The sequence below is a fragment of the Protomyctophum parallelum genome, assembly GCF_964188405.1.
Source record: "Protomyctophum parallelum genome assembly, chromosome: 21".
Lineage (NCBI taxonomy): Eukaryota > Metazoa > Chordata > Actinopteri > Myctophiformes > Myctophidae > Protomyctophum > Protomyctophum parallelum.
The window spans coordinates 6,108,563-6,180,651 of NC_139713.1; the positions used below are offsets into that span (position 1 = coordinate 6,108,563).

The window sequence follows — 72,089 nt, forward strand, 5'->3', positions numbered from 1 at the left end:
ACACACACACACACACACACACACACACCCCCCCCCCCATCCTATTCACAGAACAATCAACCCACAACACATCCATTACAATATCACCGGGTCAGTAAGTCTTTCAGGTCTGATATTAGGTCTGTCCACATTGAAATTGTGCCCTCTTGGGCCTGATTAATCCTTGCCGATGACGGTTCCAGATAAGCAATGTCCAGAAAGCTTCGCAGCCAATGTGTTTTTGAAACATCATGTGGGGGATTCCAGCGTTGGGCTATGATCTTTTTGGCTGCCGTAAGCCCAGCCAACCAGACCTTGCGTGTCTTTGCCGTAAGAGGTAACATAGAATCATCGTTCAACAGGTGTACAAATGGATCCATCGGAAATTGCACCCCCAATAGATCTGTCAAAGTCCTTGTAACTCTTCCCCAAAACTCGTAGATCCCCGGACATTCCCATAACATATGAACAAAGGAGCCCAGGGTTCCTGGGGGCACAGAATGTGCAGTACGGGTCAGATGCCAATCCCATTCAGTGCCTAATTCTTGGCGTTACAGACGCTCTGTGACAAAACTTAAAGTGTATATACTGATGATTTGGATTCTTTGATGCTCCAGTCACATTCTTCCAAGTGACCTCCCAATCTATTCCCTGCCCTTCATCAGCTATAGGTATCCCTATTCCAGGCCTCCATTCCTGTAGAGGGGGCATATTTCTGGGCATTTAGTTGATCATATAAATATGACATGATTCGTTTAGGGGCATTTTGAAACAAGTTAAGAATGGGATGGTCTTAACCCATTCTGACCGGGCACCCATTTTGGTGTCAGCATCATGTTATGCTTTAGCTATTTAAAAATAGCAGATCTACAAGCTCATATCGCGCCACCGAGTGGCGCGATACGAGCTTGTAGGTCTGCTATTTTTTTTTAAATCGAAGAACGACTGACATTTTTAGAATCTGGTCTCAGGTCAGAATGGGTTCATCAGACCAGTGTGTGTCCGGCGGAAACCTCGTATGAATCTGATCTCAGGTCAGAATGGACGGCTAGGTGTGCTCATTTCAGCATGGCTGGATAGCCTTCAACCAATTTATTGGTCAAAAGAACTACCGGTAGTAATATAAATAAAAGTTCTCATTTTTTGGGGCGACTCCTCTGCGTACCACCAGAGGGGGGCTCAAGTACCACCGGTGGTACTAGTACCACTGGTACCACTGGTACTAGTACCACTGGTACCACTGGTACTAGTACCACTGGCACCACTGGTACTAGTACCACTGGTACTAGTACCACTGGTACTAGTAAATAAAGGATGGATCAGGTTGTTGTTCTCACCTGCTGATAAAGCCACGTCAAAGTCTTGGAGCGTCGCTCTGTCCTCTGAGATGGAGCTGCCTCCCATTGGACCACTCAGAAACACAGCTCTGTCCTCTGAGATGGAGCTGCCTCCCATTGGACCACTCAGAAACACAAGCTGTGACGACAATAATAATATGGACATGAGTTCCATGCAGTGGCGATATTGATTTGAAGTCACATCGCATACAGTATCTTACTGTATGCGATGTGACTTCAAATCAATATCACAATTATTTCACAGTTCGCCGGAAGAGCGAAAGTATTCTCCACGTGAATGGTCAAAAACTCCACTTGAGCTGCATTTGGGTAAAGTGATGATAATATAAGAACACATTGAGCTGTATTTGGGTAAAGCGATGATATTATAAGAACACATTGAGCTGTATTTGGGTAAAGTAATGATAATATAAGAACACATTGAGCTGTATTTGGGTAAAGCGATGATAATATAAGAACACATTGAGCTGTATTTGGGTAAAGTAATGATAATATAAGAACACATTGAGCTGTATTTGGGTAAAGTAATGATAATATAAGAACACATTGAGCTGTATTTGGGTAAAGCGATGATATTATAAGAACACATTGAGCTGTATTTGGGTAAAGTAATGATAATATAAGAACACATTGAGCTGTATTTGGGTAAAGCGATGATAATATAAGAACACATTGAGCTGTATTTGGGTAAAGTAATGATAATATAAGAACACATTGAGCTGTATTTGGGTAAAGTAATGATATTATAAGAACACATTGAGCTGTATTTGGGTAAAGTAATGATAATATAAGAACACATTGAGCTGTATTTGGGTAAAGTGATGATAATATAAGAACACATTGAGCTGTATTTGGGTAAAGTAATGATAATATAAGAACACATTGAGCTGTATTTGGGTAAAGCGATGATATTATAAGAACACATTGAGCTGTATTTGGGTAAAGTAATGATAATATAAGAACACATTGAGCTGTATTTGGGTAAAGCGATGATAATATAAGAACACATTGAGCTGTATTTGGGTAAAGTAATGATAATATAAGAACACATTGAGCTGTATTTGGGTAAAGTAATGATATTATAAGAACACATTGAGCTGTATTTGGGTAAAGTAATGATAATATAAGAACACATTGAGCTGTATTTGGGTAAAGTGATGATAATATAAGAACACATTGAGCTGTATTTGGGTAAAGTAATGATAATATAAGAACACATTGAGCTGTATTTGGGTAAAGTGATGATAATATAAGAACACATTGAGCTGTATTTGGGTAAAGTAATGATATTATAAGAACACATTGAGCTGTATTTGGGTAAAGTAATGATAATATAAGAACACATTGAGCTGTATTTGGGTAAAGCGATGATAATATAAGAACACATTGAGCTGTATTTGGGTAAAGTAATGATAATATAAGAACACATTGAGCTGTATTTGGGTAAAGCGATGATAATATAAGAACACATTGAGCTGTATTTGGGTAAAGTAATGATATTATAAGAACACATTGAGCTGTATTTGGGTAAAGTGATGATATTATAAGAACACATTGAGCTGTATTTGGGTAAAGTAATGAGGACACATTCAAGTAGCCGACAATGTATAAAGTCACCGTACCAACTTTGATGAGGCATTGTTTTTCTGACAGCTGAGATCTACAGTAGTGTACAGTAACTCACTGTTTCTTTCTTTACTTTTGTTTAGGCAAAAAGGTCTTAAAAGTCCTTAAATTGTCACTTCACTGTCATCTGGGCCCCAAAAGGAAAACATGTGGGGAGGCTGGTGTAACTTACCATCATGAGTAGCATCAGGCCACGGACCATGAATCCATGTGCAGCCATCTCTCTGGTCTACGCACGCACGCACGCACGCACACACGCACACACACAGACACACACACACACACACACACACACACAGACACACAGACACACAGACACACAGACACACAGACACACACACACACACACACACACACACACACACACACACACACACACACACACACACACACACACACACACACACACACACACACACACACACACACACACACACACACAGTTTATATCGGAGTCATTCCAAATAATTCTGTGTAGTGTTTAACATATTTTTGAAATATGAATATTAGCTTACAGGTTGGCAAATTGTGCCAATAGATTCATCTCTTTGTGTTTCGATCGATTGCCGACCCGGAAAGTATACATGGAACCAAGAATGCAGAGCCGTGCAGACACCATAGCTGAAGACACTCTTCACTTATACTTAAAAAAAATATTAAATTAAACTCACCTTGTAGCCAGATGATTTCAACTATAAATTAAATCAATAATAAATTAAACTCACCTTGTAGCCAGATGATTTCAACTATAAATTAAATCAATAATAAATTAAACTCACCTTGTAGCCAGATGATTTCAACTATAAATTAAATCAATAATAAATTAAACTCACTTTGTAGCCAGATGATTTCAACTATAAATTAAATCAATAATAAATTAAACTCACCTTGTAGCCAGATGATTTTGACTATACATTAAATCAATAATAAATTAAACTCACTTTGTAGCCAGATGATTTCAACTATAAATTAAATCAATAATAAATTAAACTCACCTTGTAGCCAGATGATTTTGACTATACATTAAATCAATAATAAATTAAACTCACCTTGTAGCCAGATGATTTTGACTATACATTAAATCAATAATAAATTAAACTCACCTTGTAGCCAGATGATTTTGACTATACATTAAATCAATAATAAATTAAACTCACCTTGTAGCCAGATGATTTTGACTATACATTAAATCAATAATAAATTAAACTCACCTTGTAGCCAGATGATTTTGACTATACATTAAATCAATATTAAATTAAACTCACCTTGTAGCCAGATGATTTCAGGAGCAACGGTTGAGTTTTCAGGAGTCAACGTAGAAGCTGTTCCAATCCTCACTCAACTACTGAAGCTTCAGTTCTGAATTTATACAATATTGGTGCCGTACTTTATTATACTCTGAACTGTAACGGTTTAAACATTAACTATGAGTAAAGGATGTCCTCAATGTGGACTGATCATGTTTTGCATGTTTCTCTTTTTATCAAAGACGGTTTAACCCATTCTGAACGGTCACCCCTTTTGGTGTTTTAACATTATGTTACACTTTAGCTATTGAAAAATAGCAGCTCTACAAGCTCGTAGCGCGGCACAGAGCTTGTAGGTCTGCTATTTCTTTTTTATCGTGAAAATGTGGCGCAAATCTTTGAATATATTTGTTTTAAACTTTGCTTGCTTCTGGGGGGTCCCTGAGTCCCTGGAACATCATATTTTCAGATGGGGGTCCGGTGACCAAATACAGATAATTCTGGGGGTCCTTGACATGAAAAAGGTTGAGTAACACTGACATAGAAACATGGGTTTTTCAGGATTTAGAAGACATTTGTTTAAGAATCGTCCTCAGGCCTAAATGGGTTAAAGCCAGCTACTGTAGATGTCCTTATGAGGTGAAACAGTTGAACCTGTTGCTGCAGACAATGCAAAATACACCTTCTGTTTTACAATGGCTCTTTCACCCCACACAGAACACATTTACATTCTACGTTGCTTTTATTACGTTTTCTCACATGGATCACACACACGCACGCACACACACACACAGACACACAGACACACGCAAGCTTCTCACACAGAAGACACCATTATTAATAAACTAATATACGTTTGGCCTCCCCCCCCCACTCTGCACTATTTGAAAATAGCTGATTTATAAGGTCACAACATGATTGATTAATTGATTGATTATTCCCAATTTTCCAAAAGACTTTGCACCTACTTAGCCCCTAAAATGTATTACGCTAATTGTTAACACTGTATAGCTTCAATATATTATATATATTATTTGATAGTATATTGTTTAAACTGCTGTAGTGGTTAGAGCATATATGCCTTTCATGCGGTTTAAACTGCTGTAGTGGTTAGAGCATATATGCCTTTCATGCGGAAGGTTGTGGGTTCGAACCCTATACCTGGGGTCGACGTCAGCGACCTGGGCATGCGGTCGCAACGGGTTCCTTAACGCCAAATCAAAATGGGTTCAGATCTGAGCCAAGTCTCCTGAGGAGGCGCGTCTGAAGCCTGTCCTGGACGGGGTATCAGAACGTAAAAATAAATCCATCCATTGGTTCTTGGTTTACATGTGATCCTACTTTACTGAGACATATACACTGTCTCTCTGCATTATATGATCCTATAGTTTACTGAGACACTACACTGTCTCTCTGCATTCTATGATCCTATAGTTTACTGAGACACTACACTGTCTCTCTGCATTATATGATCCTATAGTTTACTGAGACACTACACTGTCTCTCTGCATTATATGATCTTATAGTTTACTGAGACACTACACTGTCTCTCTGCATTATATGATCCTATAGTTTACTGAGACACTACACTGTCTCTCTGCATTCTATGATCCTATAGTTTACTGAGACACTACACTGTCTCTCTGCATTCTATGATCTTATAGTTTACTGAGACACTACACTGTCTCTCTGCATTCTATGATCCTATAGTTTACTGAGACACTACACTGTCTCTCTGCATTATATGATCCTATAGTTTACTGAGACACTACACTGTCTCTCTGCATTCTATGATCCTATAGTTTACTGAGACACTACACTGTCTCTCTGCATTCTATGATCTTATAGTTTACTGAGACACTACACTGTCTCTCTGCATTATATGATCCTATAGTTTACTGTCTCTCTGCATTCTATGATCCTATAGTTTACTGTCTCTCTGCATTCTATGATCCTATAGTTTACTGTCTCTCTGCATTATATGATCCTATAGTTTACTGTCTCTCTGCATTCTATGATCCTATAGTTTACTGTCTCTCTGCATTATATGATCCTATAGTTTACTGAGACACTACACTGTCTCTCTGCATTCTATGATCCCATAGTTTACTGAGACACTACACTGTCTCTCTGCATTCTATGATCCTATAGTTTACTGAGACACTACACTGTCTCTCTGCATTCTATGATCCTATAGTTTACTGTCTCTCTGCATTCTATGATCCTATAGTTTACTGAGACACTACACTGTCTCTCTGCATTATATGATCCTATAGTTTACTGAGACACTACACTGTCTCTCTGCATTATATGATCCTATAGTTTACTGAGACACTACACTGTCTCTCTGCATTATATGATCCTATAGTTTACTGAGACACTACACTGTCTCTCTGCATTATATGATCCTATAGTTTACTCAGATCAGCCAACGCAGGGAAGCTGGAAGTACCCTCACTAAAAACGCCGGGACAACGCTCCACACGTCCCAAACTCTTCTCCCTTCTGGCTCCAAAACTGTGGAATGCACTTCCCATTGCAGTCAGAACTGCAGCATCACTCCCAATCTTCCGCCGTAGCCTGAAAACCCACCTTTTCAGACTCCATCATGGCCCATAGCACTCACCCTAACCCCTTAGATAGCATTTATGTTGGCTTAGATAGCATTTTATACAGACTTATAGCATGTTATGTAGACAGCACTATAATTGTATTGTATTTAGTCATAGCACGCCATAGTACATATGTATAGCATAGTAGTAAATATATTAGTTTATATGTATAGTGTATGTATAGTTTCATTATATAGATATTCCACTGTTACTTTCTTAGCTTACGCATGTTTCATGATAAATACTTTTATGTGATGTATGCCCATGCTTTTGTTCTTGCTTAAATGTAAGTCGCTCTGGATTAAGAGCGTCTGCTAAATGCCTAAATTGTAAATTGTAAATTGTTTACTGTGGCACTACACTGTCTCTCTGCATTATATGATCCTATAGTTTACTGAGACACTACACTGTCTCTCTGCATTATATGATCCTATAGTTTACTGAGGCACTACACTGTCTCTCTGCATTATATGATCTTATAGTTTACTGAGACACTACACTGTCTCTCTACATTCTATGATCCTATAGTTTACTGAGGCACTACACTGTCTCTCTGCATTCTATGATCCTATAGTTTACTGAGACACTACACTGTCTCTCTGCATTCTATGATCCTATAGTTTACTGAGACGCTACACTGTCTCTCTGCATTCTATGATCCTATAGTTTACTGAGACACTACACTGTCTCTCTGCATTCTATGATCCTATAGTTTACTGAGACACTACACTGTCTCTCTGCATTCTATGATCTTATAGTTTACTGAGACACTACACTGTCTCTCTGCATTCTATGATCTTATAGTTTACTGAGACACTACACTGTCTCTCTGCATTCTATGATCCTATAGTTTACTGAGACACTACACTGTCTCTCTGCATTCTATGATCTTATAGTTTACTGAGACGCTACACTGTCTCTCTGCATTCTATGATCCTATAGTTTACTGAGACACTACACTGTCTCTCTGCATTCTATGATCCTATAGTTTACTGAGACACTACACTGTCTCTCTGCATTCTATGATCTTATAGTTTACTGAGACGCTACACTGTCTCTCTGCATTCTATGATCCTATAGTTTACTGAGACACTACACTGTCTCTCTGCATTCTATGATCCTATAGTTTACTGAGACACTACACTGTCTCTCTGCATTCTATGATCCTATAGTTTACTGAGACACTACACTGTCTCTCTGCATTATATGATCCTATAGTTTACTGAGACACTACACTGTCTCTCTGCATTATATGATCCTATAGTTTACTGAGACACTACACTGTCTCTCTGCATTCTATGATCCTATAGTTTACTGAGACACTACACTGTCTCTCTGCATTCTATGATCCTATAGTTTACTGAGACACTACACTGTCTCTCTGCATTCTATGATCCTATAGTTTACTGAGACACTGCACTGTCTCTCTGCATTCTATGATCCTATAGTTTACTGAGACACTACACTGTCTCTCTGTATTCTATGATCCTATAGTTTACTGAGACACTACACTGTCTCTCTGCATTCTATGATCTTATAGTTTACTGAGACACTACACTGTCTCTCTGCATTCTATGATCCTATAGTTTACTGAGACACTACACTGTCTCTCTGCATTATATGATCCTATAGTTTACTGAGACGCTACACTGTCTCTCTGCATTCTATGATCTTATAGTTTACTGAGACACTACACTGTCTCTCTGCATTATATGATCCTATAGTTTACTGAGACGCTACACTGTCTCTCTGCATTCTATGATCTTATAGTTTACTGAGACGCTACACTGTCTCTCTGCATTATATGATCCTATAGTTTACTGAGACACTACACTGTCTCTCTGCATTCTATCATCCTATAGTTTACTGAGACACTACACTGTCTCTCTGCATTCTATGATCCTATAGTTTACTGAGACACTACACTGTCTCTCTGCATTCTATGATCCTATAGTTTACTGAGACACTACACTGTCTCTCTGCATTATATGATCTTATAGTTTACTGAGACACTACACTGTCTCTCTGCATTATATGATCCTATAGGTTACTGAGACACTACACTGTCTCTCTACATTCTATGATCTTATAGTTTACTGAGACGCTACACTGTCTCTCTGCATTCTATGATCCTATAGTTTACTGAGACACTACACTGTCTCTCTGCATTCTATGATCTTATGGTTTACTGAGACACTACACTGTCTCTCTGCATTCTATGATCTTATAGTTTACTGAGACACTACACTGTCTCTCTGCATTCTATGATCCTATAGTTTACTGAGACACTACACTGTCTCTCTGCATTCTATGATCTTATAGTTTACTGAGACACTACACTGTCTCTCTGCATTCTATGATCTTATAGTTTACTGAGACACTACACTGTCTCTCTGCATTCTATGATCCTATAGTTTACTGAGACGCTACACTGTCTCTCTGCATTATATGATCCGGCGCGATTTTTCGTGAAACTTTCATACGGTATATTCTAAATTCATTGTGCATAAAGTGAAGTATTTAAAACCTTTTTTTTTTTTTTTTAACCTTGATGATTACGGCGTACAGCTCATGAAAATCAAAAAAATCCTATCTCAACTAATTAGAATATTATTTCATCAATGGGGCGTGGCATGGAGGTGATCAGCCTGTGGCACTGTTGAGGTGTTCTGGAAGCCCAGGTTTGCTTCGATAACAGCCGTAAATGCATTTGTATTGCCGAGTCTCATGTCTCACACCTTCCTTTTGACAAAACAACCTAGATTCTCTGTGGGGTTCAGGTCAAGCCAGTTGGCTGGTCAGTTAAGCACAGTAATACCGTGGTCAGTACACCAGTTACTAGTAGTTTTGGCGCTGTGTGGGCAGGTGCCAAATCGAGCTGAACACAGACCTTAAATCCTGCAGAGCACCATAAATAAATCTGTCTAACACAGGTCATTGTACCAATCAATCCCAATCATGCCAAAATGAAATACCCACGTTTTTACTCATCAAAACAAATATGTCCCATAAATACGAGAAGACACAACCAATCCAAGTTTACTCTAAGGCACATTTATTATTTACAAGTTCCTCATACTTCACAATAACCGTAATCATAGGCAGCGTTGGGAGTCGACGCGTAGCGCCATTCACATCCATTTCACAAAAATAAATTAAAAAAAAAACTATTCACGTAGGAGTGAATCTATGAACACTGAACATCGATTGATAAACATTTATTCAGTCAGAAACTCAGAATCCCATAAAATTATTAGTATTACCTATCAAAAAGTATTGCTCCTTCTCAATTAAGGCAGAACGGTATATAGAAACAATATGCCACACAGAGAGAGAGAGAGGATATTTAACCAGTCTTTGTTCCCTTGTTGGGGATCAGAACATGTTTGTTTAACCCATTCTGAACGGGAACCCATTTTGGTGTTAGCATTACGTCATGCTTTAGCTATTTAAAAATAGCAGATCTACAAGCTCATAGCGCGCCACCGAGTGGCGCGCTACGAGCTTGTAGGTCTGCTATTTTTGAAAAATCGAAGAACGACTGACATTTTTCAGAATCTGATCTCAGGTCAGAATGGGTTAATCAGACCAGTGTGTGTCCAGTGGAAACCTCGTATGAATCTGATCTCAGGTCAGAATTGGTTAAAACACGGTGCATCTGTCGCCAAACTTATGGGGTCTTTTATCCCCCTTTTGTTTCACTAGTGGTCATGTGATATAACCCACGATACACGGAGATCAACGTTGACGCTCTAAAGCAGTGGTTTTCAATAGAGATGTCCCGATACTGTATCGGTATCGGAAAAGTATCCTTATCGGCCCTTTTTGGTCATATCGGGTCATATCGGTATCGGGCGAAAATGCCAGTCCAATCACCGATCCGACACAGGGGTAAGGGGGTTGACACTATGCCAGTCTAACCACCGATCCGACACAGGGGTAAGGGGTTGACACTATGCCAGTCTAACCACCGATCCGACACAGGGGTAAGGGGTTGACACTATGCCAGTCTAACCACAGATCCGACACAGGGGTAAGGGGGTTGACACTATGCCAGTCTAACCACCGATCCGACACAGGGGTAAGGGGGTCGACACTATGGCAGTCTAACCACAGATCCGACACAGGGGTAAGGGGGTTGACACTATAGTACATAAATAAAAATGCATGTGGAGTTTGCTTTCGAGTTGCCCCAAACTGCAAGTGCACATTTTGAGTGAGGAGTCTGCTATTAACAACACAAGATAAAAGTAATTCTATTTTTTTATTATTATAAATAATATTCTCTGGTATCGGTATTCGGTATCGGCCAACACAGAAATCGTGGTTACGGGATCGGGAAGGAAAAAAGTGTATCAGGACATCCCCTAGTTTCCAACCAGTGGTCCTTGTGAGGAGGTTCCAGGTGGTCCCAACCAAATGGACCCATATAGATTTTAAACTCTTAGACTCTCAAGAGTTAAAGATCTATCAGGGTCCATTTGGTCTGCAGAATGTAGAAGAATTGCTATTTTGATCAACGTTTGCCTGTTATCTCTCCTATGGCACCAACATCAATACAGCATGAAATTGTTTACACAATTCTATCCTATCAAATGGTGGTCCGTGGCTCAAATGCAGAATAAATAATGGGGTTGAAAACCATGCTCTAAAGTCCATAGATCTGTGTTGTTAAGCCTGAGTTGCACTGCAGTGGTTCTAAAGTCCATAGATCTGTGTTGTTAAGCCTGAGTTGCACTGCAGTGGTTCTAAAGTCCATAGATCTGTGTTGTTAAGCCTGAGTTGCACTGCAGTGGTTCTAAAGTCCATAGATCTGTGTTGTTAAGCCTGAGTTGCACTGCAGTGGTTCTAAAGTCCATAGATCTGTGTTGTTAAGCCTGAGTTGCACTGCAGTGGTTCGCAAACCTGCAGACTAGAGGCACCACCCTCCCTGATTTATGGGCGGTCTCCAGGTGACAGTGACGAGACAATTTAAGGACGTTTAAGAGAAATAAAATAATGATGAAAGGCCATTTCTGCATCAAAAGTAATCAACAAACCACACAATAAAAACTGGTCAAACCAATTGGAGAATAATATAAGAATTAAGGCTTTGAAAAGGTTGAGAACCACTCAGTTAATCCATTTTGGGGCGGGAACCCCTTTTGGTGTATTAGCATAGCATTACGCTATGCTTTAGCTATTGAAAAATAGCAGACCTACAAGCTCAGAGCTTGTAGGTCTGCTATTTTTTTAAATCGAAGAACCACTGACATAGAAACATGGCTTTTTCAGAAAACTGTCAGGATGTAGAAGACATTTTTAGAATCTGATCTCAGGTCAGAATGGGTTAAGACAGTATAGTTGTACCAGCGTGTGACGCACGCCCATCCAGCTCACAACGCACCATGTACTGCATGCGACGCATTGTCAGCTTTTACATCTTCTATTTTCATCGCGTGACACCCGAGTGACCCGAACTAGGTATAAATACTATGGATGCACCGATTAAGGAAATTCTGGGCTGATATTTGATGTATAAAATAACAATCCTCATTATAAAAAAAAAAAAAAAAAAAAAAAATAAATTCCAGCCCATCAGAATCTCTTAATGAGAACAAATCCAATCCTATAGATTTATGAAACAACAGATAAACTGATAAGCATCAAAGAATTTTGCAGAATCATTTGCAGATACGGCGATGACATTCACAATAATTATTACGACGCTTTTCCATAAATCGATGGCCTTCCAAATAAAAAAAACACGGCTTCATATGTGTATAGGGCAACATGGAATCGTTCACTGCACTCTACACATTAATCAGACCATAGTGTGTGTCCAGTGGAAACCTCGTATGAAGGTCAGAATGGGTTAACATGTAGCAGTGTTAGAAGAACGACAACAACACAAACCTTCAGGGGGATGGAAAAGAACCAGAACCTGACGGACGGACGGCATGGAGGAGTGGAAACAGTACGAGTATATAATATATACTCCTACCGTATTATATTATAATACGGTAAAAACTAACGTCTGCAGTGATATCCTCTCGCTGACTGAACAGCTGGACCGCGTCTCTACAAGAAGAAGTTCAGTCTCCACTAGGCACGTAACGATTCCCTCAACTCACGATACGACTCGTATCACGATATGAGATTCACGAGACGATTTCTCACGATATTAAAAAATGATGGAATATGACTAAAGCTCACATTTCACATCACACACTAGCCCCCCTAAAAAAAAAATATATATATATATATATATATATTATTATTTTTATCGATTTTTTTATTTCAATTAATCGATCCCTATCGTCGGGATTAATATCGATATATATCGATATACGATATATCGTTACATGCCTAGTGTCCACCAAACAGCCGATAAGGACACAACGTACTGCTACCGTGCAGTACTCTCCAGGTTAGACAGACACCGGGCCTTGACCTGAGCCTTCCATAAACTATATGGAGCAAGCAAGGCCCGAACAACAGTTCGCTGATTGTAATTTACACATTAAGTTATAGTGACAAATAAAAACCTCCTTGATTCTTGAGCAGCACAAATATGACATACATTGTTCATTCCCAGTTAACCCATTCTGAACGGGAACCCATTTTGGTGTTAGCATCATGCTATGCTTTAGCTATTGAAAAATAGCAGACCTACAAGCTCGTAGCGCGCCACCGAGTGGCGCGCTACGAGCTTGTAGGTCTTGCTATTTTTGAAAAATCGAAGAACGACTGACATTTTTTAGAATCTGATCTCGGGTCAGAATGGGTTCATCAGACCAGTGTGTGTCCAGTGGAAACCTCGTATGAATCTGATCTCAGGTCAGAGGACTATGTAACAAAAAACCTTGAGCCACATGTGGACAAGATTACTGTAGTTTTACAGTACACTTTTTCGCGTGAAAACAGGAGATCAAACGAAGCTTTCCACAGCGCGTCGCATCGCGGCGCGGCGTGACATTGTCGATCTGCCATTTCCTGAAACGTTCCGCCTATATATATATATATATATATATACACAAAACGACATGCCCAAGAATATGGACGCCTTGAGGTTGAAAGTTGGCTGAATTCGCAGACAACAAAAAAAAAAAGTGACTTTTTGCTACGTTGTGGTGTTTTTTTGTGGACCTGTAGTACTTGCAGATTGCGAGGTTGATCGGGACTGTCGTTTTTTTCCATGACGGTAAACAATGACCGGCCTCCCCCTTCCCTCCCCCTCCTCCTCGACGGGGCAAACATTGTCCCCGGCGGTCAAAACGTCATAGATTGTGCGGAGCGGCCAGCCGTGGCTGCGTTCGTTGTACAGTGAGTTCATTGCTGTTATTGTGCGGATCGGCCAGCCGTGGCTGCGTTCGTTGTACAGTGAGTTCATTGCCGTTGTGTTAAAGTCAGTCTGTTTGGTGCAGCAGGGGTGTTTTCTCACTGTGTGGATCAGTCAGGTCTGATGGGGTACACGACGCGCTACATCCATTACATGGGATGATCTGCAGCAGGAGCACACACACACACACACACACACACACACACACACACACACACACACACACACACACACACACACACACACACACACACACACACACACACACACACACACACACACACACACACACACACACACACAGAGAGAGAATATTAGTAATATATGCATGATAACGCGGTATCCGGAGAACTCGCCAGTTTACCAACTCGCCGCGGTTTAGTTTTACTTGGTCTGACCAGTTTTCTGAAATAAATATTTTCACAATTTTTAAAAAACAGCAGACCTACAAGCTATGAGCTTGTAGATCTGCTATTTTTCAATAGCTAAATTATAACATGTTTAAAACACCAAAAGGGGTTCCCGTTCCCGTGATTCTCCGTTCATTTTCCTCATAGACATTTCAGAAAGTATTTATTTAAAGACGTTTACGCCGCGGACAAAGCCAACTCTTGTCGTGACAAATCATGACAACGAACACATAATTAGAAAGAAGAAAAAAACGGCAGGTTACAACACTTTTTGTTGTTTTTCTTCTTTGTAATTACTTGTTTGGTCCAAAATATTGTGTTTGTTGTCATGAGTTGTCACGACTCGAGTTGGCTTTGTCCGCGTCTTTAAATAAATACCTTTTGAAATGGCTATGGGAAAAATGCATTGGGAATCATTTCCTGGGCCTGGCGTCGTCATGAAAGGGGGCAGAACTGCGCCGCTCTATAGTGTTTGTTCAGTAACGGGTCTCTCCGGATCTTTAACCCATTCTGACCTGAGATCAGATTCATACGAGGTTTCCGCCGGACACACACTGGTCTGATGAACCCATTCTGACCTGAGATCAGATTCTAAAAAATGTCAGTAGTTCTTTGATTTTTCAAAAATAGCAGACCTACAAGCTCGTAGCGCGCCACTCGGTGGCGCGATATGAGCTTGTAGATCTGCTATTTTTAAATAGCTAAAGCACGACACGATGCTAACACCAAAATGGGTGCCCGTTCAGAATGGGTTAATACACATAAAATACACCTTCAGTTCGGGATACCAATTTTCATTCCATCAAGAGAGAGTAGTCATACACAATACAGGATCAATAAGTGAAATTGGAAGCGGTGGGGGGGGGGGGATATGAGCAGACAAAACAGTGGAAATGTTTGATGATAAATGATCTTTGTGAGATTATCGGTCCTTTATACTGGATAAAGTTGGTATCCCGGCCTGAATATGTATTTTCTGTTTGAGCTGGAGAGAAGGTGTTACTGAACACACTATAGCAATAAATCCTTACTATCAGTATCAGAATAGATAGTTAACCTTTTAACACGCTTTTTTATTGCAAAGAAAAAACCCATATCACTTACACACACTTTAAATATAGTCACCCTGTCGTAAAAGCATAAAACGTAGTAGTTCGGGGAGAAAAAAAAAACAGCTTTTCTTTCTTGATTTACGCATATTATACAATACTTAGCCCATTCTGGGCGGGAAGCCCTTTTGGTGTTTTAACTAAGCATTATGTAATACTTTAGCTATTGAAAAGTAGCAGATAGCGCGCCACTCTACGAGATTGTAGGTCTGCTATTTTTGAAAAATCATGGAAATGCGGCACAAATCTTTGAATATATATTCAATATTCAGACTCATTTAGTTTTTTTATGTCAGGGCCTAAATGGGTTAAGTTATATTTAGCATTGCATAATGCTTCTATCTTTAATTAATGGTCTGTCACAAGCACAAAACGGCATCAAGATCCCACCTGTGTCACATGCAGGGAAAAAAAACATAATCAATTTTACATAATTTCTCTGAGAGGAAACTTATATAAAAAGACGGTTCATGGACATCGCGTGATGTTTCTCAACCCAACCGAGACAGGCAGAAAGAAATGTTAATGACACTGTATGGGCAGAAGTGTACAACTGATACAAAAGTGTGGCAAGTTAATACAAGTGCCATACTGAGAAAAACAACATCTTCCCTTCCATGTTAGCCTAGGGTATACATCCAGTTCACCCTGAAGAAGGCAGTAGTATCTGTTCCGAAACGTTGGTTTCTCTGCGTCCTCGTTAAACGCGTGTTTAAGTGTGCGGCTATACATCTTTTTTCCATTCAGTATTAACTTCCCCGTTGGCCAACACCTCACAAGGGCCGGTGCTGTAGGGCTTTAAGCAACTAGTGGACTATTTAACTAGTCGACTAGTTGACCTCGTTGGTACTAGTTGACTAGTTGATAAGAAGTTTTTTTTTTCTCCCTTTTTTGTAGGCCTCAAGATCAGGTAGATTATAGTTATAGTCACCAATGTACAGTTTTTAGATGTACAAATATTACCCAAAAAAACGATAGGTAGGCCTAGTTAAACAACTAGTCGACTAGTAAAAATCACTAGAATTACTAAAAGCCCTAGACGTGTGCTGTGCATCCTTTTGCTAATAGGGTATACAGTATCATAGTTCAGCCACTTTTACAACATCTGTTACATAGAGTTTGTTATTTCCCCATCACCTCACACGATTAATTAGGGTTTAATAAAAAGAAAAGAAAGAAAAAATATACAGCCAAAAAAAAAAGAAAATAACGACTGCCATCAGCTTACGGTTTACGGAGGTAAACAAACCAATAATTCTACATTTTTGATGTCCAGACAACATCATTATTAAAATGCACCTTTTCTTTGGGGAAAAAGGGTATGGGAAAAAGGGTATGGGAAAAAGGGTATGGGAAAAAGGGTATGGGAAAAAGGATATGGGAAAAAGGATATGGGAAAAAGGATATGGGAAAAAGGATATGGGAAAAAGGATATGGGAAAAAGGATATGGGAAAAAGGGTATGGGAAAAAGGGTATGGGAAAAAGGATATGGGAAAAAGGATATGGGAAAAAGGGTATGGGAAAAAGGATATGGGAAAAAGGATATGGGAAAAAGGATATGGGAAAAAGGATATGGGAAAAAGGATATGGGAAAAAGGATATGGGAAAAAGGATATGGGAAAAAGGATATGGGAAAAAGGATATGGGAAAAAGGGTATGGGAAAAAGGGTATGCGCATGCATAAAGTGAGTGGCAAATCGAGTGGCAAAGTGAGTTTTAATATTGTTTAACGTCGTCTAATGCAATCAGATGTACGGTATGGGCTGTTTGCATGTACGGTATGGGCTGTTTGCATGTACGGTATGGGCTGTTTGCATGTACGGTATGGGCTGTTTGCATGTACGGTATGGGCTGTTTGCATGTACGGTATGGGCTGTTTGCATGTACGGTATGGGCTGTTTGCATGTACGGTATGGGCTGTTTGCATGTACGGTATGGGCTGTTGGGATGTACGGTATGGGCTGTTTGCATGTACGGTATGGGCTGTTTGCATGTACGGTGTGGGCTGTTTGCATGTACGGTATGGGCTGTTTGGATGTACGGTATGGGCTGTTTGGATGTACGGTATGGGCTGTTTGCATGTACGGTATGGGCTGTTTGGATGTACGGTATGGGCTGTTTGGATGTACGGTATGGGCTGTTTGCATGTACGGTATGGGCTGTTTGCATGTACGGTATGGGCTGTTTGGATGTACGGTATGGGCTGTTTGCATGTACGGTATGGGCTGTTTGCATGTACGGTATGGGCTGTTTGCATGTACGGTTTGGGCTGTCAAGGCCAGAATGTCTCATGTGTTGCCACTCAGTAAAGCCGTTCCCGCATAAGTTCTGGGTATGATGATGACGTCATGCACATATACATTTATTCTACACATTGTTAATTAAAAGCTCTGTGGGTGTAAACATTTTTTAATTCGTTTTCAGAAACAAACAATCTATGACCTGTAAATCGTTCTCAAAGTGGGACCCAGGGTCCTTGTGGGGGTTCCAGGGGGACCCAGCTATATACATTATTGGTATTTAGGAACAAAATGGACGCTTAAGGTCATTACACACTGGCGAATTAGCGACGCGATGCGAATAAGCGATCTGAAAATGCGAAATATTGCATGTTGCAGTTCGCCTGCGAATCTCTGCAAAATACGACACCAGAGCGAACAAATAAAAGCGAAAACGGTCGCATTTTCGCACATTCGCCACTGATGTGGAAGCTTGCATGGACTTCAATTGGTTTTTTTTAAATGCGAATTATTCGCACGAATATATCGCGTCGCTAATTCGCCAGTGTGTAATGACCTTTACTGTACATGTCTGTAACTCTGAGAGTGCTCAAATGGTACCAAATGGACCCTTGTCCCTTACGTGTCTGTAACTCAGAGAGTGCTCAAATGGTACCAAATGGACCCTTGTCCCTTACGTGTCTGTAACTCTGAGAGTGTACAAAAGGAATCAAATGGACCCGTATGGGTCCGTTTGGTTCCATTTATACGCTCTCAGACTTATGGGGGTCCATCCATGCAAACCAAACTGGGGGTTCTAGAAATTAAACATTCAGAGAAACACTACTTTAGATTCATATTATGGACCGAATACGCTGTAAGGGTGTACGTGTGTGTATGAGTGAGTACCCACCTGAGTCCTTCATGATAAATTTCTCCTGCTGTGTTTCTGAATCTTTTACCGGCTCATGTTCGGCTGCCTAAAAGTTGACCAGACTGTCGTTTACACATCAGGCCAAATCAGAATTTAAAATGGCGGTCTGGCACGTAAAGCGCTCACAGAACTCGCCGTGAAGACATTTGATCTTGCATATTTGTTTGTATTCCATGCAGGTTGGCAAATGATGGCGGTAATGCTATAGCTTATGGTCATGCAGTTAATGTGGGGGTACATGCACGTCATCTGTATACCAAGTGATTCTTGGTGATTCTTGAATCAATCAACAGCTGTGGCAGCATTGGACATCACTGACTGCCAGACAAGCACCTTTGAGGGATTATTACTCAACATGCAACAAAAGTAAAGCTTTATTAAAGACGGAATAGGCTCCGCACGTTTGTAATTTAGAGCGTTTCATTGTGATTCTGCAGACCCTTGTGAAGAGGATAACCTTTTCTCCAGTATATGACTCGATCAGGTGCCGACGACACACCAATGTGACTCCGTACGGATCGACTGGAGCCAAAATCATGCAATCGTGAATTTTACAGGATTCATGGAGGCGAGGCGACGAGCAGTGTTGTTTTCGTCGACTAAAACTAAGACGAAAAATGTTCGTCGACTACCTCTTTTCACTGAGGAAAACTAAATAAAAACTAAATAAAAACGAATCTATGATGACTAAAACTAAGACTAAATATACTGACAATTTCGTCAACATAAAAACTAGACTAAAATGTTAGTAAGGGACTAGTGGACAAGAGATCCAGTTTTACGCTGGGTTGAAAATAGCAGATATACAATCTCACAACGCGTTGCGCTGCGACGCGTTGTGAGATTGTATATCTGCTATTTTCAGCATGCAACCAAAGTGTAAAATATGTCATTACAAGGCCTGTCAAAACACATTTTAGTCGACTAAATCAACTGTAGATTTAGCCGACTAAAATCGTATGTCATTTAGTCGACTAAAACTAGACTAAACAGTAGAACATTCCAGGTGACTAAAATGTGACTAAAACTAAGTGAAAACTATTCAAGAGACTATGACTAAAACTAAAACTAAAATTTGCTGCCAAAAACAACACTGCAGAGGCGTGTGCGGATCCGTATAAAAATCAATCATAGCGAGTCGTACTGATTATGATATCTGAGATGGATTGGTTTAGGAACATTATAGATGCACAAACCGCAGCACGGCAGGGTTGCTTATCACTTCCGACTCCAGTGAGGCCTTGTTTTCCTTCTGCAAAAACAGAAAGACATCAAAAAACGGGTCCCTAATCTGGGTTTCAATGTCTCTACGACAGGAAACCACCGGTTTCTAGACGAGAGACAGATGCACCGTCTGAGGCCTAAATATGATGCTAAATAATGACTAGATTTACCCTATCTAGTACCGTTAGGTCAGACTACGAATGACTGTAATCATACTGTGATTACAGAGAAGGACAGAGCACCTCCTGTACTTGGACTTCATCCGTTTAGTTTACAATGTCCTAACTGTTAGCAGCCACATTTAAATTAAAACAATAAAAACAAAAGCTTGGTTAAAACACAACACCTCTGCCAAACTATACAGTAAGCTGGTTGTGGATGTTGGGACTTTCAGAATGCAACAACCTAGAAACAGACTTTTTTATGTTCATCAAAACGGGTATCAATAAATTAAATGATTGGCCAGAGAACAGAGAACAGGAACATACCAAAGCTAACCAAACAAGATTAACAAGCTCAAATCCCTAAACTGCCTGAATGATTTTTGTCTATAAATGATCAATAGACTAACTGTGTCCACAACATCCTACCATCCAAACCTATCACCATAAAGGTACACATAGAGGCCATGACTCCGTTACTGAGAAGCAATTTGAGGACAACATAGTCTACTAATACTACGACTATGACTAATACGGCGACTACCTTTGTCACTAATGAAAACTAAATCGAAACTAAATTAAAACTAAGCTATGGTGACTAAAACTAAATATACTGACAATAAAATGTCATTTTACACTTGGTTGCATGTTGAAAATAGCAGATCTACAAGCTCACAACACGTCGCAGTGCGACGTGTTGTGAGCTTGTGGATCTGCTATTTTCAGCAAGTGTAAAATGAGCCATTATCACGGCATCAAGGCCCGCCAAAATACATTTTAGTCGACTAAATCAACTGTAGATTTAGTCGACTAAAATCTTATGATATTTAGTTGACTAAAACTTGACTTTGCACGAAACACTGAAACTTCCAGGTGAATGAAAACTATTCAAAAGACTAAAATCTAAATGTGCTGTCAAAATCAACACTGGAACAGTCAACAACACAACCAGTTTTTTTGGCCGCATTTAATTTCTACTGCTTGAACGGTTCTGCTCAATCAAAGAGGAGGCGGTTTGTATCTCGACTCATTTACCGTGGAGTCCGTCGTTAGTAAAGGTACATCTATGTCGAGAAGTCTTTACAATGAATCAAGTTCAACAACACAGCCGCTGCAACTAACTAACCACTCACCACTAACTAACCACTCCACTAACCGCTCCACCACTAACAACCCTAAACAACTACACACACACACACACTCACACTGGAGCAGCCAGTCACGCGACAGCGCTTATCGAGTCGTGAAGCGAAGCCAGGATTTCCCCAACCATCGAGCCACGAGCGAGGACATGTCACATAAAAAGGGGCGATGTTGGCTGCATTTTATGACTAATCGCAAACGTGGACAAATCTACAGACATCAGCGGAGTCACGGTCATAGACCAAACAGCATGGTCGGACAGAGGTTGGAAATGTGGACTAGTATTTCAAACCTGAACAGAGTCGTGGATCTGACTATAATCACGTTTGTGTATTCTGTTAAATTAATGTTTTGCTAAAGACATAGGGCTCCATTTTCGTCACAGCTAAACCCCTTATCCCTAAACTCCTTTTTATTACTATTTTGCAAAACATTTTTGAATAGATAAAATGACCAGTCTACAAGCTCAAAACGTGTCAATGTAGATTGGCTAGTTGAACTATTCAAAAATGATTTTCAAAATAGGGGAAAAAAAGGCAAAAGAAGTTTAGGGATAAGGGGTTTAGCGGTGACGAAAATGGAGCCCATAATTAAATTAAGTATTTTAGCCTTATTATTTCAGCCTTATTATTTCAGCCGCAGCCACGGAGGTGTAGAAGAGAGCACACTTGGAAGCAAATACAAATTAAATATTAAAAACCACACAATTCAAAGCTTACATTCATAACCTTATGAGTAAGACATGTATACATAGAAAAGCTTAAGCACTTCAATTAAGTCTCTGCTGTAGGACGATATGCTCGGACAAAAGCACAATGCACGGAATGCATCCCGTCTCTGTGTGATGGTGAACAGACATGCAAAACTGTGACACAACAAGCTGCATGCACAATTAAATAAATTAATGATGTACACATGACATAATACAGTAATTCTGAACGCTCGCACACACACACACACACACACACACACACACACACACACACACACACACACACACACACACACACACACACACACACACACACACACACACACACACACACACACACACACACACACACACACACACAAAACAACTCGCCCCTTTACCAACTCGCCCCGGGCGTACAGCCGGTGGAACTGCGCGGTCTGGTATTCCTAAAAGTAACCTATATGTAAATTATGCTTAAACGGTTAAACATAACCTTATTCCTAAACCTTAACGTCAGTAAAGCTATGCCTAAACCTAACCCTATTCCTAAACCTTAACGTCAGTAAAACTATGCCCAACCCTAAACGTATTTCTAAACTTAACCACAGTAAAACTATGCCTAAACCTAACCCTATTCCTAAACTTAACCTCAGTAAAACTATGCCTAAACCTAACCCCTATTCCTAAACTTAACCACAGTAAAACTATGCCTAAACCTAACCCTATTCCTAAACTTAACCCCAGTAAAACTGCCTAAACCTAACCCCTATTTCTAAACTTAACCCCAGTAAAACTATGCCTAAACCTAACCCCTATTCCTAAACTTAACCTCAGTAAAATTATGCCTAAACCTAACCCCTATTCCTAAACTTAACCCCAGTAAAACTATGCCTAAACCTAACCCCTATTCCTAAACTTAACCTCAGTAAAATTATGCCTAAACCTAACCCCTATTCCTAAACTTAACCCCCAGTAAAACTATGCCTAAACCTAACCCCTATTCCTAAACGTAACCTCAGTAAAATTATGCCTAAACCTAACCCCTATTCCTAAACTTAACCCCAGTAAAACTATGCCTAAACCTAACCCTATTTCTAAACTTAACCCCAGTAAAACTATGCCTAAACCTAACCCTATTCCTAAACTTAACCCCCAGTAAAACTATGCCTAAACCTAACCCTATTCCTAAACTTAACCCCAGTAAAACTATGCCTAAACCTAACCCCTATTCCTAAACTTAACCTCAGTAAAACTATGCCTAAACCTAACCCCTATTCCTAAACTTAACCCCAGTAAAACTATGCCCAACCCTAAACGTATTTCTAACCTTAACCTCAGTAAAGCTATGCCCAACCCTAAACTTATTTCTAACCTTATTCTCAGTAAAAACAAAATAAGCGGTCGGCGTGAGGTCGGCGGAAAATAATCGAGGGGCGAGATGGTTTAGGGGCGACCGTACCGGATCACACACACACACACACACACACACACACACACGCACACACACACACACACACACACACACACACACACACACACACACACACACACACACACACACACACACACACACACACACACACACGCACACACACACCGAAGTGTGCGGTCGGTGTGTGCGCGAGTGGGTTACTTTACCTTCTTCAGTCGTTTGTACAGGACGAAGGATATTACTATGGTGAGCAGGCCCAGGCCTATGAAGGTGTACTGCATGTACTCCATGACAGCGGGCAGAACCACCAGGTTGGTCCGAAACATGTTCAGGACCGGTCCATCTATGTACCCACTCTGAGAGACAAGAGACAGAGACATAAACATGTTGAGGACAGACAGGTCCATCTATGTACCCACTCTGAGAGACAAGAGACAGAGACATAAACATGTTGAGGACAGACAGGTCCATCTATGTACCCACTCTGAGAGACATAAAGACATAAACATGTTGAGGACAGACAGGTCCATCTATGTACCCACTCTGAGAGACATAAAGACATAAACATGTTGAGGACAGACAGGTCCATCTATGTATCCACTCTGAGAGACAGAGACATAAACATGTTGAGGACAGACAGGTCCATCTATGTATCCACTCTGAGAGACATAAAGACATAAACATGTTGAGGACAGACAGGTCCATCTATGTACCCACTCTGAGAGACAGAGACATAAACATGTTGAGGACAGACAGGTCCATCTATGTATCCACTCTGAGAGACAAGAGACAGAGACATGTTGAGGACAGACAGGTCCATCTATGTATCCACTCTGAGAGACAGAGACATAAACATGTTGAGGACAGACAGGTCCATCTATGTACCCACTCTGAGAGACAGAGACATAAACATGTTGAGGACAGACAGGTCCATCTATGTACCCACTCTGAGAGACAAGAGACAGAGACATGTTGAGGACAGACAGGTCCATCTATGTACCCACTCTGAGAGACAGAGACATAAACATGTTGAGGACAGACAGGTCCATCTATGTACCCACTCTGAGAGACAGAGACATAAACATGTTGAGGACAGACAGGTCCATCTATGTACCCACTCTGAGAGACAGAGACATAAACATGTTAAGGACAGACAGGTCCATCTATGTATCCACTCTGAGAGACATAAAGACATAAACATGTTGAGGACAGACAGGTCCATCTATGTATCCACTCTGAGAGACAGAGACATAAACATGTTGAGGACAGACAGGTCCATCTATGTACCCACTCTGAGAGACATAAAGACATAAACATGTTGAGGACAGACAGGTCCATCTATGTATCCACTCTGAGAGACAGAGACATAAACATGTTGAGGACAGACAGGTCCATCTATGTACCCACTCTGAGAGACAGAGACATAAACATGTTGAGGACAGACAGGTCCATCTATGTACCCACTCTGAGAGACAGAGACATAAACATGTTGAGGACAGACAGGTCCATCTATGTATCCACTCTGAGAGACAGAGACATAAACATGTTGAGGACAGACAGGTCCATCTATGTACCCACTCTGAGAGACATAAAGACATAAACATGTTGAGGACAGACAGGTCCATCTATGTATCCACTCTGAGAGACAGAGACATAAACATGTTGAGGACAGACAGGTCCATCTATGTACCCACTCTGAGAGACAGAGACATAAACATGTTGAGGACAGACAGGTCCATCTATGTACCCACTCTGAGAGACAGAGACATAAACATGTTGAGGACAGACAGGTCCATCTATGTATCCACTCTGAGAGACACAACATGTGACCAGGTTTGACTGAGAGCCTGCCATCGCGCACCCTCCAGCTTTGCACCATGAGTTAATAGCACAGGCAGACTCTTCACATACTAGAACATGTCTGAAATAAGTGTCAGAGCTGAAAACGACATGTAAATATGGAATAAATGCTTAAACATTATCTCCAAAACTGGTGGGTTAAACTGAACAACCAATATATCTATTTGAAGCTATGATTCCCTGCTTTCATATGACATGAAAAAAATACGAAAATTCCCAAAAATCCAATGGCAGTCCCCCAGGATAATTTGAAAATCGTTACTGTCAGGCAGAAACCTTGTAATCTCCCCATTTCAACTTTCTATTCAAATTGTAACCCATTGTTTTACCCAGTGTCAATTGTCTAACATAATCCTGGGCTCTACACTTCCTCTGCCAACCTGGGGAGAGCAACGGACTGACTCCTTCTACGCATGAGCGTCCAAACCCGCTTCTTTTCATCTGACAGGGGGGGGGGGGGGGGGGGGGGGGGGGAGTTTCCCTGGTTGGACGTACAGTAGCGCGTGGAAGGAACACGTTATTCCGACCAGTTCCTTTCTAAAATCACTTCTCCTAACCACCAAGTACTTCCCATACGGTCTGCTAAATTCACCTGGTGTACTCAATGTTCTCCTATAGAGCGGCGCAGTCCCTCCCCCTTTCAGAACAACGAACGGCCCAGGAAATGAAATGCAATGCATTCTGACCATAGGATTTTCTTAAAGTATTTATTTAAAGACGGTTACGCCGCGGACAAAGACAACTCGGATCGTGACAAATCATGACAATGAACACAATGTTTTGTAACCGTCTTTAAATAAATACTTAAAGAAAATCCTATGGTCAGAATGCATTGCATTTCATTTCCTGGGCCGTTCGTTGTTCTGAAAGGGGGAGGGACTGCGCCGCTCTATAGCGGTTTTATTGTCTGACTTCTGTCTATTGTGCTTTTTTTTTTCTTGTTATACAGTACAATTCCGTCCTTTCACTGTCCCTGTATTTCTATCTGTATTCTAATGTTTAAGATATGCATGTTCAATATGATAGTTTTTTCTATAAACAAACAAAAACAACTATGAATGTATAATATCAACATGACTGGAGAAGCCACTTGCAAGCCCCTGGAGGGTTTTTAGGCTTTCTCCTTCACATGTTTTATTGACCTTGTGTATCATTTCCGAAATATTTTTGTATGTGAAAATAAACAAACAAACAAACGAAAACTTAATTTAACTCTGAGAGTGTATACAAATGGAACCCAAATGGACCCCCACAACAACAACAACATGGAAACAGTAAGAAAACATGCGAGAGACAGCGAAATTCCTTCACGACGGACGACGTACGTCGCGACGTATATTTTTCCGTCGCAACGTATATTCGAGTACGTCCTGGCGTAAATATCAATTCGTCCCGGCAGAACGGACTCGTCGCGGCTATATCTACCCGTTTGCGACGTAATATGTTGGCTATTATTTTCCGTCGCGCCAGAACGGGACTCGTCGCAGCTATATCTACCCGTTGTGGCGTGAGCTGGACTCGTCGCGACAGAACGTGACTCGTCGCGACTATATCTACCCGTTTGCGACGTGCGCCTCGCCGGTCCGGTCTCCAGGCGAGCCTGCGTCCTTCATATATTTTTTTTTCTGCTCTCGTTGGACTTAACTTTAAAAGTCCAATGGAACACCTCTTTGTAACGGGCCGCTGTAGCATAGTGGTCTAATCCCTCGCCTCTCTATTATTTTTTGCTGAGGACGCTGGTTCAATTCCCGCTCGCGGCAGACAAATTATTATATTTTAGACAGACACACAGACAGACAGACAGACTGCCTGTCTGCCTGCCTAATGTATTGTAAATAATGTATTCATTCCATACGGCTATTTTTTTTTTAATATAAAAACTTTTGTCTTTCGCGCGATTCGAACCAGCGTCGTCAGCACCAAAACATTGAGAGGCGAGTGATTAAACCGCTAGACTACAGCGGCCATACGTTACAAAGAAGTGTTTCATTGGACTTATAAAGACAATAGCACCCAGCTGCAGTCTCGCAAGGGGAGGGACCGGAAGTGCTTTTATTTCCGGCTTCCACGTGCACAAGCGCACATACACGCACGCGAAATATAATGCAATATGTAATAATCAGCTCATACATTATAAAGACATTATTGCATTATGAAGTTTTATTACAGTATGAGTCGCCTATGTGGAGGTTCTTAATGTAACACATTATTACATTATAGAAAAATCTATTAAGTTATGTGCTCGTCTTTTAATTACATTATGAGCTGATTATTACATTATGAGGTCAGATGTAGAGTTGCTGGCCGCCTCAGCTCCATATATGGAGATCTAGGTGATGATCCAGTCTTTTCAATGTATGGCTATCCAGGGTTTGATGAGGTCAGTGTCGGGATCTTATATCATATGGAAACGGCCATATATGGTGGTGTGACGTGTCATGAGGCGTGACCATATATGGAGGCATGACACGAGGCGTGACATGACACACTTACTGACTGACTGACGGGAAATGCAGGTTTTCATAGTAAATTAAATGCATATGGTCGTGTGTCTGTGATCTATGGTCTGGACATGGTGTGTGTGGGACAGGGGTACGGGGTTATAGCAACTTATTACATTACTTAAATGCCTTGATATCATTATGTTATAATCGACCATATAGGCCTAGCCTATTATTGCATATCATTTTATTATTGTTAGATTTGCATTTCTTCAAATATGCACACTTATACCACCAACTAATAAGCTTTCAATTAAAATATTACCTACAACAAACTACTTCAAACTTTTCCAAACCGACCACGTAATTATGTTTAAGCACAGATGGTACTATATACACCCGGCATTTAAGCGCGCACCAGCAAGTGCGTGTCGTGCACGCGCATTATATTTCGCGTGCGTGTATGTGCGCTTGTGCACGTGGAAGCCGGAAATAAAAGCACTTCCGGTCCCTCCCCTTGCGAGACTGCAGCTGGGTGCTATTGTCTTTATAAGTCCAATGAAACACTTCTTTGTAACGTATGGCCGCTGTAGTCTAGCGGTTTAATTACTCGCCTCTCAATGTTTTGGTGCTGACGACGCTGGTTCGAATCGCGCGAAAGACAAAAGTTTTTATATTAAAAAAAAATAGCCGTATGGAATGAATACATTATTTACAATACATTAGGCAGGCAGACAGGCAGGCAGGCAGACAGGCAGTCTGTCTGTCTGTCTGTCTGTCTGTGTGTCTGTCTAAAATATAATAATTTGTCTGCCGCGAGCGGGAATTGAACCAGCGTCCTCAGCAAAAAATAATAGAGAGGCGAGGGATTAGACCACTATGCTACAGCGGCCCGTTACAAAGAGGTGTTCCATTGGACTTTTAAAGTTAAGTCCAACGAGAGCAGAAAAAAATATATATGAAGGACGCAGGCTCGCCTGGAGACCGGACCGGCGAGGCGCACGTCGCAAACGGGTAGATATAGTCGCGACGAGTCACGTTCTGTCGCGACGAGTCCAGCTCACGCCACAACGGGTAGATATAGCTGCGACGAGTCCCGTTCTGGCGCGACGGAAAATAATAGCCAACATATTACGTCGCAAACGGGTAGATATAGCCGCGACGAGTCCGTTCTGCCGGGACGAATTGATATTTACGCCAGGACGTACTCGAATATACGTTGCGACGGAAAAATATACGTTGCGACGTACGTCGTCCGTCGTGAAGGAATTTCGCTCCACCTGGAACATGCACCGACTGTACGTACCTCCCCAAACCAAATCATGGGCATCACCACCTCTGAAATCTTATCAGTTTGTTGTCTGCATGGGGCAAAAGACAGTGACATGAATAATACATCAACGGTTTAGACTGATTTTTACAGTAGCAGCAGCATCCCATCAGACAGCATGATGCAGAGGAATTAAACGATTATGGTGAGAAACGATAAGAAGGCGATCAAATGTTTTAACCCATTTTTGGGGCGGGAAAACCCCTTTTGGTGTTTTAAACATTATAGACGTTATAATTTAGCTATTGAAAAATAGCACATCTACAAGCTCATATCGCACCACCGAGTGGCGCGATACGAGCTTGTAGGTCTGCTATTTTTTGAAAAATCAAAGAACAACTGACATTTTTAGAATCTGATCTCAGGTCAGAATGGGTTAATCAGACCAGTGTGTGTCCAGTGGAAACCTCGTATGAATCTGATCTCAGGTCAGAGTGGGTTAAAAGCATCCACAGTACTTACTCGAATCCGGACACACTCTTCACGTAGAGGTTGAGCTGCAGGCGGATGGTCACGTTCAGTGGAACCCCCGTTGCCTGGAAAGCCAAACAGAGACAACAGAACAGTCAAGAGAGTCATTCTGACATCTACGTCTTGGGCTTGTATTTATGGGGTCCCTCTCTGTTCACTTTGGCTGTTCGGTTCTGTCGTGGAAATTTAGAGATAAACATTTAATAATACTCCAAGTTACAGTTTAGTGCTGTTCCCTGTGCTGCTTGTTTTATGACGTCACTGTCCCATTTGGTGAATGCCTTGAGGCTATATGTTGGGGGGTTGTCTGTGAATAAAGGCTGTCGTGTCTTGTCACTCTGGGAGCCAGACTGGGTTTCCAATACATGAAACAGGTTCACAGTTCTTTGGCCCTGTCGGAAAGCAGCAGCCGATTAGCGGACCTCCAGGTTCTAGTCGGGGTGTGTGTGCCAGACAGTGTACTGTACATACACGCTCAGAAATGTATGGCGGCCTGGTGGAATGATTCACTTATACCTCCCGATTCGATACGATATCAAAGTCAAAGTCAAGTCAAAGTCGTATGATTTGTCACACGTTACTGCAGTGAAATGTGTTCTCCGCATTTTTTATTATTTTTTAAATGTGTTTTTTTTGCGGCTTACGCCTTTTATTGTTTTTTTTTAAGGGACAGACAGTAGGCTGACAGGAAACGGGAGAGAGATGTGTCGGGCTCGGGAGTCGAACCCGCGGCACACTGCGACTGGATTACCAGTCGGGTGCCCAGAACGGTTACGCCACCGCCTGGGCGTGTTCTCCGCATTTGACCCATCTCTTGGAGCGGTGAGCTGCAGCCGTGCCGCGCTCGGGAATCATTTGATTAGTAGATTTGATATCGGAACAACCTAGGGCACCCAAACGTATTTGGCCGTGCAACCCCTGTTACCTCCTCCTGACCTAGCTGACGTACCCCTCAACGCTCGGTATCGTTGTATTTGGCCAAAAATGATACATGATTATGGCAAATAATAATCACAGAATGTCGCTGCACTGAGAGACATGCAGCTGCTGTATACAGTTACTCCCACAGCGGCTCTATACATCTCCTTACAACAGTGTTTTACCGGATTTTGCCGGTAATTTTTTTTATTTTGTTTGTGTTAAATAACACCATAAAACCTCCATTACCCTTTTCATGTCACACACCCCCTAGAGGGCGTCCGCGCCCCACAAGCGGAACACGCACCACCGTTTGGGAAACCCCGATAGGGTGTGCCAGTTCGATGTATATCCCATTCTGACCCGAGATCAGATTCATACGAGGTTTCCACTGGACACACACTGGTCTGATTAACCCATTCTGACCTGAGATCAGATTCTAAAAATGTCAGTCGTTCTTCGATTTAAAAAAAAATAGCAGACCTACAAGCTCGTAGCGCGCCACTCGGTGGCGCGCTATGAGCTTGTAGATCTGCTATTTTTCAATAGCTAAAGCATAACATGATGCTGACACCAAAATGGGTTCCTGTTCAGAATGGGATATATATTCTCAAATATATTGTGATTCAATTCGATGTTCAGTTCTTATTTTACAGAATGTACAAATCAAACCAAATCCCATTTGAACACTCAAGATGTATGCTCTCTCTCTCTCTCTCTCTATATATATATATATTTACAGTCGCGTAAAATAATTGTGCGAATATCTCAAATAATTGCGATATGGCGTTTGTGTAATAATAATTATGACAGGCCTCTGCCATAATTATAAAACACACAGGAAATTAAAATGGTCTCAGCGTCTCAGCTTCTCCTTTATTTACGCAACTAATTTAGATATCTGTTTTATTGTTTTTTACAATGAACAGGCGTCATGTCAAGTGTAGCACTAAAAAGAGCAATAAAGATAACTACAGTATCTAGGTGAAGTATCTTTCTTCTCGTATGATATTGCATACTTTACTCTTACTGTATGCATGGCGATGGAAATGATCTTCACTCCAGAGTCTACTCCCTGGTTGACCGCAGTGGTGTATAGCTTATTAACAAAGTACAATGTTGAGGTGTTTTTGCTTACTGGAGTATTTCCAAGTGTACGGCTTCTTATTACTTCTACTCCACTACATCTCAACTTTCTCAAGTCGGCAAATATTATGCTTTTTACATCGCGCTAGCTTGTAGATCTGCTATTTTTTCAATACTGTAACATAATGCTTAACCCATTTTGGGGCGGGAACCCGTTTTGGTGTTAGCATTACGTTATGCTTTAGCTATTGAAAAATAGCAGATCTACAAGCGAGTGGCGCGCTATGAGCTTGTAGGTCTGCTATTTTTGAAAAAATCGAAGAGCGACTGACATAGAAGACATTTTTAGAATCTGATCTCAGGTCAGAATGGAAAACTGTCAGGATCATAGACTGTAAAAAATATGGACAAAGCGTTCGCCGGGTCTAACATGAACGTAAAATGAAGCCTGTAATAATATGGTAATTCCTGATCTTTCTAGATCCGTTTGGTACCAGCTGGCCATTGGCTGGCTCCGTTTTGGACCAGCTGGTCATTGGCTGCCCAGACAACGAGGCGGGACTTCCCCCCTTCTTCTCCGTTGGTTTTTATTTTGACTCGAGTGGGAGGGGAATCCCGATCATAGACTGTAACGGTAGCCACGCCCCTCAGAACATACGCGATGTTTTTTTTTCTTTATGGTCATTTTTTTAATTAATGGGACCATAATTTTCCAAAAAGAATATTATGACATTAGAAATGAGACTTTAAACTAGTGACTGGAAGAAGAAAGTATTCATGACCATGTTTATTAAGGTAATACAGTCTAGGTGAAGTTGGGCCAAAATACATGGGCCTCTATGGAGCTACCGTATGGGGCTTTTTGGGTCCAGTCCAGCGCCACAACAGGCCATTATATGAACTACCGATTTCAAATGAGGCTTCACGAAATATCTGGCTGACTGCCCCCCTGGTCAGGATGTAGAAGACATGTTTAGAATCTGATCTCAGGTCAGAATGGGTTAAAACAGCAAAAGGGGTTCCCGTCCAGAATGGGTAAAAACGGGCCTCAAAACCCCACCGCTTTAGACATGCCTTCCCCACCTCATGTCCGGTATTGTTTATATTTTACTGCAACAACAACTGAACATGTGTTCAAAGATTGTTGGACAACCACCCCAGAGACTCTATACTGTACGTCCACGTGTGATAACAGCATCCTAAGGTCAGCAAGACATCTTGCTGACCTCAAACACTAGCCATGTGTTGTATGGAGAATATACCTTCCGAAGGAGATATGGTGTCCCAGCATACCATAAGGTCAGACTAAGGAAGGAGGTCCTTAGTCAACTTTGAGGCTTAATCAGTAGTTATAGCCATGGGGGTAATCTCTGCGGTGGTGGACATTGCTCTTGTCTTTATGTACAGTATGTAATATTGTTTTGTTCTTTGTGTTGTTATGTCAAATGTGTGTGTGTGTGTGTTCTGCTGTGTGAACTGACAATAAAGTACTATATCGTTAGATAATATTTTCTACCGTTTTTGTAGCCCCATTTTATTGATTCATTCATTCATTAAAGTTGTTTGTTTATGCAATACATCTTTGAGTATCCAGAAAAGCACTTAAACGTCTCGATTTATCATCATCGTTAAATTATGCTTTTGATAATGAATGACCACCATACTGTACATGTACAGTAACTTCTAAAGGGAGTATGTGTGAAACAGAGGTAATTTGCTCCACGTGAGAAGTTTCACTACATCTTCACGACTTCAACAAATAAAAACTAGACTAAAATGTTAGGAAGGGACTAGTGGACAAGAGATCCAGTTTTATGCTGGGTTGCATGCTGAAAATAGCAGATATACAATCTCACTGCGACGCGTTGTATTTTCAGCATGCAACCAAAGTGTAAAATATGTCATTACAACGACATCAAGGCCTGTCAAAACACATTTTAGTCGACTAAATCAACTGTAGATTTAGTCGACTAAAATCGTATGACATTTAGTCGACTAAAACTAGACTAAACACTAGAACATTCCAGGTGACTAAAATGTGACTAAAACTAAGTGAAAACTATTCAAGAGACTATATGACTAAAACTAAAATAGAAATTTGCTGCCAAAAACAACAGTGCTACCTGCGAGCAAGGGGCAAGGCCAGGATGGCTCTCAGCCGAAACCCTACAGCTGGCGCTTAGGCACCGTCGGAGGTGCGCCAGGCAGAAACCCTACAGCTGGCGCTTAGGCACCGCCGGAGGTGCGCCAGGCAGAGATGCCATGCGGGTACACCAACAACTGCCCGTCATGTAAATTCCCATAAATCTTATCTGAACAGATGAACCCGTTATCTTATCTGAAGAGATTAACCAATTTAGATGAAAGGTTCAAGGGTGCAGCGCCAATACAAATAAAACTGCTTTAAATGACTGGCGTGATCATCATGCATAGGTTAGCGTGCACGCACGCGCGTGTAAGCACACACGCACACGCACACGCACACGCACACGCACACGCACACGCACACGCACACACACACACACACACACACACACACACACACACACACACACACACACACACACAGTGCCCTCAAACACCCTGAGAAGAGGAACACCCATGCAGGAATTGAAGCAAAAGCTCATCTCACCACTGAAAACTTGTGTTGGCACAGCGTGAATGGCACAGACGTGCTTCAGTTCTACCTCAGAATGGGACTGGCAGTGGCGTGCACAGAATGTGCCCCTTTTTAAAAAGGGCACATTTGTCCAAAGGGAACAACTTGTTTTTTCCCCCCTTTTATTTTTATGTTTTACAGTGTACAGTACTGTACAGTGTGTGGACCATGGTGACATTGATCAATTCTTGATAAAAAAGCTTCCAATATATTATTTAGGCTCCAAAATCTATAAATCTCACACTATTAAACTGTTTAAAAGTAGCCATAAACGTCAAGACGTCTAATTGCCTATTAAGTAATGGATGCCACGGGCGTCAAGACGTCTCTCCCTTGGGAATTCAAATGTTTTTTTGTTTTTTTTTCCATCCATATTTTGAAAGTTCCTCTAATCTGGTGTACAGGTGATGACATGCACGTTGAAGGCTACTCTTCTTGGGGTCCACTCCTAACGTTCACCACAGTGAAGGCTACTCTTCCTGGGGTCCACTCCTAACGTTCACCACAGTGAAGGCTACTCTTCCTGGGGTCCACTCCTAACGTAACGTTCACCACAGTGAAGGCTACTCTTCCTGGGGTCCACTCCTAACGTTCACCACAGTGAAGGCTACTCTTCCTGGGGTCCACTCCTAATGTTACGTTCACCACAGTGAAGGCTACTCTTCCTGGGGTCCAGTCCTAACGTTCACCACAGTGAAGGCTACTCTTCCTGGGGTCCACTCCTAATGTTACGTTCACCACAGTGAAGGCTACTCTTCCTGGGGTCCACTCCTAACGTAACGTTCACCACAGTGAAGGCTACTCTTCCTGGGGTCCTCTCCTAACGTAACGTTCACCACAGTGAAGGCTACTCTTCCTGGGGTCCACTCCTAACGTTCACCACAGTGAAGGCTACTCTTCCTGGGGTCCACTCCTAATGTTACGTTCACCACAGTGAAGGCTACTCTTCCTGGGGTCCACTCCTAACGTAACGTTCACCACAGTGAAGGCTACTCTTCCTGGGGTCCACTCCTAACGTAACGTTCACCACAGTGAAGGCTACTCTTCCTGGGGTCCACTCCTAACGTTCACCACAGTGAAGGCTACTCTTCCTGGGGTCCACTCCTAACGTTCACCACAGTGAAGGCTACTCTTCCTGGGGTCCACTCCTAACGTAACGTTCACCACAGTGAAGGCTACTCTTCCTGGGGTCCACTCCTAACGTAACGTTCACCACAGTGAAGGCTACTCTTCCTGGGGTCCACTCCTAACGTTCACCACAGTGAAGGCTACTCTTCCTGGGGTCCACTCCTAACGTTCACCACAGTGAAGGCTACTCTTCCTGGGGTCCACTCCTAACGTAACGTTCACCACAGTGAAGGCTACTCTTCCTGGGGTCCACTCCTAACGTTCACCACAGTGAAGGCTACTCTTCCTGGGGTCCACTCCTAACGTTCACCACAGTGAAGGCTACTCTTCCTGGGGTCCTCTCCTAACGTTCACCACCACAGTGAAGGCTACTCTTCCTGGGGTCCTCTCCTAACGTAACGTTCACCACAGTGAAGGCTACTCTTCCTGGGGTCCACTCCTAACGTTCACCACAGTGAAGGCTACTCTTCCTGGGGTCCACTCCTAATGTTACGTTCACCACAGTGAAGGCTACTCTTCCTGGGGTCCACTCCTAACGTAACGTTCACCACAGTGAAGGCTACTCTTCCTGGGGTCCACTCCTAACGTTCACCACAGTGAAGGCTACTCTTCCTGGGGTCCACTCCTAACGTAACGTTCACCACAGTGAAGGCTACTCTTCCTGGGGTCCACTCCTAACGTTCACCACAGTGAAGGCTACTCTTCCTGGGGTCCACTCCTAACGTTCACCACAGTGAAGGCTACTCTTCCTGGGGTCCACTCCTAACGTTCACCACAGTGAAGGCTACTCTTCCTGGGGTCCTCTCCTAACGTTCACCACCACAGTGAAGGCTACTCTTCCTGGGGTCCTCTCCTAACGTAACGTTCACCACAGTGAAGGCTACTCTTCCTGGGGTCCACTCCTAACGTTCACCACAGTGAAGGCTACTCTTCCTGGGGTCCACTCCTAACGTTCACCACAGTGAAGGCTACTCTTCCTGGGGTCCTCTCCTAACGTAACGTTCACCACAGTGAAGGCTACTCTTCCTGGGGTCCACTCCTAACGTAACGTTCACCACAGTGAAGGCTACTCTTCCTGGGGTCCACTCCTAACGTTCACCACAGTGAAGGCTACTCTTCCTGGGGTCCACTCCTAACGTTCACCACAGTGAAGGCTACTCTTCCTGGGGTCCAGTCCTAACGTTCACCACAGTGAAGGCTACTCTTCCTGGGGTCCACTCCTAACGTTCACCACAGTGAAGGCTACTCTTCCTGGGGTCCTCTCCTAACGTTCACCACAGTGAAGGCTACTCTTCCTGGGGTCCACTCCTAACGTTCACCACAGTGAAGGCTACTCTTCCTGGGGTCCACTCCTAATGTTACGTTCACCACAGTGAAGGCTACTCTTCCTGGGGTCCACTCCTAACGTTACGTTCACCACAGTGAAGGCTACTCTTCCTGGGGTCCACTCCTAACGTTCACCACAGTGAAGGCTACTCTTCCTGGGGTCCACTCCTAACGTTCACCACAGTGAAGGCTACTCTTCCTGGGGTCCAGTCCTAACGTTCACCACAGTGAAGGCTACTCTTCCTGGGGTCCACTCCTAACGTTCACCACAGTGAAGGCTACTCTTCCTGGGGTCCTCTCCTAACGTTCACCACAGTGAAGGCTACTCTTCCTGGGGTCCACTCCTAACGTTCACCACAGTGAAGGCTACTCTTCCTGGGGTCCACTCCTAACGTTCACCACAGTGAAGGCTACTCTTCTTGGGGTCCACTCCTAACGTAACGTTCACCACAGTGAAGGCTACTCTTCCTGGGGTCCACTCCTAACGTTCACCACAGTGAAGGCTACTCTTCTTGGGGTCCACTCCTAACGTAACGTTCACCACAGTGAAGGCTACTCTTCCTGGGGTCCACTCCTAACGTTCACCGCAGTGAAGGCTACTCTTCCTGGGGTCCACTCCTAACGTTCACCACAGTGAAGGCTACTCTTCCTGGGGTCCTCTCCTAGTCCTAACGTAACGTTCACCACAGTGAAGGCTACTCTTCCTGGGGTCCTCTCCTAACGTTCACCACAGTGAAGGCTACTCTTCCTGGGGTCCACTCCTAACGTAACGTTCACCACAGTGAAGGCTACTCTTCCTGGGGTCCACTCCAAACACCCCCAATCAAATCAAAACATAATACAATGGAATTCCACCGTTAAAAACAAACCGAAACAACAAAAAATGACGTAACTCCACTAAGATTCTATAAATGTTAGCATATTTACTCTCTGGTGGACAAACCAAGAAATTATGTATATGAATCCATGTACCAAAAAATTATGTATATCCAATTACAGACAGTCCAAACATCAAACAAGCTAACCAAACATTACCTCTTGTCTAATGACGGCTTCCTTTCATTTCCGTTTGAAGCTTGATTTATTGCCTATCCTTAATACATGTGGTGTATATAATAAGCCTATATATTTACATTCCTGTTCTCTTAAGTGCATTATAGTTATTGGTAAAGGCAGAGAGTAGTAAAACAAACTACACCCATAGTCTGTCTGTTGGCATATAGCCATGTCTAATATTGGTGGGCTGTATCCTGTATCAACAGAATGTGCAGTTTGACCAGTATGACGGATCTTGAACACAGACGTCACAAGGCTACAGGCCAACCTTTGATCCACTCTCATCCAAAACAGACACCACTGCTCCCAGAGCAGTGGAGATCCAGGCGTTTAGGATGCATTCCTGTTCCGTTCTTTGGCTATATAGAAGTAGTATATTTGTACGTCTCTAAATGTTTTGATGAATTGAACAAGGTGGACCCTCTTGTAAACAAGTGTAATGCTTTATTGGGTCGCCCACTCACAGTTAATAACAGTCTTTGTATTGAGTTGTGCTGGAATTGTACTGTAATTCTGTTTTGCATAAAATATTTCAATGAATCATGTTCTGAAGTCCAAATCCTTTTTTGAAGCACTGGACCAAATTGTCAGGTAATAATCTCTAGACTATATAAAGATAGTTATTGAAATACAGGTAAAACAGTTGAGCCAGTCCACAGCTGTACTCCTCTTCTTATCATCGACATGTTGCTACTCATTTTAGACATTTATGCATTTGCATCGACCAAGAAAGTGTTTATTGTCATTCAATAATCATGCCCGACCCGTTTAACCTGTTCAATAACAGCTCCTTGCAAAACAAGGAAATGCAGTGTAAGTATGCATGCATTCATTTACTCTGATGCAAGTACATCAGAGTAAATGGCAAAAACCCTAGTTAAAAACAAAACAAAAAAACTACTAGAGTAAATGGACACATACGAAAGTAGAGTGCAAATCAAAACAATTTATGCTACAAAGTAACTAGGACACCAGCAGGTATGCATCAAACTTAGCTTAATGTCTAAACAAAATGTGGTCTAAATAACATTCTTCACATTAAGTGGTCATCGGTCATGGTAAAATCATCTAAAGAACATAACACGCCAATCAATCATATTGACCTCTTACACTTACTTATACACTGCGGCCTCTACCTTCATATATGAACTGCATTCCTGTGTGTCTCGGTGGACGTAGTCCTTTTTCTTCTTCATGCTTTACCCATTTTGGGGTTCTGTACAGTATGTACAGTATTGTACAAAATTTGATGCTGCTATATAAATATGTGAAGTTTTTCAGAAAACTTAGGTCAGGATTTAGAGGTTTTTTAGAATCAGCCTCAGGCCTAAATGGGTTACTGTTCTCTCAACTCGTCTCAACTATTTCCATGACAGCCACCTCAAACATAACTGATGAAATGAGGGAGGATGACTGATTTAAGCAGTCACACCTGGCCTGAGTCAAACTAGAACTGAACTCAGAGCTGGGCGTGGCTGCGCACCTGTTGTGCATCATGGCCTTGATCAAGGTCAGGTTAAATCAGTCACCTCCACAAACACTGAAGAGAGAGCCTCTGTCCGGACAGTGGAGAGCCATCTGCTCTCCTGTGTAAACTAACATTGTGATGCTTTCAAATTGTTATTCCCTTGACTTGGAGGAATAAAGCGACAAACGTAAGGAAGCTGCCTTGCCTTGTGTCCTTCCTTGCCCTGGGTAGTGACGAGTCGGTCACAATAACATCAACCGATGGAGAACTTTAGCCTACTGTATTGGGCCTATATAATAATACGTCCCTGGAGCATTGTACTGTAGGTGCGTTTCCTCACCGGGTGGATGTCTATGAAGAGGCCGTGCTCCTCCTCGGTGGGCCTCAGGCCCAGCACGGAGTCCAGCAGAACCGGGTCGGCGTTGTAGAAGTGAGGATGGGAGATGAACGTCGGAGAGCCTGTGTGGGGGCGGGGCAGGAGGTTACGACACAACTCGGTTCTTTAGGACTGTCTGGCACCATTAAGGGCCTTGCGTTGAACGGCGTGAGTCGTGGTGGGGCGCGTGTACGAAACAATCACACGCGCGAAAACAATTTCACGGGACCACGCTCACGCTAAATACGCTTGCGTTGTCGCACCGCGACTTCTCAGAGCAAAAGCGCAGGTCTCGTTGAAAATGAACTATAGGCGAGTTTTATCGCTCCCCGTTTGCACAAGGCCCTTTACGCACATTTAATTTAAGTTGACGCTAAATTGTCACACAAATAATTGCGATTAACGATTTAATTGTGTTTTTTTCTTCTTTTTTTTAAGATCTTTTTTGCGGCTTACGCCTTTTATTGTTTTTTTTGAAGGGACAGACAGTAGGCTGACAGGAAACGGGAGAGAGATGGGGGGGGAAGACATGCAGTAAAGGCCGTGTCGGGCTCGGGAGTCGAACCCGCGGCACACTGCGACTGGATTACCAGTCGGGTGCCCAGACGGTTACGCCACCACCTGGGCAATTGCGTTTTTACCAGCTGCTAAACTGGTCATAGAATGCCTATGAAACTTAGACGACCAGACCCGACCCGACGAGGAGGCGTCCTATCCGTTGATGTATAGTTTCATTATATAGATATTCCACTGTTACTTTCTTAGCTTACGCATGTTTCATGATAAATGCTTTTTATGTGATGTATTCCCATGCTTTTTTGTTCTTGCTTAATGTAAGTCGGTCTGGATTAAGAGCGTCTGCTAAATGCCTAAATTGTAAATTGTTGCTCCTCCAGACTGTATGACGGAAGCGTTTGAACACTGTGGGAGGCGACTGTCTGTCTGTCTGGCTCGCCAGACTGCATATTTATTCATGGAACTTCAGGACGTTAAATCTGTTACACTGCATATCCATAAAGCTTCATCACATGATGAAAGGAGGCTGAACCATGCTTCCCACAAACACAGTACCGGTAGTACATTTATACAGTATAGAGCGTCGCAGTCCCGCCCCCTCGAGAGACCCGTTCATTTTCCTCAGACTTTTCAGAAAGTATTTATTTAAAGACTGTTACGCTGCATGCGGACAAAGCCACCTCGAGTCGTGACAAATCATGACAACAAACACAATGTTTTGGGCTGATAAAATAACAAGAAAGAAGAAGAAAAAAGGCAAAACACTTATTGTTTTGTTTTTCTTCTTACAAATTATTTGATCGGCCCAAAACATTGTGTTTATTGTCATGATTTGTCACAACTCCAGTTGGCTTTGTCCGTGGCGTAAACGTCTTTAAATAAATATATTTTTTAAAGTCTATGAGGAAAATTAACGGGGAATAATTTTTCCGAGTCTCTCGTCGTCATGAAAGGGGGCGGGGGGGACTGTGACACTCTATAGCGCCTTTATCTAAAACGCTTTACAATGTGCATTACTGTACATATTCACACACACGCACTTTCACATACCATGAGAGGAAACCATGCTAGGCACCAACAATCAGTGTCTTGCCGATCTACAAGCTCACAACGTGCCGCAAATTATGCAACACATTGTGAACTTGAGACTCTGCGCGAGCTTGTAGATCGGCTATTTTTGCCGAACGATCGACCCAGAATAGGCATGTTAGGGTTCATGTGACTGACACACACACACACACACACACACACACACACACACACACACACACACACACACACACACACACACACACACACACACACAGACAGACACACTATACACTCACCAGAGCGGCAGCTGCTGACATTGAGCAGTCCAGACTGTCTGCAGGGGCAGAAGCCCTCGTTGGGGGCGTAGTCCGAGCCGTTGGCGAACATGGTCTTTGGGGCAACGTATCGATAGGCAGGAATCCCCAGCATGGAACCCGGACGCTGGTAGACCAGCTCCAGAGACCTGGACAAACCAAGACACACACACAGAAATAAAGATCAATACATGTTCTTCTTAAACTAATATGCACCCCTATGGACCTTCCAAATTTAATGTTTTTGGCCGCTGCCTGACCCCCAAACTGAAAACACTAGGCATGTAACGATATAATCGTATATGGCGATATATCGATATTATATCCCGACGATATGCATCGATATATTAAAAATAAAAATCGATTGAAAAAATAAAAAAATAAACGTTTTTTTTTTTTTTTTTTAGGGGGGGGGGGGGGGGGGGGGGGGGCTAGTGTGTGATAAGAAATGTCAGCTGTAATCATATTCCATCATATTCACATGATTTTGGAGAGAAATGAGACAGTAGAGGCCTGGAGAGGGGAGCTGTATATGTGTCTGTGACTGTGCCCAGGTGATGGTCGTTATTCATGCTCATTAATACATCAAGGAAGGCAATTATCTTTGCAATGTAGTTAAATAAAAATTGTCATTTGTCTGGAAAATCATTGTGTTGAAAATATCGTGAAAAATCGTATGGTGAACCTCATATCGTGATACGTATCGTGAGTTGAGTGTATCGTTACATGCCTAGAAAACACTGTACTGTGTTGATGCGCTGTCAGCTTGTAGATCTGAATACAGCATTACATATATTTTCAGATGGGGGTCGCGGCCAAATACAGATAATTCTGGGGCTCCTTGACATTAAATAGTTTGAGAACCACTGACATAGAAACAGGGTTTTTCTGAAAACGGTCAGAATCAGGGTTTTTTTACCTGCATGCGTCAGGGCTGTAGAAAGACTTTAGACTAGGGTTTTACCTGCATGCGTCAGGGCTGTAGAAAGACTTTAGACTAGGGTTTTACCTGCATGCGTCAGGGCTGTAGAACGACTTTAGACTAGGTTTTTACCTGCATGCGTCAGGGCTGTAGAACGACTTTAGACTAGGGTTTTACCTGCATGCGTCAGGGCTATAGAAAGACTTTAGACTAGGGTTTTACCTGCATGCGTCAGGACTGTAGAAAGACTTTAGACTAGGGTTTTACCTGCATGCGTCAGGGCTGTAGAACGACTTTAGACTAGGTTTTTACCTGCATGCGTCAGGGCTGTAGAAAGACTTTAGACTAGGGTTTTACCTGCATGCGTCAGGACTGTAGAAAGACTTTAGACTAGGGTTTTACCTGCATGTGTCAGGACTGTAGAAAGACTTTAGACTAGGGTTTTACCTGCATGCGTCAGGACTGTAGAAAGACTTTAGACTAGGGTTTTACCTGCATGCGTCAGGGCTGTAGAAAGACTTTAGACTAGGGTTTTTACCTGCATGCGTCAGGACTGTAGAAAGACTTTAGACTAGGGTTTTACCTGCATGCGTCAGGGCTGTAGAAAGACTTTAGACTAGGGTTTTACCTGCATGCGTCAGGACTGTAGAAAGACTTTAGACTAGGGTTTTACCTGCATGCGTCAGGGCTATTAGAAAGACTTTAGACTAGGGTTTTACCTGCATGCGTCAGGACTGTAGAAAGACTTTAGACTATGGTTTTACCTGCATGCGTCAGGGCTGTAGAAAGACTTTAGACTAGGGTTTTACCTGCATGCGTCAGGGCATTAGAAAGACTTTAGAATAGGGTTTTACCTGCATGCGTCAGGGCTGTAGAAAGACTTTAGACTAGGGTTTTACCTGCATGCGTCAGGGCTGTAGAAAGACTTTAGACTAGGGTTTTACCTGCATGCGTCAGGGCTGTAGAAAGACTTTAGACTAGGGTTTTACCTGCATGCGTCAGGGCTGTAGAAATACTTTAGACTAGGGTTTTACCTGCATGCGTCAGGGCTGTAGAAAGACTTTAGACTAGGGTTTTACCTGCATGCGTCAGGACTGTAGAAAGACTTTAGACTAGGGTTTTACCTGCATGCGTCAGGGCTGTAGAAAGACTTTAGACTAGGGTTTTACCTGCATGCGTCAGGGCTGTAGAAAGACTTTAGACTAGGGTTTTACCTGCATGCGTCAGGGCTGTAGAAAGACTTTAGACTAGGGTTTTACCTGCATGCGTCAGGGCTGTAGAAAGACTTTAGACTAGGGTTTTACCTGCATGCGTCAGGACTGTAGAAAGACTTTAGACTAGGGTTTTACCTGCATGCGTCAGGGCTGTAGAAAGACTTTAGACTAGGGTTTTACCTGCATGCGTCAGGGCTGTAGAAAGACTTTAGACTAGGGTTTTTACCTGCATGCGTCAGGGCTATTAGAAAGACTTTAGACTAGGGTTTTACCTGCATGCGTCAGGGCTGTAGAAAGACTTTAGACTAGGGTTTTACCTGCATGCGTCAGGGCTGTAGAAAGACTTTAGACTAGGGTTTTACCTGCATGCGTCAGGGCTATTAGAAAGACTTTAGACTAGGGTTTTACCTGCATGCGTCAGGGCTGTAGAAAGACTTTAGACTAGGGTTTTACCTGCATGCGTCAGGGCTATTAGAAAGACTTTAGACTAGGGTTTTACCTGCATGCGTCAGGACTGTAGAAAGACTTTAGACTAGGGTTTTACCTGCATGCGTCAGGGCTATTAGAAAGACTTTAGACTAGGGTTTTACCTGCATGCGTCAGGGCTGTAGAAAGACTTTAGACTAGGGTTTTACCTGCATGCGTCAGGACTGTAGAAAGACTTTAGACTAGGGTTTTACCTGCATGCGTCAGGACTATTAGAAAGACTTTAGACTAGGGTTTTACCTGCATGCGTCAGGGCTGTAGAAAGACTTTAGACTAGGGTTTTACCTGCATGCGTCAGGACTGTAGAAAGACTTTAGACTAGGGTTTTACCTGCATGCGTCAGGGCTGTAGAAAGACTTTAGACTAGGGTTTTACCTGCATGCGTCAGGGCTGTAGAAAGACTTTAGACTAGGGTTTTACCTGCATGCGTCAGGACTGTAGAACGACTTTAGACTAGGGTTTTACCTGCATGCGTCAGGACTGTAGAAAGACTTTAGACTAGGGTTTTACCTGCATGCGTCAGGGCTGTAGAAAGACTTTAGACTAGGGTTTTACCTGCATGCGTCAGGGCTGTAGAAAGACTTTAGACTAGGGTTTTACCTGCATGCGTCAGGGCTGTAGAAAGACTTTAGACTAGGGTTTTTACCTGCATGCGTCAGGGCTGTAGAAAGACTTTAGACTAGGGTTTTACCTGCATGCGTCAGGACTGTAGAAAGACTTTAGACTAGGGTTTTACCTGCATGCGTCAGGGCTGTAGAAAGACTTTAGACTAGGGTTTTACCTGCATGCGTCAGGGCTGTAGAACGGCAGGGTGGACTCTGGGGTCATGAATGGGGGCCACATCTGTCCAGCTGTTCCGTTGATGGCGTTACTCTGAGGACTCGCCCAATTGCTCAGCTATGGAGATATTGGAAAAGATGTGTTCAGCAGAGAGATACAAAACTAGACAACTGGGAGTTGTGCCACACTGTACAGTATCTCTTGGTACAGTCGATGTGGGAGGAAATCCATGCCATATGCCCCCTCCCTGGTCATTCATATTTCCCATTTTGACCTGAGATCAGATTCTAAAAACGTCTTCTACATCCTGACAGTTTTCTGAAAAAGCTATGTTTCTTTGTCAGCCGATTTTTCAAAAATAGCAGACCTACAAGCTCGTAGATCTGCTATTTTTAAATAGCTAAAGCATAACATGATGCTGACACCAAAATGGGTGCCCGGTCAAAATGGGTTAAGGCCGGTGGGGATATGTTTTATGCCTTCTTCTGGTCACAATGAATTAAAAACATGCATTTCATTTTCGGAAATATACACTAGTGCCCCACGGATTGGGGGGTCTTTAAAACCCGGCCCACCGACCCATTATGAGAGACATAACCCGACCCATATGTCATCCAATCCGGAAACAAAATTTGTTGATCATTTTTATTTTATTTTTTGAGGGGCGTGTCCAGCTTTTGGTGTGTGTGCGAACACACCAACTTTGTCCTAGACAAACATGAAATGCCATTGAATGGACAATTTTGAGTGTTCGCATGTAAACACAACAAACATTGCGTAAACACAAACATTGAAGACGAAGGTGAGGACGCAAATATCTGATTGGCCGGAATGAGATCATGTACAATGGTAAGATCGCCACTCACTTCACACAGGTGTGATTTTTTTTATTTTCCAAATGAAAAGAAATATCAGATATACAAGGTAACAACGACACGTTCCAATGCAATGCGTTGTGAGCTTGTAGATCAGATATTACCCATTTAGTACATACCGTATAGCAGGGTTTAAGTTGGTCAGAATAATTCCGCTCTTCACATTTACTGGTTTGGGACAATTTGACCATAACTTAACATATTATTTATATAACTTGTTCCTAGGACCTCCAGTAGAATATTGTGCAACTCTTTCCAAAGATGTCTTGCTCTGTACTTTTCCATTAGAAACAGAGAGGATTTGTGTACAGTTTGTGTGTTCAATGACCACTTAACCACAGGAGATCTAGAACCCCCACGATGCATTTTATTTCTGAGAACTCGGCAGTTTTCAGACTCGCCGCGGTTTAGTGCATTTCTGTTTTATTTCACCTTCATTTAAATTGCACTGAATTGAGAGGGAGAGAGAGAGAGAGAGAGAGAGAGAGGATAGTTGTTTAGAGTTTACACTAGAGAAAAGTAGGAATGCTAAAAGTACCGAAACAATGTAATTCATTAGTAAACAATATCCTGAAATGGTAGGCCTTTTATCATCATCTAGTTGACCATTTAATTGCACAAAATCATTTGATCACTTTGGAGATGAACTATATCATCTGTGGGTTTGACATACTACACTATACTGATGAAGACAGCATTATGTCAGCATAACGATGAAGGACATTGATGAAGAACCTTCGCTGCGGCGACTTATGGTAAACTGGCGAGTTCTCCGGACACCTCATTTGCGTGCGACTCTCACCTTCTTCAGGCCGTTCCGGTGATGTTTGGTGTTTTAAACATTATGTTATAATTTAGCTATTGAAAAATAGCAGATCTACAAGCTCATAGCGCGCCACCGAGTGGCGTGCTACGAGCTTGTAGGTCTGCTATTTTTGAAAAATCGTGAAAATGTGCCTCAAATTTGGAATATATTTTTACGTTTTTAACTTATATCTTTGCTTCTGGAGAGGTCCCTGGAACAACATATTTTCAGATGGGGGTCTCGGTGGCCAATTGCATATCATTTTTGGGGTCCTTGACATGAAATATTGAGTGATATAGGCCTAGGAACATAGGTATTTCAGAAAACTTTGATGAAGAACTTTCGCTGCGGCGACTTATGGTAAACTGGCGAGTTCTCCGGACACCTCATTTGCGTGCGACTCTCACCTTCTTCAGGCCGTTCCACGAGTCCACTTTGTGGATGTCGGCGATGTTTCCCTTCCCAGTGAAGATGGTGAACAGACCCGTGTTGGAGTTGTTGAACTGCAGATGGACAAAATAAAATTTGACCTGAGATCAGATTCTAAAAATGTCTTCTACATCCTGACAGTTTTCTGAAAAAGCCATGTTTCTATGTCAGTCGTTCTTAGTTTTTTTCAAAAATAGCAGACCTACAAGCTCATAGCGCGCCACTCGGTGGCGCGCTATGAGCTTGTAGATCTGCTATTTTTCAATAGCTAAAGCATAACATGATGCCAACACCAAAACGGGTTCCCGCCCCAGAATGGGTTAAAAAGGGTCAGCTTTTGTCTTGACAAACTTAAAGGGGGCGTAAGTGATATCAATTTGTACTACAGTAAATTAAGTGTAGTGTAATAGTTCTACAGAGAATTCATACAGGATTACAGGATGAACAAAAAACTAGTGGACAAGAGATCCAGTAGTCATTTTACAATTAGTTGCATGCTGAAAATAGACGATCTTACAAGCTCACAACACGTCGCAGCTTGTAGATCGGCTATTTTCAGCAAGTGAATAATGACGGCATCAAGGTCCGCCAATTCGCCAAAATACATTTAGTTCGACTAAATCAACTGTAGATTTAGTCGACAAAAATCTTAGGACATTAACCCATTTTGGGTGGGAACCCGTTTTAGTGTTAGCATTACGTTATGCTTTAGCTATTGAAAAATAGCAGATCTACAAGCTCATAGCGCGCCACCGAGTGGCGCGCTACGAGCTTGTAGGTCTGCTATTTTTGAAAAATCAAAGACACTTTTAGAATCTGATCTCAGGTCAGAATGGGTTAATAATGAAACTGTCAGGATGTAATAGACATTTTTAGAATCTGATCTCAGGTCAGAATGGGTTAAGTCGACTAAAACTAGACTAAAAACTAAAACATTCCAGGTGACTAAAATGTGACTGAAAACTCAATTTTAACTATTCAAGAGACTCCGACTAAAACTAAAATCTGCTGCCAAAAACAACTAAATGCTTTACTTACATCAGCAAAGAGTCCGAACTTCCCCTTGGAGGGCAGCATGCCGGGCAGGAACTGGTTGAGGAAGTCCACCAGCTTGCTGTCGTAGCCCCACATCAACTCTCCGACGGGCTTGGTCAGGAAGGGACCCTCGCCGAACGCCGCGATGGTGGTGCTGACCAACAGGCGCACCGGGTACGGAGCGTTCTGCATCATCACTGCTGCCCCCTGGAGGAGGGGAGGAGAATGCAGGGCAATACTATTAGGCAAAAGTCTTAAAGGAGAATTCCATACTAAAATGCTTTCTTACATTTCTTTGTAGTTGTTACGTCCCCATCAAAGAGGTCCAGGTGTTATTTTGTGCAAAAGCTCCTTGTTGGCTATTTCCCCTACCATAAGCCCTAAATGAATTGCATTGAATTGAATGGGATGTATGGGGTGTTGTGCTAATTCGCTTATTTCCATCGAAATAAGTAGTAAAGTGTGCCGCTTGGGTTATTATTTACATTATGAAGAGAGGATATATACAAAAAATATATAATTTTGAGCAATGGAAATAAGCAAATTAGCACAACACCCCATACATCCCATTCAATTCAATTCAATTCATTTAGGGCTTATGGTAGGGGAAATAGCCAATAAGGAGCTTTTGCACAAAATAACACCTGGACCTCTTTGGTGGGGACGTAACGACTACAAAGAAAGGTAAGAAAGCCTTTTAGTATGGAATTCTCCTTTAACATCTGGCAGTGTTCACTGCATTATGCGTGCGTGCGTTCTGTACGTACAGTATCCACGTCAGTAAAACAGTACAGTAAAACATGGTCTAAATGGAGCGTGTGTGTGGGGGGAGGATATTGTTCAGGATACCACACTCATTTTCATGGCTAATATCTTTAGAGCTATGATTACAGTTAGTAAAAGATTCAGGTTGGGGTCAGGGTTAGGATTAGGCATTCAGGGGTTAGAGGTTTAGGGCTGTATTTTGCGTGTCTTAAGTACCAGGTCTTATTACTTAACTTAAGACCTGGAGGCGTGATCAATGCCATTTGGCTATTCTGAGTGGCCAAAGAGCATTGACCATGCCTCCAGGTCTTAAGTTTTAAATGGAAAGAAAATGGTAAAAAGTGCTTTTTTTTTAATTATTCGTTTTTAATAATTGAGATTTTGGGGTTCCCCACAGATAAATATACAAATAATATGGCGTGTGTGCGTGCGTGCATGCATGCGTGCGTGCGACCCGTGCGTGCGTGCATGTGCGTGCGTGCGACCTGTGCATGCGTGCGTGGGTGCGTGCGACCCGTGCGTGCATGTGCGTGCGTGCGACCTGTGCATGCGTGCGACCCGTGCGTGCGACCCGTGCGTGCATGTGCGTGCGTGCAGACCATCTTACCAGCACCAGCATGTTGGGTATGGTGACGACGTCAGACTCGTTGCCCACAGACATGCTGGGTTCAAAGTAATAACTCCTCCACTCCAGGTAGGACACCGTGTGGTTGGCGTGGAACGTGATGTTGTCCTTGTAGCAGCGCTTCCTGAAACACAGTAAAGTACACAGTAAAGTAATAACTCCTCCACTCCAGGTAGGACACTGTGTGGTTGGCGTGGAACGTGATGTTGTCCTTGTAGCAGCGCTTCCTGAAACACAGTAAAGTACACAGTAAAGTAATAACTCCTCCACTCCAGGTAGGACACTGTGTGGTTGGCGTGGAACGTGATGTTGTCCTTGTAGCAGCGCTTCCTGGAACACAGCAATCACACAGACAGTATGGAATGTTAAACTAATCCTTTTAATCAATTATAACAAGTAAGACGCGCAAACGCGGGAAGCGAACGCAGCTCGTAAATGGCAATAACAACAATTAGAATAAATTACATACTTTTTGATGGGTTTTTTAAGCGCCGAGTGGCGCGATACGAGCTTGTAGGTCTGCTATTTTTTGAAAAATCGAAGAACGACTGACATTTTTTAGAATCTGATCTCAGGTCAGAATGGGTTCATCAGACCAGTGTGTGTCCAGTGGAAACCTCGTATGAATCTGATCTCAGGTCAGAATGGGTTAATTGATATATAAGGTGGAATGGGGCATAGGAGGACAGAATAAATTTGTACAGTATATATAGATGCCAATCTACTGTATATGTATGTATGTATGTATGTATGTATGTATGTATGTATGTATGTATGTATGTATGTATGTATGTATGTATGTAGTGCAAATAATAAAACGTCAATCTGGAATGTATGTCTGACAGACAGCCAGTGCAGAGAGGCCAGTCTAGGGGTCCTGGTGCAAAATGGGGGGGGGGGGGGGGGGGGGGGCAGCATTCTTGAAAGGCTTGCTGACCCAATTCCTCCTTGACATGAAAACGTTGCAGGTTTATCAGGGTTCATTAAACTAAATTTAATCAGACAAATGTTTTTTAAACAAGCTCCCTGCGGCCTCATTCACACGTATCAAACACTGATCAAGCAAAATGTTTGGTCGTTTTGTTTTAGGCCACCACAATGCTTTTCCAATGGGAGTCACATGGTTTGATCAAACATTTTTGTTTGATGGGGGGGGGGGGGCAAAACACCAGCAATCAGCACTCAAACACAAATGTTTGGTCAAACCATGTGACTCCCATTGGAAAAGCATTGTGTGTGGTGGCCTAAAAAAACAACAAAAAACTGACCAAACATTTGTTTGATAGGTGTGAATGAGGCCCCAGCAGACAAAAAGCTTTTTGACCCATATATGTAAATGCCCCCGAATAGCAGGTCATGACACAGCTGCTCTGCGTAGGATGTTGCTGCTTATGCAATTATAAAAACCACAGAGGAAAAGTTCCTCTTTTTCTCTCCCCACACAAAGTTACATAACCTGGAGCAACATGATAACCCAATGGTCGGGGCCAGGGTTGCCAGGTTCCACTGATTATAAGCAGTGTTGTTTTTGGGGCAGCAATTTAGTTTTAGTCACATTTTAGTCACTTGGAATGTTTTTAGTTTTAGTCTAGATTTAGTCGACTAAATTAAATCTACAGGTGATTTAGTCAACAACGTCACAGTATAACTCTATGGGGACACAAAAGCGACAAAAAAGTAGGACCCGGAAGTATCTCAGGAGGGGGCGCTCACGTCACAGCTAAAATACTGAATATGAAGATAAGTTGAAAATGTCCTCCTTTTACTTATTCTGCCGGGGGGCCCCCCAGTGTGTGTGGTCATGGTCAAATTGTCAATACGACCTTGTTGCTTCTGTTGGGCTTGTTTTTCCTAGACCTGAGCCGCTTGTTTCCGTTGCCAAAATCGCTGGCAACCGCTGTTTTAGGGGCGCGTACTAGCACATGGCCTCATAATACGTCATGTCTGACAGCTCTGTTTCCCGCCCGGCCCGGCCACATGCTGCATGTCACTCTTCTGCACTCTCTCCAGGTTTCTATATGCTGCATATCAGCATATGTCACTCCTCTGCTCTGCTCTCTCTCCAAGCTTCAATATGCTGCATGTCACTCCTCTCCTCTCTCCAGGTTTCTATATGCTGCATATCAGCATATGTCACTCCTCTGCTCTGCTCTCTCTCCAAGCTTCAATATGCTGCATGTCACTCCTCTCCTCTCTCCAGGTTTCTATATGCTGCATATCAGCATATGTCACTCCTCTGCTCTGCTCTCTCTCCAAGCTTCAATATGCTGCATGTCACTCCTCTCCTCTCTCCAGGTTTCTATATGCTGCATATCAGCATATGTCACTCCTCTGCTCTGCTCTCTCTCCAAGCTTCAATATGATGCATGTCACTCCTCTGCTCTGCTCTCTCTCCAAGCTTCAATATGATGCATGTCACTCCTCTCCTCTCTCCAGGTTTCTATATGCTGCATATCAGCATAATGTCACTCCTCTGCTCTCTCTCTAAGCTTCAATATGCTGCATGTCACTCCTCTCCTCTCTCCAGGTTTCTATATGCTGCATGTCAGCATACCGTATGTCACTCCTCTGCTCTGCTCTCTAAGCTTCCTGAGTTCCCAATTCTCCATATGAAGACCGTGGCCATCTTACCAATGGCAGCCCATTCATCCAAACAGAAAAGTCCTCTCTGATTGTATTAAACAACAAACTCACCAACATTGCAGCGGTACGGAAAGCTTGAATTATTCTCTTTCTATCCTCACAGTGTTTGTTTCATATAAAAATCCACTGTAGACATGTTATGAGCTACTTTGTGTCCTTGTTGCAGGTGATTCTTTTTCTAAGTGCTGGAGTTTGGAAGTGCTCGTTAGATATCACTCAACTGCCCATGTGTACCACCTGTTTTGAATTAGCACATAATGCAGGAGGCAGCAGGACGTGCTTTACTGAAAACGAGTGCTTCCAAACTCTGATGGAAACATGGCCGCGGTATGCAACTGTTCAATGGAGGCTCTGATGAGCCACCGAAAAAAAAGAAAACAAAAAAAGAAAAGTTACGCAATGTTGAATCTGACTATCTGTCTGAGGAGTTTGTTTTATCGAAGAATTAAAAGTGACCACTCCAAACTCATGCCCACTATAAATTCCAGAGAGAGCATAACAAATGCAACATGTGTATGCTCACGGAGCTATAAATTGGTAAATAGTTTATCATTTTAGAAGACAGGAATGCTAACAGAATTCTTAAGGGACTTTCTCCCTCTCTCTGGCTCAAGTCTGAAGTGAAGTCTGAGCCTGCAAATGGAAGCACAAAGCCAGCTCTCTCATTAGTATCTCTTGTCTATAATTAGGTCACAAAGTGGGTATCAAAAGATTGAATAATCTTTATATTGTTAGCCATTTTGGATAAGAGCGTGTGCTACACGCCGATGCAAATTGTTTCTGTCAGTCTGACAGAAAAACAAAAAGCTGTAATCTTCTTATAAAAGCACATACCTGGCGAAAAGATATTCAAAAGCCTAAGAATTTCTACAGACTCACAGATAAGCAATTTTCACTACATTTAAAATGTAAAAAGCTGTATTTATTTATATATTAGAGCGCAAGGGCTTTAAAAAAAAGGGGGTGGTTTTAACTTGACTTAAGATGGGGTAAAAAAATATTATATCCAATCTCACTCACTGACTACATTTGAAATAAATGACCGTTTAGACTAGAGCTTTTCCGAGCAGTCTATTCAAATTCATGAACTTTGAGCAAAGTCACTGAATTGGAGCCGATCGGAGAGAACGGCTGTTCTCAGCTTTGGTTTTAATCCATTTTGGGGCGAGAACTCCTTTTGGTGCTTTAGCTATTGAAAAATAGCAGATCTACAAGCTCATACCGCGCCACCGAGTGGCGCGCTACGAGCTTGTAGGTCTGCTATTTTTGAAAAATCGAAGAGCGACTGACATAGAAGACATTTTTAGAATCTGATCTCAGGTCAGAATGGAAAACTGTCAGGATGTAGAAGACATTTTTAGAATCTGATCTCAGGTCAGAATGGGTTAATAGAGCGTCCCCCACCCCCCCCCCCCCCCCCCGTCACCCCCCAAGGTAAGATAAGGTCTCGTTATGGGACCAGACATATGGACCGCAGGAACAAAGCTCACACTGCCAACACACACACACACACACACACACACACACACACACACACACACACACACACACACTCTCCACCAGATAAAAACCCCTGCAATCTATATTTATGTACTAGTACTGTGCTACAGACAACGTCATTAACCCGTTCAGATGTGAGGCCAGATTCTAAAAATGTCTTCTACATCCTGACAGTTTTCTGAAAAACCCTATGTTTCTATGTCAGTCGTTCTTCGATTTTTCAAAAATAGCAGACCTACAAGCTCGTAGCGCGCCACTCGGTGGCGCGCTATGAGCTTGTAGATCTGCTATTTTTCCAATAGCTAAATCATAACATAATGCTAACACCAAAAGGGGTTCCCGCCCCAAAATGGGTTCAGATGTGAGGCCGATCATACAAAGGCCTTCTAAAAATCGGTGATTCTCAAAACGTTTTCCTTCCAAGGAGGAATCCCAAATTGATATGTATTTGGTGGCGTATTTGATTTGTTCCAGGGACGCCCCAGAAGCAAATATTTGAATAAAAAAAAATGTTCGCTGTGAAAGAATCTAAGTTCGAAAATGTGCACGTTTTCACGATTTTTCAAAAATAGCAGATCTACAAGCTCGTAGTGCGGCACTCTGTGTCGTGCTATGAGCTTGTAGATCTGCTATTTTCCAATAGCTAAAAGTGTAACATAATGCTTAAAACACCAAAAGGGGTTCCCGTCCAGAATGGGTTAAAAAAAATTAGATGTACAAGCTACGGCACTAACGTGACATTTAAAAATGTTCAAAAATAGCAGATGTGCAAGCTTGCAGCGCGCGCCGCACTAAGTGACATTTAAAAAATGTTCAAAAATAGCAGATGTGCAAGCTTGCAGCGCGCGCGTCCCTTCTGAAAGAAGGACACAGATGCCTTCCCCGTTTTAACGGGTTTAAGGTCAGGAGGACCATAAATGTGGCAGCAGCCAGCTGTGGTGAAATGTGTTTATTCAGCATGTTACGGCCTAATCCGTTTCCACATTCAACAGGCTGTCAGAAGACCATGATATACTACTACTGTAGCTTTGTTTTCTCCACGAGGACAAATACCGTCCTTGTTGCACAAAGGCCGTGTTAAGGCCACTAGTGTCTGTACAGAACGTCGCTCTCGGGTGAAAACCTCATTCGTCCAAAACTGTTACTTTTTCATAATTCTAAGGGACGATTCATACTCCTATTTTACCGCTGTAGTGCCGAAATTATTTCGGCTCGTCAGAAATTTTCAGTAGCACCGAAGAGCCGACTTTAGGACGGTACCCCCCCCGAACCTCAAATGACGTCACATTGTAGGCTCTACAGAGCCAAATGACGTCACATTGTAGGCTCTACAGAGCCGAACTGACTTTTATTCGGCTCTGAAATAAGAGTATGAATCGTGCCTAATTCAGAAATAATCCATATTATTTCCTTTTCACATGACTATGTATCTTGTTGACATGACATGCTACATAACATGCATGGTTTCTTCTGTAATCCATGTAACCATTTACCAATATACATCACGTCAACTCACTCAGACCATGTGCAGACAGATGTCCCGTGTCGGACTCTGTCTATGTGGTTTATTTTCTTATCTCTCTATTCTTATCTGTATCTCTCACGCGTTTTATATTCATTACTGTTGTTGCTGCTACAACAACACCTGGATCTCTCCACGAGGATCAGCGAGCGTTTTATCTAAATTATCTTATCTAAATGACTCGTACTCTTGGGTCAATGTAACCTGTAAAATGTCAAGACAGTTCCACAAATATGACATTCTCTGCCAGCATAGCTCAAAGTGAAATGGGAAATAATACTGAATGATCTGTTGCCCTTTCTTGCGGCCCGGTTCCCAGACTCCTAGATTGGGCCGATGTGAAATAGGCTATGTTGTCCAAAATATGAAGAAAAAAAAAGAAAGAACATTTTGGAAAAGTGTCTTAAGTAATGTAAAGTATACAATACATGATTAGAACATGCTTGAACATTTGACCATTAAGGTTTCTATATTTGCTACAAAGCCTGTATATCCAAACATTTTGGGTATAAACAAGAAGAAGTTAAAGGATACATTTAGGTCTGATAATGATGTACCGTGCATGTTCAAATCATGTATACTTTACTTTACCATTCATGATATATTTTAAATGTTTTAACACAAAAATAGCCAATTTTACATCAAGGTGCCCAATCTTCCTCCAGCTCTATGTTATATAGTCACAATTGGTCTCTAGACCGGTGGTTCTCAACCAGTGGTCCGGGGACCACCAGTGGTCCTTGAGGGGGTTCCAGGTGGTCCCCATAATGATGGAGACTTGGTAACCAAATGAACCCTTTTAGATCTTTAACTCATGAGTGCATGAGTAAAGTTACACTCTCTTGAGTTACATTATTAAATGACTGCATTTCATAATTAAGTCTACTCTACACAATTAGAGAATGTAGAAGAATGTTATGCCTGTTGTCTCTCCTATGGTACCACATCAATACAGCATGGAATTGTGGACAAAATCTTATCCAACGACAACTAAAATAGGCTTTAGTTTTTGGGTTTGCGAGGCTAAATCTCAAATGGTGGTCCGTGGCTCAAATGACGAATAAATAATGGAGCTTGAGATATGAAAAGATATTGAAAACCACTGCTTTACATTACCATTCATGATATATTTTATGTTTCCACATTTTGGACAAAATGGCCAATTTTACATCAAGGTGCCCACTCTTTCCCAGCCCTATAGGTATATAGTCACTTTGTCTCTAGTCTAGAGAGTCCAGACTCTAGGAAAGGTTTCATGAAACAAAGGGGCGGCGGTGGCTCAGGGGTAGAGTGGGCTGGATGATAACCGCAAGGTTGCCAGTACTTCAAACCCTGTGGGCTCCCCCAGAGTTTCGAGAGTGTCAAAGTGTCCTTGAGCAAGACACTGAACCCCTAATTGCTCCTGATGTGCAGGTTGGTGCCCTGCATCGGTGTATGAATGTGTGTGTGAATGGGTGAATCATGTAATGCACAATCTATGTACAGCGCCTTGGATTAAAGGCGCTATATAAATGCACCATTTACAAAAGACGCGGTATACCTGTATACATAAGGTCCTCTCTGCTCCACCAGGGGCTTCTCCCCCTTCAGCATCTCCTTGGGGTTGAGCACATTGAAGAAGTACACGGACATGTAGAACGGCACAGGGAGGTCCTTCCACATGGTGTAGGACATGTCGTTCTTCGGGTCGATCACCAGGTTCTGTTGGCGGTCAAGCGAGTACAAAGGACACAGTTAACCCATTTAGGCCCGACGTCAAAATTAAAAAACAAATGTTTCAGTGGTGCTTAATATTTAATGTCAAGGACCCCAAAAATTATATGTAATATGCCTCCCCCCCCCCCCCCCCCCCCATCTGAAAATATGTTGTTCCAGGGACCTCCCCAGGAGCAAAGATTTGAGTAAAAATGTTCACTCTGTAATAATATATATTCAAAGATTTGAGGCACATTTTTGCAATTTTTTTCAAAAATAGCAGACCTATTTATAGTTCATAGTGTTCACTTCATAGTGCGGCACTCAATGCCGTGCTATGAGCTTGTAGATCTGCTATTTGTAGATAGCTAAAGTATAACGATGCTTTAAAACACCAAAAGGGGTTCCCACCCAGAATGGGGTTAAATGCACAAAGAAAGAAAGTCGTGTGGAAAAAGAATTGACCTGTAGCCTATTTGCCTTGTGATATCCAGACAGTAGACTAGACTGCACTGTCATCACTTTCACAATTAAACTCAAACATTGCACACAGCCACACACGCTGCTTTGCATTGTCTAAACACTCATGTCTTTGCATTTCCAGTAGCCTTAATTAATCTGTATATTAAGTTATTTGCATTTTAATTACTTGATTGAGTGAATACCTTAACATTATAATAATAATTATTATTATTATAAATTATTTATACAATGGTGCTCAAACACAAAAAGCCCCAAAAAGCTTGTTTCCATACCATAATATGTCCAAGACATCATCAACACTATAGCAATAAATGTACAGTACACAGTTAGGAGGGCATTTCTGGTGTTAAGCTTACACTTTACTAGGACATATAGTTACAAATTGAAGACATGGTGCTCTTGTTGACCTTTTAGTAAACAGGCAAGAGCCTAGAAATTATATTCCTGGATGAAATGTTCGAACAATTTGAGAAATGTACGACTGCGAAATAGAAACCCTGGATACTGTAGTGTAGAACTGTAGATGGGCTATTTTGGGGCTATTTTGGCATGTGTACTGTAACTGTACGTATGTATAGCCCATTCAATAGCCCATTCAATTGCATAAGTAACCCCCAGAGAGACAGCATGCACTTACCTTTACTATTTGATCATCAATTATCATCGGTCCAACGAAAACCATGACCGTTCCAAACACCACTGACAGTGCCCCCAACACCATGAACACAACTGCCACCTTGGATTTATCCACGCAGCCCATAGTTGCACTTTGCAGAGAGAGACCAGAAATAGTTAAAAACTAGCACACTACCTTTCCGATAAAAGCTGGCAGTTGACAGTCATTCAAGGAAGCTATACTTGTTGTGTGTCTATTGTAGTAGGATAAAATGATGAATTATGATAATAATAATAAGAGACGTGTCACTGTCTTTAGAGTTAAAAGATGCGTTAACTCTGCAGTATATTGATCTAAAGGCAGAAGTGCCAGTCTGCCAGAGCAGCGAGCCTCATAATCTCACACTGACTCTCAGTCTGACTGACCTACTATTGTCCGTCTCTGCCCTGGCAATGTTTATATTCTTCAGGCCACGCCTCTGCCGCCGCAAAGCTCTGTGGGAAATGTGGTCCAATTGCATTTCAAAGCAGCAATGTGAATTTAAATGATATTTATTGTTATTTCGAAGGGGGACCAATGGAAATCTTTACGTATAACTTATGTTATGTTACATATAACCAAATGTTTACTTTATTAAACATCATTATAGCCCTAAATGTACTGCATATTATGACTATAAACTCTAAACCTCTTCATTGTTCAAAGAAAATAGGACTTTTCCCAGTTAAATATCCAGTTTATCTCCAAAATAGGCGGCCCATAGAAAGAAAGAAAGAAAGAAAGACAGACAGACAGACAGACAGACAGACAGACAGACAGATAGATAGATAGATAGATTAAAGGACCATTTATTCCAGCCAGAGTCATATACCAAATACATTTGGTATAGGACAACTGAAAATGCGTTTCCCAAAGAGCTGGAGAGCGTGCGTACAGTGCGTTTGGATAGGACCAATATATGTCAATGATACCATCGAGCTAAACCAGACGCACGGAAATACCGCAGGCTATCCTACGCATGCTCTAAAAATATGATCGGTTTTAATTTTTTGCGTGCGTATGACCCCATGCGCGCGTATCTATCCTCCCGGAAGGTCCCGCACAAATCTGCCGCGCGCCACAGATCTGGTGTAGCCGGGGCATTTCGCACGCATACTTTGTGCGCGCAGTGCGCTTACGTCAAACGCACACATGCCCGGTGTAGCTTGGCAGTCAACAGTCATGGGCTGTATTTTGCGTGTCTTAAGTACCAGGTCTTATTCCCTAACTTGAGTAAACTAAAGACCTGGAGGCATTGATCACGCCTCCAGGTCGTTAGTTTACTCAAGTTAGGGAATAAGACCTGGTACTTAAGACACGCAAAATACAGCCCTCTGTCTCAACTAAGTAGCCTCGGCCCTCGATACCCAGGCTTTCATTCTTCGGAGCAAAACAAGTCTCAAGAGACTAGCAGCACACATACAGTATACAGTACAGCAGAGTAGAGTAGGCTGTAGCCAAGGTCAGGTCAGGACATGTAAGTGAGAAACAGTTCAGATGTAATAGTCTGATATAGGCATGTGTGTGTGTATATGTCAGCACTCCAGATTTATGACTATTATATACGTATGTACAAAGGTCTGTGTGTGTGTGTGTGTGTGTGTGTGTGTGTGTGTGTGTGTGTGTGTGTGTGTGTGTGTGTGTGTGTGTGTGTGTGTGTGTGTCGTGCACGCACGCACACGCACACACACACACACACACACACACACACACACACACACACGTGTGGATTTTGAAATGATGGGGTTTCACCACCTAACCCTGGAGACTGGAGACCATATGGTTGGTCAAACGAAATCAGAACAATTTGTTGTCAGAACGTTTGCGGGATACCATTAAACTGAGCTATTAAGATCTTTGATGTTATACTGTATGAATGAACAGATGGACCTTAAAGAAGAATAATGCAATTAAACATTAAACAATACATGCAGTGCATATATTTAGTGAAACATGCTATTATACTGATCAGCTACAGCTCTCCTTAACAGGCTGGCTGGGCATGGAGCTCCAATGATAATGCTGGTCTTTGCAAGAAAGAAAGGTTCCTCTCACCCACTTACAGTATGCCTACGTTATGAGGCAAGAACTATGCAGAATTGTGTCAAAACTCTGTGTCAGAGGCTAGTCGACACAAAGTATGATCACTGATCAGATTAAAGGAACCATCCATGTTGTCGTTTCTGTTTTCTTGCCTTCAATGTCATGTTGTAGTTTTTTCTTGTTCAGCACTTTGGTCGGCCTTTGGCTGTTGGAAATGTGCTATATAAATAAAGTTTGATTGATTGATCCATACCATGAACCCTGCAGCCTCCCTGTTTGGAAATTGGGGCCATTTATAGGTGAAAGTGTATTTATTTATTTTTGCTTTTCTGTCTATATTTGGATAGTACTACAGTTGAGAAAGACAGGAAACAGGGACAGAGAGAGAGAGAGAGAGAGAGAGAGAGAGAGAGAGAGACTGGGTGGGGAGAGGTATACGCAGCAATTAAAGGCCGTCTGCATGGGAATCGATCCTGTGATTCGCTGCCTTAACCACTATATAGGCCACATCAGCAACACAAATTGCAACACCGTTTCAACCCATTTTGGGGCGGGAACCCCTTTTGGTGTTGCATTATGTAACGCCAATTGAAAAATAGCAGATCTACAAGCTACGAGCTTGTAGGTCTGCTATTTTTGAAGAATCGTGAAAAGTGACATGAAAAGTGTTTGAGAACGACTGACATAGAAACATATATTTTTCAAGAAAACGGTCAGGGTTTAGAAGACATTTGCAGAATCGTTCCCAGGTTATAAGAGCAAAGGAGCCAGGTAAGGTGCTGTGGGGTGTCCATATGATTTAGGAGCCAGGTAAGGTGGTGTGGGGTGTCCATATGATTTCCTATAGGCATCCTATCTGGGCATGTCACCTGGCGAGGAACGAGGAAGCCAAGGGGGCAGACTTTAAGGGCCAGATGGGGGGATTATTAGCTGCACGCAGGGCTGGACTGGGACGAAAATTCGGCCCGGTCATTTTCGCGTGAATTTGGCCAAGACTGGCCCACCACAACCAGCGCGCAGATAGCAGAAACTCTACCGCCCCCTCCATCGAGGCACACACACACACACACACAAACAAGCCCCTAATACCACCACTTTTACAGAACAACATATCTGATACAAACCAACAGACAACTACACAACCCTTTGTAGAGGGTTTATTTGTCACTCACTGATACAGGTACAGTGAAATTATCATGATGGCAGAATGGCAGCACGCCCGGACCTTTCCTGGTGGCCTGCCTGACTGTAAAAAAAAAAATCATGGCGGCCCCTTACGGTCGCGGCGCCCTGGCTGCACGCTGGCCTCAGATCACAATGGGATCCCATAGTATGAAGTGGCTAATGTGTTCCAGGGAAGGGAAGTCTGCATGGAGGACCTCTCTGCTGGAGCTGTTCCCCCAGAGACCAGACTCCAGATAAGCGGATAAAGACGGACGGATGGACGGACAGTTTATACAAAGACAGTGGTTTTAGTGAAACGTAGAACTTTCAAATGTACTGTACAGAGGTCAATTGGTTTAACACAATTTAAACGAGGCAGACTTGCTCTTATTTCAATAGTTGGTATTTTGCACCGGTGTTATTTTCATTCATTCTTCTGCCTTGTTCCAATAAAGATAATAATTTTGCTCTAAATGTCCTCTTCTCCAGTACACATTTTGGGGGCCAAAAGACCTGGACAAGAAAGAGCAGCCATGATGCATCTGACCACACTGTGAAATATGCTGTTTTAATTCACTGGGATGGCTGGAAGCGACATTGTGGGTCTCGTCTTTTTAGCAGCAGTGTCAAAAACTGTGCAAACAAAGCAGAACTTGAGAGGAGTCACTTGTCGTTGTCATGTTTTTGTTATTTTGACCGCATGTCCTCAGACCATACATGAGTGAGTTTAATCACATGCCTTCCTTCCATGCTAAACGCTGACCCACACACGTTTAATGAGGAAGTGTCCTTGCACACTTGATGTCATGCATGTGCATCTGTACACAAACACATCCACGCGGGAACGTCAATTATGAAACAATGAAACACTTTGACACACGCTGATGAGACAGCCTTACATGTCGGTTCTACTGAAATGCTATACGTTCAATATAGGCCTGCAGTCAATCTAAGATTTGACCCAAAATAAATTGCGATAGTAATCGTTCAAGGTTTCTTTTATGATCATTAGGGTCATTCAAATAACATGTCAAATATCAAGGCAAAAATGTGGCAAACTAGGGGTTATTCATGATTCTGAAACAATTGGAAGCATTCGTTTTGCACGAAAAACACTCCTTGGGCTAAAAACGGCCATACCCGTCTTCACAAAAAGGCGATATTTGATGTAAAAAGAGGGGGCCGGGAGAGTGTTTTCGACACAATGACGTAATGATGTAGTGACGTCATCAGAACCGTGTAAAAATGACCTTTAAAAGAGAACTGTCAAATGAATGAACATCATTTAGAAACGTAATTTAGTCATTAGATACATTTTTGTCTGTTTATACGCTTCCGTCAACAACGCTGACACCAAGACTTTATGAAACCGCTGTGAGCCGCCGCGGTGCCGGTGTGTGCGATGTTTCTATGGACGGCGGTGAATCCGAAAGAAAGACCAGGAGTCTGTCTAGCTGCGATGGAGGAGGAGGAGGGCAGGATCACGTACCGGCCAAGCCAGGAGGCTTGCACATCTTCCTTCCCCGGCGGCCGGTCAGGTCGGGCCCGGACCATCAGGCCCCGCAAGTGCTCACCGCCAGCCAACGCTTCGGCGCGGACTACAGAGGTGGTCATCAGAGCCCGGACAGCCCCCCCTCTGCACAGCATTCCTCACAGGCCCCCCACCAGGCGCTCGGCTCCAGCCACAGGTTCGGCATGAGCCTCAAACGTGGACAAAGCCTGCAGGTCAACAGCAACGACCCCCTGAAGCGTTCCTCGCAGGGCGGCACCAGACTCACCTCCAACCAGAGGTTCGGCGTGAGCCTGGAACGCGGGCAGCGCTCCAACCCCGCGACCCTGCAACAACCCCAACACGGTGGTCCGACCGGCGCCACCTTCGAGGTGAGCCGCGCCGAGCCGGGACAGAGTCCGTGCTACGGCGTCGTCCACGTCAAGGTCGTCCAGTGCGAGGGGTCTCTGTGCAAGGGGATGTCCGACGTGGGCTGCCGGCTGGGCAGGGCCTGGCATCACCTGGTCACGTTCTTCACCTTCCTCAAGGTCTTCCTCGCCAAGTGGTGCCCTCCGACGTGGCTCGTGGCCCTCATGGTCGTCGTCCCTCTGCTCACCCTGAGCGGCCTGCGGCGGTGGGGGGATGGTCGGGGCGGTCTGCTGCCCACCCTGCCCGCCGTCATCAACGTGACGACGGAGGTGTGGAGGAAGTCGTCGGGCGACTCGGAGCGCGTGCTGCGTCTGGAGCACAGCATCGCCATGCTGTGGGAGCACATGGAGGACGTGATGAGCAAGATCACCAGGCAGCTGGGAGAGGAGCGGCGGAGCCGGGAGAGCACCCAGCAGCTCCACGACTACCACCTGGCCAGCCTGGAGCGCCTCATACACAGCAAAAAGGTCACCACGGCGCCTCCCACGCCGGCCACGCCGGACAACATGCGGGAGATCATCGCCACCCGGGTCCACGAGGAGATCCGGAGCATCTTCTACGGCGGCAACCAGCTGGGATCCAACACCGAGCTGCACACGTCCCACCTCATCCACGACCTCCTCCGCTGGCTGTCGCATCGCTACATCAACGAGGACGACTTCAACAGCGCGCTGGCCGGCCTGGAGCGCAGGGTCCAGCTGAAGATCGAGCGGTTCGAGCACGTGGAGACGACGGGATGCGCCGGGACGGGGACCTCCACCCTCATGAGGGAGGAGGTGATCGGGATCGTGCAGGGCGTCCTGAAGCAGTTCTCCCAGGATCGGACCGGCATGGCGGACTACGCCCTGGAGTCGGCGGGCGGCAGCATCCTGGACCGGCGCTGCTCCGGGACCTACATGAAGAAGACGGCGCAGATCGTGGTGCTCGGCGTGCCCGTGTACATCCACAACTCGCCGTGCACCGCCATCCAGCCCGAGACTCAGCCGGGGAAGTGCTGGCCGTTCAACGGCTCCCGCGGTCACCTGGGCATCCGGCTGAGCATGAGGATCGTGCCCACGGCCTTCTCCCTGGAGCACATCTCCAAAGCGCTGGCCGCCAGCGGAGCGATAGACAGCGCCCCCCGGGACTTCAGGGTCTACGGCCTGGACCGCGAGGACCAGGAGGAGGGGATGACGCTCCTGGGCACTTACACCTACGAGGAGGACGGGGAGCCCCTGCAGACTTACGCCGTGGCCGAGGGGAACGGGCGAGCCTTCGAGTTCGTCCTGGTGGAGGTGCTGTCCAACTGGGGACACCCGGAGTACACGTGCATCTACCGCTTCAGGGTGCACGGCACGCCCGACAGCCCGGCGGCACGCCGCGCCGCCGCGGCGGAATCGCGGATTCCTCTGCCGCCGACCGATTCCAGTCGCTCGGATTCCACAGAGGGCAGCGTGCCTTATTGGCCATTCTGAAGCAAGAACCTCCATAACTCTCAGAGGTTTACAGACCCGTTCAGAATCCCCTCCCTGGACCCAACTTTAAGAACCACTTCTCCAAAGGACGATTTATAATCAGTTGAGTAGAGATATGTCATGCACCTGATATAGAGCGTCGCAGTCCCACCCCCTCGTGAGACCCCGGAAAAGAAATCCCCGTTCATTTTCCTCATAGACTTTTCAGAAAGTATTTATTTAAAGACGTTTATACGCCGCGGACAAAGCCAACTCTTGTCGTGACAAATCATGACAATAAACACAATATTTTGGGCTAAAAACAAAGAATTAAAAAGTAAAAAAGAAAAACGGCAGGTTACAACACTTTTTTTGTTGTTTTTCTTCTTTGCAATTATTTGTTTGGTCCAAAATATTGTGTTTGTTTGTCATGATTTTGTCACGACTCGAGTTGGCTTCGTACGACGCTTAATAAAAGGTCTTTTAAATAAATACTTTATGAAATGTCTATGGGAAAAATGCATTGGGATTCATTTCCTGGGCCTGGCGTGGTCATGAAAGGGGGGCAGGACTGCGCCGCTCTTTAGCCCCATGTAGAGCTTATAGTTCTGCTGTTTTTTGGTGTGCAACCAGGTGCGCCGCCAGGTATAAATCAAGCATAATTAACCTGTGTAAATACAAGCCCTGCTGGTAAAGCCAAGCCCTATAGAAGGTTAGTTCTAAACCTTTTTTACTGGCTCCACCCCCCCCCCCCCCTAATAAAGCTGTTCTTATTTAGTTTCTGTTTTCTGTAAAGTGACTTTGTGAGTGTCTAGAAAAGTGCTATATAAATTATGTATTATAATTATTAGTAGTATTAATATACATACATACATAAACTAGAAGTTCCAAAAACCTTAGTCATAAAAGCAAAGGTTTAAAACCTAATGTTGTCATCTGGTTGACTATGAATGGAATGAGCAGGCACACCGGTTTAGAACAATCATCTTACCAACAATAACATAATTAGACCTATTGTGCTAATTGTTATGGAAACTAGTGGACTAGTGTGTGTGTGGGGGGGGGCTCCTTTTTCACAGCTTGACAACCTTTTCTTTTCTTTTTTTTGGGTCGTTAATCCCCTTTAGTTATTTTGCTGTAATCCCTTCAAACCAGCACGTGGTGAAGTCCTTGTGTTGGTTTGTTTGTCTGTCCGAGGCTAATCGTGTTATAGTGCTACATCTGAACCTCTGCGATTTTTTGTGCATGCCCGTAGGTCAAGGTCAAGGAAGGCCTACAGAGGGCGTTCCTCAAGGTTCTGGCCTCGGACCAGAACATTTTAGTATCTAGACAAATAACACTACAATGTAATTTCCATTTTTAGGAAGATGAGTCCATTCATAAAAACTGGTAGGCCTATAAACTATACAAAGACTAAATTGAATGAAATATTGATAGTTTTTTTGATTGATTCTGTTAATGAAACTTTTATATTCGAGAGAGAGCAGTACGTGCTATAAATATTCAGGGCATTTGGATAGATGATGAACTTGCTTTTAGAGTCCATATAGATTTTTAGGTTTTTAACACTTGCAGTTGAGACAGAAATTGGGTTTTCCTTTTAGAAATGAATCCGGCTTCCCTTTCTTTACAAGCAAAAGTGATTGTTTTCCTCTCTGGATTACCGACATTAAGCAACACAATTTACGTTTTCCTTCATAATTCACAGGCTACTTGAAATACATCTTTTGATATAGGAAACATACATGTGCCATAATTAATACTACAATTTTTAAGATTTCACTAGTAAGGACTAAGACTAAAATATAGTCAGTTTTACAGAGGCAGAGTTATACACAATGTGACGGTGCAATTGTAACTGTAAAAATAGGTTACCATGTTAACATTCTTACTAAAGAATGTTGTATACTTAGAATTATTTTTTATTAGAATTAGAGTTATTTTATTTTACAACTTTTTTATTTAAGTGTATTTCTACTCTGAAATGTAGTAATACAAAGTATGTAATCCCAGACAAAACTTCTGCTCGCGTTCTAAAACATATGTTATACAATTGACCCCGATCGGTCAGCCATGATGAAATCCGACAGAGACACCTATAAGATAAGATAGCATAGACTGTTAATTTGTGACCAATAACAGAGACACCAATGCATCACCAAGTTTACATTTGCTGGCATCTAAACCTTAGACAGCAGAAGGAAAATAGGCCCACTGCACATTCATTCTTCAGTTTTTGTTGAAAACTTCTGCTTAGATGTCTCATCCCACTTTTCTGATTCATATTCATATTCATATTATTGAGTGTGTTACTTTTGACCCCAGTTGGATATATAGTAGGCTATATCCCTCTGTATTTTTGATATACGCACAGAACACATATTAGTTTTTATTTATGTAGCCCAGTGGTTTTCAATACTTTTCATATTGAGGTCCATTATATAAGCCTATTCAGCATTTGAGCCACGGTTTGGACCAACATTTGATGAGATTTAGCCTCTCAGACGCAAAAGTTGTTATCGTTGGATAAGGTTTTGTCCACTATTCCATGATGTATTGGCCTGGGTCGTTGGAGGGATAACAGGCAAATGTCAGTTTCTCAAGAGTTACCAACTCTCCATCATTTAGCTGGGGACCACCTGGAACCCCCTCAAGGACCACTGGTTGAAAATCACTGTTGTAGCCTTACTATAGCCTTAGTAGCCCATTAGATTGTATTTATTCACGTTATTTTAGAACAGCTTCTCTAGATTAGCTCTGTCCCAGAGCTGTCTATATGTTTCCCCTGAAGTTAGTTTTATTCAGTTCAATTATTCAGGGGCCCTTTTGCAGACTGACGCATAGTTTGACTACCAAACTATGGAACAAACTCCCCGGTGCAGTTAGAACTGCAGACTCACTCCCAATTCTCAGCTGTTATCTGAAGACTCACTTCTTCAGACTCCATTTTAGCCCATTATAATAGCACTTGTTGTCGTACGTATAGTACTTGCCATAGAGCTTGCCCTAGCCTTGACAGCAAAGATAAGTGCAAAGATAATAGATCACATGTTATTTAGACAGAATGATGCCAGGCTCATTTGTTGTTATATAAGTTTTAATGTACATATTATACTTACCTATACCTATCTATACCCAAGGTTAATTAAAGAAGGTTAGGATGCGAAGACGGTACATACGGTGGACTCCATGTTGCTCCCTGGAAGGAAAGAAACATGCGCAATTGAGACCAAGGAAGCTGAATGCAGAAGTGTTGGCTGCATATATCCCATTGCGCATGTTTCTTTCCTCCCAGGGAGCAACATGGAGTCCACCTTATTTAATTAACCTTGTCTATACCCATCTATGGCCAGCTTTGTTTGTGTGTACCACGGAATGTGATAATTTGATTGGCTGAGCACGGAATGTGATGATGTATGTATGGTGCATGGCGATAAGAGCACCCCTCACTTCACACGAGTGTGATTTATTTTTCTTTCTTTTTGACATTATATTTGTTTAGACTGCTGATCTGTTATTGGTGTACCTTATGATACTATATATTACTGAGGCACTGCACTGTTTCTATGGATTTGATGCATTGTTTACCTTGATTACTGTAAATCACTCTGGATTAAGAGCATCTGCTAAATGCCTCAATTGTAAAGGCTCCTCACTTTGCACCACAGGGTGAACTGAAGTCAGGGCAGGGGCCCCATGAGAACATCAATACACAGCATGGACATGCGTGGTCATATTCTTTAGTTTTGGGGTCTGACTGAGAGGTTAAATCTCATCAAACGGTGGTCGGAGGCTCGAATGCAGATTGAACTAGAACTGCACTCTGTCGAGTGCATACTTGCTTGTTGCACACTAGTAGGCCATAAATGGCCAACTAGTGCGCAAGCAGAGCGCGCATGTAATGTTTTCGCCCGCTGTAAACTGCCAAATCTCAGTATCTCTGTGAAGGAATGTTTGAAATGATTAATGTTTAGATGTAATTATTTGCTACCTACTATACATGTAAACATTTAGTATTAAGTATGATTCTAGTTTCTATCTATATAAGAAATACTTTTTTATCGTTGTAGATATATTCTGGATCCCTTTTTTTTTTCAGAGAAAAATAAATCACTTATATGTGTTGAAAAAAAAAGGTATATAAACTGAATTAAAATATGTTATACAGTATACTTTTTCTGCAAACGGTGGAATCTCAATATCTCTGTGAAGGAACATTTGAAATGTGTAATTATTAGGTGTAACTATTTACTACCTATCTAATTTATGTATGTAAACGCCTATAAAAAAAAGTATATAAACTGAATTAAAAATTTAATTTTAATTTTAAATCTATTTCATGTTAGACTATAGTGATATTAATACTAAATCATGGTCAGAGTAATATGTGTCTCTAACTTCAATTTCTATAATAATACTTTCACATTTGTTAAAATATACATGATCTAAAATATTTCCGTAATCTGTAGTTGGATTTGTATTTAATTGTTTAAAGCCTAATTTTGACATGTAGGTCTTTATACTTCTTTCTATCTTAGTATTATGGTCTTCATTGAAATCTCCTATTATCAAAATTGCAGAAGTCGGAGATGATATATACTGTACCATGTATTCGAGAAATGTGTTTAATTTTGAAAGCTCTGTTTTAGGTGATCTGTACATAAGAATGATATATAGATTTTTTTCTTTTACATGTATACATATATGTTCTACTTTCTCTAATATCCTGCTTTCAGTTGGAATTTCTTCAATGGAAATATCTTCTTTTCTTTTAGCAAACATAACTCCCCCACCTATATCTTTTTCTCTATATCTTTTCCTCATCCGCAGAAAAACATCAAATCTGTGCCCGTATTGCTGGATCAATGATGACGAAATGACCATATTTCTTACGTCATCATTTAGAGCTAGTCATACACGTATTTCTTACGTCATCATTTATAGCTAGTAATACATCAAATCTGTACCCATATTGCTGGACCAATGATGACGAAATGACCATATTTCTTACATACACACCACGTACTCTAGTCCCAGCAGATCAGGCACAATTTGGTAAATAATTTTTTTATTGATTATGTATATAGTATACGTATGACTAGCTCTAAATGATGACGTAAGAAATATATATAGTATATATATAGTATACTGTATAAAGTGTGTAGTTGTAAGTTGATTAGCGGTATTCTGTGGTCACTTTGGTCCAAAAACCGTGACAGCCGTTCCGCCATTTCAGGACCCCCCCAGAAAAACATCAAATCTGTGCCCGTATTGCTGGACCAATGATGACGAAATGACCATATTTCTTACGTCATCATTTAGAGCTAGTCATACACGTATTTCTTACGTCATCATTTAGAGCTAGTCATACACATACACACACATTTGAGGCTTACGCAGAAAAACATCAAATCTGTGTCCGTATTGCTGGATCAATGATGACGAAATGACCATATTTCTTACGTCATCATTTAGAGCTAGTCATACACGTATTTCTTACGTCATCATTTAGAGCTAGTCATACATCAAATCTGTGCCCGTATTGCTGGACCAATGATGACGAAATGACCATATTTCTTACATACACACCACGTACTCTGGTCCCAGCAGATCAGGCACAATTTGGTAAATTATTTTTTATTGATTATGTATATAGTATACGTATGACTAGCTCTAAATGATGACGTAAGAAATATATATAGTATATATATAGTATATAGGCATATACTATATATGTATACATATATACTCTATACTCTATACTGTATAAAGTGTGTAGTTGTAAGTTGATTAGCGGTATTCTGTGGTCACTTTGGTCCAAAAACCCTGACAGCCGTTCCGCCATTTCAGGACCCCCCCAGAAAAACATCAAATCTGTGCCCGTATTGCTGGACCAATGATGACGAAATGACCATATTTCTTACGTCATCATTTAGAGCTAGTCATACACGTATGTGTATGACTAGCTCTAAATGATGACGTAAGAAATACGTGTATGACTAGCTCTAAATGATGACGTAAGAAATATGGTCATTTCGTCATCATTGGTCCAGCAATACGGGCACAGATTTGATGTTTTTCTGGGGGGGTCCTGAAATGGCGGAACGGCTGTCACGACAAATGGACCAGGCCGATCACATTACTTGCGCGCTCTGCTTGCGCAAGTAATAACAGGCCTTGAAATATGAAATGAGTTGAAAATGTAGGCAGAAAGCTGCCTCTGCAACAGGTGTGTACACCATACTGTGAAACACCAATCCTTGTCATGAGGTTATAGAATAAACGTACTTATGCCGCCATCTAGTGGCTACTGGTGGTAGTACTCCACATTCATTTTGTCAATAGGTTAATTTGGATGTCATGTGTCACAAGTCAACTAATAGCCTATAGTGTTTGTCTTTTTTAATATAACATTAGATAAAGTGTTGCGTTGTGGTCTTGGCTATATGTCACATCAGCCTCAATAAAAATTTGTCCATAGACGATATAGGAATACTTGTATTAATTTGTAGACAGTATGGTTGGGATCCAGAACATTGAGGTCCGCTCACATTTGGGTCCATTTCCAGGTATTTTATCCAACTGTCAAAAGCTGGTATGTGGACTTCACAAGACGTCTGCTATACAATTAATACTGGTGGTTCTCGAACGTTTTAATTTCAAGTAGCGCCATAACTTTGAGTGTCTACAAATCAATGGACCCTTATGGTTCCATTTCAGAGTTACAGACCTGTAAGGGACCACTTGTAGTAACCCCCTCAACTATCCCAGAGGGTCCCTGGAACTAACTCACCTTGGGAATCACTACAGTAACATTATTATAGTATGCATGATTCATTTGTGTTAACTTCAAACATTTTAATAAATGTCAAAATTAAAGTTAAATGGACCCGTTAAGTTATCTGACCGTTAAGAGGGAATCGCTAAGGAACCGGAATCTTTAACATCCTAAAGCAGGGGTGCCCAAAAGGTAGATCGTGATCTTAAGGCTGTTCAGGTAGATCACATGACATGCCCCTAAAGAAGATTTAATTTAAATATTTGAAAAAAACATTTTCGGCACCTACCACTTGAATTAAGGTGACTTGATTGATTGACGTCAAAAGTGCCTGCTTAGCTGTGCACAAAAAAACCCTCATAAGCATTACAAATGTAATACAAATAAAATCTGCCCATCTATTACCCATTCCAAGTGCCTTTGTCTTATATGTAACGCAAACTCTGCTATTCCAAAGCCATCTCAGGTACATATTTAAACTATATTCAGCAATGGGCTAATATCTTTTGGGTTGTACAGTAGATCTTGTTGAGCTGCTGGTCAATTTGAAAGTAGCTCTCAAGTCAAAAAGGTGTGGGCACCACTGTCCTAAAGAGCAGCAGTCAGTGGAGAGAGCATCCATCCATCTAGCAGCTTGGTAGTGGATTATTCTTTTTCTACATTGACACACATACTGTACCTACATTAATCATTATAGCATTAACGATACACAGGCATGACACATTCTTACAATTAAACATTTTTATTGCATTAAGTGCAAATGGTTTGGCATGTTTTGCTGAGTATAATGAACCACAATGCTCTATATGTACATCGCAACAACGCATTTGTGTATTTCTTTTTTTATATTGTCATCTTTAACATTGAC

General features: G+C 42.4%; 2 protein-coding genes across 3 annotated transcripts in view; both read right to left on the reverse strand.

Annotated features, from left to right (window-relative positions):
* Positions 1–14,176: 14,176 nt before the first annotated feature.
* scarb1 (scavenger receptor class B, member 1) lies at positions 14,177–58,243 on the reverse strand. 2 transcript variants are annotated; one of them, XM_083794210.1, is made up of 13 exons: positions 57,868–58,243; positions 56,593–56,753; positions 49,370–49,511; positions 48,001–48,204; positions 46,941–47,036; positions 44,855–44,970; positions 41,434–41,600; positions 39,554–39,672; positions 29,564–29,637; positions 29,078–29,132; positions 23,677–23,826; positions 18,796–18,862; positions 14,177–14,306 (listed from the first exon to the last, which is right to left on the reverse strand). In XM_083794210.1, exons 1-13 carry the CDS (start codon positions 57,988–57,990, stop codon positions 14,293–14,295), a joined length of 1,488 nt encoding a protein of 495 aa, XP_083650336.1. In that variant the 5' UTR covers positions 57,991–58,243; the 3' UTR covers positions 14,177–14,292. The 2 variants fall into 2 exon arrangements, with proteins under 2 accessions (XP_083650336.1, XP_083650335.1); XM_083794209.1 differs by lacking the exon at positions 18,796–18,862 and having other exon boundaries at positions 14,178–14,306.
* Positions 58,244–71,942: 13,699 nt separating this feature from the next.
* Positions 71,943–72,089, reverse strand: part of ddx56 (DEAD (Asp-Glu-Ala-Asp) box helicase 56) — a 22,239-nt gene continuing 22,092 nt past the window's right edge. Inside the window, exon 14 of the mRNA XM_083793488.1 lies at positions 71,943–72,089. This exon is cut by the window's right edge and continues 832 nt beyond it. The gene's annotated coding sequence lies outside the window, so the exon portion shown is untranslated.

What these genes read in the sequence shown, in the direction of transcription:
- scarb1 (XM_083794209.1), bottom strand. Translation starts at nt 57,990, where the DNA reads ATGGGCTGCGTGGATAAATCCAAGGTGGCAGTTGTGTTCATGGTGTTG. An exon ending in TGTCAGCAGCTGCCGCTCTG is followed by an intron (nt 39,673 to 41,433) that starts GTGAGTGTATAG and finishes GCCCCCACACAG; the next exon opens with GCTCTCCGACGTTCATCTCC. An exon ending in TGTACAAACGACTGAAGAAG is followed by an intron (nt 14,307 to 23,676) that starts GTAAAGTAACCC and finishes CTCCTGCTGCAG; the next exon opens with ATCATCCCATGTAATGGATG.